Here is a 72089-nt window from a genome sequence, read left to right as displayed (position 1 = left end):
GGTGTAACGGCTCAGCGTGCTACATACCATGGTGCCTACAGACTGAGCAGTGTTCCTTTACCGTGATAGGTTTCCGGTATCCATTCATTTGCATTTAACATTCATAGCATGTGTATACTCATACGTTCGTACTAAGCGTTCTTAGCTCACGTCCTTGGTTTTGGTTTTGGACACCTCATTCCACGGGATAGGACTTTGGTTGGATGAACCGAGAGGTAGCGGTCATTGAGCAGCAGCAGGATGGATAGTACTGTACCATGTTTCCCTTTGTGGAGTTTAGCATTACTTCGATTGAGTTGTATAAAATTTATCAGTAATTGTTTTGGGATCGGTTGTATTCATGCCGGTAGTTTTTAGTTGAATTGATTAAATTTCCGCTGGCTTATTTTTTATTATTATTTATTAAGTTATATTGCATGCTTAAGCTTTGACTCTTAGTTCCGAGATGGGTCGCTAAATTTTTTTTATCAGAGCATTGTAGTACCAAAAATCCAATCTACTAAATCACATATATTATATTAAATAAATATTAGGATTATTATTTTTAAGTTTAATTGATTTAAAATCTTTATTTGAATTATGTGCTATTAAAATATTTTATTCTATATTCAAATGATTTTATTTTACTAACTATTTAATTAATGTTTTCAACTGTTTAAGTTTATTTGTCTAAATGATTTTATTGTGCATAACTTGATTTAAATATTTTAAAGGTTTAAGCTTGCATATTTAAATGATTTTAATTTTTAATTGTTTAGTTTATTTTTTTAAATGATTTTAACTGTTATCTTATTTGTTTAAATATTTTCGAGTGTCCAACTTATTAATTTTAAATAGTCTAAGTTTAGCGGTTAGTTATTTTAAATGTCTAGCTTATTTATTTAAATCCTTTTTAATTCTCCAAATCATTTTAAAGGTTTTTATTTCTGCTTGTGTATTTATTTTAATTGCTTTTAAATGTTAGTCTAGTTTTTTTAAATTATTTTAATTCGATCTGCTTGTTATTCAAATATTTTACTTGTTGCCGTGACATAGGAATATTTAAAGTGTTTAATTCTTGGATTTTTCAAATTTGATTATTAGCGGAATTTGAATCTAACACTTATAAATACTACATATTAAATTTTATGTATTATGTTCCTTACCCACTTAAACAATTGTATGGACCCGGCCCATTAATGAATTTCCCTACCCAATCACTCAGCCCAGTTTATTTCCCCTTCTCCAAGCCTTCAAATCGGTACAGACTACCCTTTTACTCTCCATTCTCTCCCCTGGCGTGATCGACACTTCTTTCTCTTCTCCTTCAACCTTCGGCCGCCGCAGAAAGGCTCCTTCCCGACGAAACTTTCCTCCAGGCGAGCTGAACAAACTTTTCTCCCCTTCCTCGGCTCGATTGGAGCTGCTCGTGTTCATCATCTTTTCTCAGCTCGGCTTCCAGCTATCGAGCTCCACATTTCTGATTTTTCATGGTTAAGGCATGATTATGGGTTCTTTTCTCACCTTGTAGATTTATATGTAGTGTGTTTAAATGGTGTTAATGCATTTCACGTTTTCTCTAAAGATTTTTGCCCTATTTATTTTCGAAAATGGCATTTGGAATCTTAGCCAAGTTTATGCATGATCTTTATGTTTAATGTTGAAAATGGAAATGGTTTATGAGTTTGAAATGGTGTTTTTATTGATGCCCAAAGTTTCGAAATTTTCAGAAAAGGATTTTTCCCTGTTTCGATTTCTTCCTATCAAGATTGTTCCATTTTCATGCTTGAGAAATGTTTATATTATGGTTGAGGTTTGATAAGGATTTAAATTCTGAAATGGTGATGTTATTGATGTTTTTTGGTTTCGAAATTTCCAGATTTTTTTCCTAGCATGTTGGTTCGCAAATCCTTGTGTGATTGATTGTGTTGATTTGGATGGTGAATTAGGGGCTACAATGGGTGAAATGTAGTTCACATGATAGTGCTTAAGATGGCTTGAGATTATATTGTTAGTAAGAGTTGAGGATCAATTCGAATGGGCTAAGGTATGGGCTTGGTTAAAGGACTGGCTGGGGCTGGGGCTGCCCTTCGATCTGAGTTGAGGCAGGTTAGAGGTGAGTTGAAGGTGTTTGAGGTGAGCCTAAGTATTGGTCATGGTCCTAGTTTATTGGTTTGGAACTTGAGAGTTAAATGGCTATGTTTTGGGAAAGGTAATGAGCTAGGAATTGAGCAGAATGTTTTGATGGGTTGAGCTGTCCGGAAACTAATTTTTAAAACAGGGTTAAACTCTGGTTTTGGTCAAGGGATCGGGTCTGGAATTATTCCAAGATGTTGGGAATATGTCGGTTCAAGCAGGAATTAATTCGGTTAAGTTTTGGTCGAGTTCTAGGCTATTCATTGGATAGGTGCAGAATCTTGGATTTAATGAGGGGTTGTCCGAAAATAAATTTTTATAAAATGTTTGGATAGGAATAATACCCCGATGATGACTTCTTTATTTAATTCTAAGTGTGTGGGATTCGTGGTTTCAAGCGGAACTCTTTATGAATAAGAATTGAGTGAGTTATAAGTTTTACGGGCGAACCGCTCGAATTGTCCTAAGCGCAAATTTATGGTTTAGATTTCTACCCTTGGTTTGTTCCCTAAATCACCATCCCAGTCATCCATATTTGAGTCTCTTGCATGATCATCGAGTAAATATTTTCAAGTACACTACATCTACATAAGCATGCTAAGTCCATGAATTAAGAAGGAAAGAAAAAATTTTGAACGAAGTGAGATGGTTATGACCACAGAAAGACGTGTATGGACGAGCTGGGAGACGTCCTGACTTCCCATACCACCAGACGTGTATGGACGAGTTTGGGAGAAATCCTGACTTCCCGTACCACAGAAAGACGTGTATGGAAAAGTTTGGGAGAAATCCTGACTTCCCTTACGAAGTACGGGCAAGACGAGTTTGTGAGATATCCTGACTTCCTTGCGGCATAGTGCACTGCAGCCATGATCTAGATCAAAACCAGAGTCACATCTCAAGGATCTAAGTTCACCAAAACTTATATGATTATGTTTCAGTACAGTTTATGCAGATTCAATGTTTATGTTAGACTTATCCATGCATATGTTACTTTCATGATCTCTCATTGCTTTGAAGTTTATTTTGTTTAAAGACAGGGGCGCAAAAAAAAGTACTTTTAGTATCAGCTATTTTAAATCTGCGTGTGCTTGTATTTATGTAGTACTCGTTATCCCCCCCCCTCCCCCCCCCCCCCCCATATTATTGCTGAGTCTTTTAGGCTCACTACACTTATTGTTTTCAGGTGAGGAGTATTTCATTGAGATCGAGGGGCAAGACTATCGAGTGGACAGCGATGCGGGCACGACACATCCCTCCAACCTATGCTAGTCTTCCGCAGAAGTTTTATTTTAACACTTTAAAGTATTTTATTTGTTTGATTGGATAAATGTTATTGTAAGGATTTATAGAATTATTTCTGAGCATGTAAATATGTAATTGCCTAATCTTTTGATGTTCGAAATGTCGAATCTTTTCTTTGATACTCGTTCCTTTCTCGGTCTAGTTTATTTAGGGTTGTTGTTTTCATTTTAAATTTGTTGTCTGTGACAGGTGGTTTGTTATATAAATAGATAGGTCATGCCGAAAATTTTGAAAAATCCGTATTTTATTTAGTCTAATTTAAAGTAGAGTTAGGGTCGTTTCAGTTGGTATCAGAGCATGGTTCTGGTTTGGGTTGTGCCTACTGCCGGTTGCAAGAAACTCGAGAAATATCTTCTCAAAGTCTGTAAGTTTTAAGGAATTTTATATGTTAGTCGTACTTGAATTAATATTTTGAATGTTTTGATGTCATCTTTTCTTAAAATATTTTCAAAAACTAGCTGTTTAATTTATTTAAGTGTGTAGCTCGGTGTCTATTTTTGATTAAAAAATTCTTTTAATAGTTTAAAGTGTACTATTTGACTGTTTATTTTTTTAGCATGCGGTTCCAAGTTAAACGGAGTTGGTGTATCAATATTCCTTCTAATATTAGGCATTACGAGGTTGTTGTTTGAGTTATTAGATAGTGCAAATAATTTTATGAGATTGTAGGAGTTTGTTGGAAAATATTAACTTGTGAATTAGGAGATATTAGTCGTTGTGTCCTTGTTGTAATTTATTCTTTTATGGATGGAATTTAGTTGGATAAAACTAAGTGAATAGTTTTCTTAGAAATTAATAGATGCATGTTTTGTCAATTAAGTTTATGAATCGAAATCATGCGAAGACGTGTGATACGTACTTTGTTTTATATTATTATGGATAGTTTGAGTTTTTTTTTGTTATTTGGGCAAATATGATTTTGGGAAATAGTGAGTCGTTTACTATGAGTCTTTCAATTATGAAAACTACTATTCCGATCATTATTTCCTTTTTTTTATTTTGTTCTCATATCAATTGCAACACATGCTTTCGAATATCCAAAACCTCTATACACGTCCTTTGTGTATTTATAGATTCGTACGACATCAATCAACGTTGCATTTAGCTACTTTGGCATTGGTTGAACTTTTTAAGAAAACCTTGTTCGTGTTTTACACTTTTTGAAATTTTTCTTCGGTTCTAGGGCCACATGTTGATGTGAGTAAGATTCACTTTATATTTCTTTTTGGTGATCTACTTATGTTGTGGTTGACGTCTGAATATGCCTTAGGACCGTCGTTTCCCCTGATCATTTACTTGTGTGAATTTCTCTCGACTGAAGTCACACTGATTGCCCTAATTGTGCTTTGATTGTTTGAGCATGATTTCATTACCCATGGATGAATGATCACGAGATTTGTATCTTGTTGGCTCATATTCATTGTTCTTGGAACCTCTATTATTACTCATTCACTCCTAGAATTGAATTAGGAGTGAGTTGTTTTCACTTACCTAGATTTTTATTTTCAGCTCGTTTGTTTGTAATGCATGCATCATTTCATTTCGTATTAAGAAGCATTACGTGTATGCTTGTTTCTTTTCATGATCCATCATGATGAGAATTTGGATGAATTATAGTCTCAATTGTCATATTGATTTCTTGAATAGAAAATTTACTCGTAACCTCATAGTAAGTGTTTAGACTGTTGGAATTTAGTATTAGCACTAGATAAAATCCTATGTTATTATTGTGATCCAAAGAATGGCGACTACTAATTATATCTAGTTCTAACGAGAAGACTGCTAGTTAAGTGAATTAGTTGAATGGGTGTTTCATTTCAAATAGGATCGTTAAGAGTAAACAGATGATTTTGGTAAGCTAAATTGGTGAACAGTTGCGAGATAGGAAATAGAGTTGTCCCTAAAGACTTTTGGTTACTTTACATTTGTATTCTAAGATTTTGTGAATATCAACCGGTAAGGCTATTACATCAACTGTAGGAATAGAATGATGAATAGAATATTAAGGTAATTTTATTTTCTGGATAAGCTGAAGATTTATCTACCGGTGAAATGCTACGGTATTGGAGGAACAATGAGGAAGAATTTTCGATCGGGTTACAAACTTTTCGAGGTGTCTAATTGTATAATAAGTTCTTGAAATATGAATTCAGGTTGTACCATATAAAAATTTGGGAATTTTTGGATTTTTTTTCATACTTGCTGTTAAGTTGAACTAGGGAATTGAGATAAGTTTTCAGACCATATGTAGGAATTATTTGGTACTTAGAGACGATCTAATCCAATAAGTGGATAATATCTCGTAGTATATTTTAACTTGAAGTGTAATTATGGATTTCTTAGTCGTTGCGTAAGGGATTGAACATAAGCATAGGATCAATAAGTATAGCACTGCTAATAAGTGGTGTGAACCTTTAGAATTTCAAATTAGATGTTAGGTCGTTCTTGAAGGTATCATTGTTCCGTAATACTATTGATTTGGATATATAAAGAAATTAACTCGTTTTGTCGGTCCTTATGCGAATGTTGAGGAGATTGGTAATTTGTTTTATCTTTTGGGTATGCCGCAGTTGTTAGTAATACATGATGGATTTCATGTGTCGATGTTGTAGAAGTATGAGTCAGATCCATCTTGTATCTTGAGGGCAGTTGAGGTAGAATTGTATAGTTTTCTTTAGCCTTCTTATTTAAAAAAGTTTAGTGTTTAGTTGCTAAGTATTTTGGGAACTTGTGGATTTCTTAAGAGCTCGAGTTCTAGATTATATGAGTTAAGTTTTACTGGTGAATAGACATTAAGCATAGTTTCGTTGTTAGGAAGCCTTTAAGTTATGAGGAATGTCGACATAAATTATTTATTGGTTTTACGGATATTTATTGATTGAAGTTGCGATATAGGATTTAAGGTTATCGAACTAAGGCAGGTATCAGATATTTTAGGAGTTTAGGTGGCGAATTAAAACTCTTACAGACACATGGGAACAATGATTAGAAATTTCTCTTAGGCTACAATCATTTGGGGATAAATAGGAATTTGCAAATTTATTTTGCAGTGAGAGTTAGTTAACTCCTTGCTTTGTAGGTGTTGGTAAGATCAGAGTGCGCATCGAAAGCTTATTAGCGTCGACTCGTGTAGGTACTAGGTAAGAGTAGTTAGTGCCGATCTGGTCTAAGGTATCTGGACCTAGTTAGTAAGTTTAAATTTCGAGGACAAAATTCCATTTAAGGGGGGAGGAATTGTAGTTACTAAAATCCAATCTACTAAATCGCATGCATTAGATTAAATAAATATTAGGATTATTATTTTAAGTTTAATTGATTTAAAATCTTTATTTGAATTATGTGCTATTAAAATATTTTATTATTTATTCAAATGATTTTATTTTACTAACTATTTAATTAATGTTTTAAACTGTTATTTGTCTAAATGATTTTATTGTGCAATTTAACTTGATTTAAATATTTTAAAGGTTTAAGCTCGCATATTTAAATTATTTTAATTTTAATTGTTTAGTTTATTCTTTTAAATGATTTTAACAATTTAACTTATTTGTTTAAATATTTTTGAGTGTCCAACTTATTTATTTTAAATAGTTTAAGTTTAGCGGTTAGTTATTTTAAATGCCTAGCTTATTTATTTAAATCCTTTTTAATTGTCCAAATCATTTTAAAGGTTTTTATTTCTGCTTGTGTATTTATTTAAATTGCTTTTAAACGTTAGTCTAGTTTGTTTAAATTATTTTAAATCGCTCTGCTTGTTATTCAAATATTTTACTCTTTGTCGTGACATCGAAATATTTAAAGTTTTAATTCTTGGGTTTTTTCAAATTTGAGTATTTGCGGAATTTGGATCTAACACTTATAAATACTACATATTACATTTTATGTATTATGTTCCTTACCCACTTAAACAATTGTATGGACCCTGTCCATTAAGGAATTTCCCTACCCAATCACTCGACCCAGTTTATTTCCCCTTCTCCAAGCCTTCAAATTTTATACAGACTACCCTTTTACTCTCCATTCTCTCCCCTGGCGCGATCGACACTTCTTTCTCTTTTCCTTAAACCTTCGACCGCCGCAGCAGGGCTTTTTCCCGATGAAACTTTCCTCCAGGCGAGCTGAACAAAATTTTATCCCCTTCCTCGGCTCGATTGCATCTGCTCGGGTTCATCATCTTTCTTAGCTCGGCTTCGAGCTATCGAGCTCCAAATTTCTGATTTTTCATGGTTAAGGAAAGATTATGGGTTCTTTTCTCACCTTGTAGATTTATATGTAGTGTGTTTAAATGGTGTTAGTGCATTTCATGTTTTCTCTAAAGATTTTTTCCCTGTTTATTTTTGAAAATGGCATTTGGAATCTTAACCAAGTTTATGCATGATCTTTATGTTTAATGTTGAGAATGGAAATGGTTTATGAGTTTGAAATGGTGTTTTTATTGATGCCCAAAGTGTTCGAAATTTTCAAAAAAGGATTTTTCCCTGTTTCGATTTCTTTCTATAAAGATTGTTCCATTTTCATGCTTGAGAAATGTTTATATTATGGTTATGGTTGAGGTTTGATAAGGATTTAAATTCTGAAATGGTGATATTATTGATGTTTGTTGGTTTCGAAATTTCCAGATTTGTTTTCCTAGCATGTTGGTTCGCAAATCCTTGTGTGATTGATTGTGTTGATTTGGATGGTGAATTAGGGGCTACCATGGGTGAAATTTAGTTCACATGGTAGTGCTTAGGATGTCTTGAGGTTAGATTGTAAGTAAGAGTTGAGGAGCAATTCGAATGGGCTAAGGTATGGGCTCGGTTTGAGGAGTGGCTGGGGCTGGGGCTGCCCTTCGAGCTGAGTTGAGGCAGGTTAGAGGTGAGTTGAAGGTGTTTGAGGTGAGCCAAAGTATTGGTCATGGTCCTAGTTTATTGGTTTGGAACTTGAGAGTTAAATGTATAAGTTTTGGGAAAGGTAATTGAGCAGAGTTTTGTGATGGGTTGAGCTGTTCGGAAACTAATTTTTAAAATAGGGTTAAACTCGGGTTTCGGTCAAGGACTCGGGTCTGGAATTATTCCAAGATGTTGGGAATATGTCGGTTCAAGCGGGAATTAATTTGGTTAAGTTTTGGTCGAGTTCTAGGCTACTCATTGGATAGGTGCAGAATCTTGGATTTAATGAGGGGCTGTCAGGAAATAATTTTTTTATAAAATGTTTGGATAGGAATAATATCCCGAGGATGACTTTTTTATTTAATTATAAGTGTGTGAGAGTCGTGGTTTCAAGCGAAACTCTTTATGAATAAGAATTGATTGAGTTATAATTTTTACGGCCGAACCGCTCGAATTGTCCTAAGCGCAAATTTATGGTTTAGATTCCTACCCTTGGTTTGTTCCCTAAACCACCATCCCAGTCATCCATATTTGAGTCTATTGCATGATCATCGAGTAAATATTTTCAAGTACACTACATCTACATAAGCATGCTAAGTCCATGAATTAAGAAGGAAAGAAAATATTTTGAACGAAGTGAGATGGTTGTGATCACAGAAAAACGTGTATGGATGAGCTGGGAGACGTCCTGACTTCCCAAACCACCGGACGTGTATGGACGAGTTTGGGAGAAATCCTGACTTCCCATACCACAGAAAGACGTGTATGGACGAGTTTGGGAGAAATACTAACTTCCCTTACCAAGAACGGGCAAGACGAGTTTGGGAGATATCCTGACTTTCTTGCGGCATAGTGCATTGCAGCCATAATCAGATCGAAACCAGAGTCACATCTCAAGGATCTAAGTTCACCAAAACTTATATGATTATGTTTCAGTACAGTTTATGCAGATTCAGTGTTTATGTTAGACTTAGCCATGCATATGTTACTTTCACGATCTCTCATTACTTTGAAGTTTATTTTGTTTAAAGACAGGGGCGCAAAAAAAAGTACTTTTAGTATCAACTATTTTTAATTTGCGTGTGCTTGTATTTATGTAGTACTCGTTATCCCCCCCCCCCCCACCCATATTCTTTCTAAGTCTTTTAGGCTCATTACACTTAATATTTTCAGGTGAGTATTTCATTGATATCGAGGGGCAAAACTATCGAGTGGACTGCGATGCGGGCATGACACATCCCTCCAACCTATGCTAGTCTTCCGCAGAAGTTTTATTTTAACACTTTAAAGTCTTTTATTTTGTTGATTGGATAAATGTAGTGACCCTTACCGAGATAACCTACTAATAAAAAACTTAAGCATGAAATTAACTTAATTAAAACAGTAAACAAGAATAAACTGCGGAAGCAATAAACATTATACAATCCCAAAAAAAGGAATCTGTAAATACCCAAATAGTTATACCACCATATCGAACAGTTTATAATCCCAAACAAATAGATAAATAAACCCTAGGAAAAACATACAGTCGGCCATCCACTGCCTAGTCCCTCCTGGATCCACCCGCCTCATCCAATCGCAAACATGTCCCATAAAATAGGGTTTCCAGATATAAAAAGTACGAGACGTGAGCATAAAACACTCAGCATGAGAGTATGAGCATACTGTATCATATAAATGCATGAATGCAAGTGTACCGCTTACTGAAACTAGAGGCCAAGGAACAAATAACAAAGACAGACCAGGCCCTGGTACGTAGCACATTGTCCCATCGCTTCAGGAGGTGGCTCCCATACCGAATACTAGTGGATACTCCGAACCAAAATCGATGGAAGTCCATCCACTAATAGGATAGGGTAAAACCCTATAATATCCCAAGAAATAACTCGAAATGTAATATGCATGCAGCATACAGTCATGTCATAAAAATATGCACATAAAATCATGCAAACACATAATACAGGCATACTCAGTCAGGATATCTCGAACAGTACTTTTGTACCTCAACTACTAGGCAAGCTCTACCAGCTCTAGGTCCACACCTATAGTCCGCACTACACTGCGAAATGATACTACTATCATTATATTACTCCAAAAGCCTTAACTAAGCTATTGCATACTCCTAAATATTTTTAGGAAGCATTAGCTATACCTGCGCCCGTCGTTAGCCCGTTGCTGTCGCTTGCCTCAAAACTAGGCCATAGCTCCGCTACGATTGCTGGACCGCGCTGTCGCTCTTGGATTACCAATAAGAAGCCTAGAATGCCCTAGATCTGAGTTAGAAGGCTAAGGGACGAGAGGGAAGAGAGGAGAGGGGCGAGCTGCAAATGATCCTCGACAGCTCTATTTATAGACAGAGAACGGAACGTCCGTTCCTCCATCGTTGCGTCCGTTCTCGAACGTTGCGTCCGATCCACCATCGTTGCGTCTGATGGTCACATAACGGTCGTAAGTAATGACGTCATCTTGCTGATATCACGGATGACATCAGTTGACCAGAACGTTGCATCCGTTCCACGAGCGTTGCTTCCGCTCTTCCTGACCTTCCGGGCCATTTCTGATAATTCTGAGTCCATTTTCGGATCCCTTTAATCCATTAGGAATTCCCTTAATCATGTTTTAATTAATCTAAACATGATCACTTGATTAAAATACTCATTAATCGTTAATTTCGGATACGGGTTACTACATTCTCCCCCATTTAAGATATTTCGTCCTCGAAATCAGATCTTAAGTATCAAAATGAACAACATGCATCTTTTATTCAGATTAAAATTTTACAACTAAATACAACACTGGAATAAAATCAAAATAACTCATGATGTTCTGAACGCATCCTGCTCTCGAGCTCCCAAGTGGCTTCTTCAGTTCCTCGGCGCTGCGACTGAACTAGAACCAAATGGATAACTTTATTCCGAAACACTTTATCCTTATGATCTAGGATACGAATTGGTCTCTCTAAATAAGTCAAATCAGTATCCATCTTAACTTCAGAAGGCTGCAAAATATGAGACTGATCTGCCACATACCGTCGCAATAGAGATACGTGAAACACGTCATGGATACTGGATAAATACGGTGGCAAGGCTAGCCGGTAAGCAAAATCACCAATGCTCTCCAAGATCTCAAACGAATCGATAAATCTAGGAGACAGCTTACCCTTGAGACTAAATCTGAGAATCCTGCGGGAAGGTGAAACTCTCAAAAATACTTTCTCCCCAACATCGAAGTGCAGAGGTCTACGCTTAGTATTAACATAGCTGGCCTGACGATCCTGTGCAGTCTTAATCCGTTTCTTGATTAGATCAACAATATCTGCGGCCTGCTGGACTAACTCTAGGCCCCCGGCCTGTCTCTCCCCCACTTATTTCCAGAAGAGTAGAGTAAGACAACTTCGTCCGTACAACGCCTCATAAGGTGCCATCCCAATACTACTATGGTAATTGTTTTTGTACGCGAACTCAATCAATGGCAAATGATCTTGCCAGACTGAACCAAAATCCATAGCACACGCCCGAAGCATATCCTCTAAGGTACGGATAGTGCGCTCTGACTGTCCATCAGTCTCCGGGTGATAGGCAGTATTCAAACTGAGAGTACTGACCATCGCATGTTGAACACTCCCCCTGAATCTGGAAGTAAACCTGGGGTCTCGATCGCTGACAATGCTCACCGGCACTCCATGAATTCGAACGATCTCCTAAATGTACAAACAAGCCATATGATCCACAGTGTACTCTCGACTATAGGGAATGAAATGCGCTGACTTGGTGAGTCGGTCCACCACAACCCAGATAGCGTCACAATTCCTCGAAGATACCGGCAAATGGGTCACAAAATCCATCGTGATAAGCTCTCATTTCCACTCAGGAATAGGCAGACTATGAAGCAAACCTCCAGGTCGTCGGTGTTCTGCCTTGACCTGCTGAAAAACCAAGCATTTCGAAACATACTGATACACGCTGCGTTTCATTCCTTTCCACCAAAACCGAGTACGCAGATCCTTGTACATCTTGTTGCTCCCTGGATGAATACTCAAATTTGTGCGATGTGCCTGAGACGAAATCTCCCCCCGCAGATCCTCATCCTCCGGAATCACAAGCCGACTTGACAAGCACAGAAAATCGTCTGACTGATAGTGAAATACAGACGTACTACCCTCATTGGCTAAACGAGCCAAATGCTAGGTCTTCGAATCAGACATCTGAGCATCCCGAATCCGCGAATACAAAGCTGGCTCAGATAGTATCGCGAACATCTGAATACCTTGCATACCCTTCTTGTGCTTGAAGGTATACCCGGAAAAACAACAATCCTCGATCTCACGAGACATCGAACAAGTCTGAAGTACGGATAATCGCACCTTGCGACTTAAGGCATCATCAGTGAGATTAGCAGCTCCTGGATGGTACTTAATCTCGCAGTCATAATCCTTCAGCAAGTCCATCCAACGTCTCTGTCTCATGTTCAATTCTGACTGATTGAACAAATACTTGAGACTCTTGTGGTCTGTGAAGATCTCAAATCTCTCGCCATTGAGATAATGACGCCAGATCTTCAAAGCAAACACAATAGCTGCCAACTCCAAATCATGCACTGGATATCTATCCTTGTGGACCTTCAAATGTCTAAAATCATACGCAATCACATGTCCATTCTGAGTGAGAACACAACCTAGCTCCTGAAGAGAAGCATCTGTGTAGACCACATACCCTCCAGATCCTGACGGTAATGCCAACACCGGCGCAGAGGTCAACCATCGTCGAAGCTCACAAAATCTCTCCTCGCACTCTGAGGACCACTCGAAATCAACACCCTTGCGAGTGAGCTGAGTCATAGGTCAAGCCAACTGGGAGAAATTCGCAATGAAGCGACGATAATATCCTGCTAGACCAAGAAAACTGCGGATCTCAGCAACCGTCATCGGACGCGACCAGTTCAACACAGCCTCAACCTTACTCGGATCAACAGAAATCTCATCCCTGGATATGATATTCCCAAGAAAGACCACTCGATCCATCCAGAACTTGCACTTACTAAATTTGGCGTACAACTGCTCATTCCGAAGAGTCTTCAACACCAAACGCAGGTGAGAAGCATGTTCAAATGATGGGCTATCCACTACGGTTGAGGAAAGCATCCACGTCATGCGAATAGACCAGAATGTCGTCAATGAAAACTACGACAAAATTGTCCAAATACTCTTTGAAGACACCGTTCATCAGATCCATAAATATAGCCGGCACATTAGTCAATCCAAACGGCGTCACTAGAAACTCGTAATGCCCATAGCGAGTACGGAATGCAGTCTTGGATATATCTTGATCTCTGACCCTCATCTGGTGATAACCAGATCTCAAGTCAATCTTGGAGTAAACCGAAGTAACCTGTAGCTGATCAAACATATCATCAATATGAGGCAAAGGATACTTGTTCTTCACAGTAACTTGGTTCAACTGTCGATAGTCAATGCACAGCCGCATCGATCCATCCTTTTTTTTTTACAAAGAGAAAAGGAGCTTCCCAAGAAGATACACTAGGACGAACCCTTATCCAAAAGATCCTGTAGCTGATTCTTCAACTCACGCATCTCTGATGGAGCCAGACGATACGGTGCTCGAGAAATAGGCGAAGTACCCTGCATCAACTCTATAACAAACTCGACTTCCCTAACAAGTAGAAAACCCAGAATCTTCAGGAAATACATCTGGGAATTCATTCACAATCGGTATGCTCTCTATACCAACACTCTCAGCGGACGAATCAATTGCTTAGATGAGGTAGCCTTCCCCGCCAGACTCTAGAGCTTGACAAGCTCTCAAAGCTGACACCAACGGCATCGGAGGTCGCGCTCTCTCACCATAGAAAAACCAGCTATCACCCTCAATCGGATGAAAGCGTACCAACCTCTGATAGCAGTCCACTGAAGCTCGGTAGGTAGTCAATACATCAATCCCCAGAATACAATCAAAATCCTCCATCGCAATAACCATGATATTTGATATCAGAGTGTTCCCTTCATTCTCTAAAGGGCAACCCATCACTAGACGGTTAGCCAATGTAGATTGGCCTCGGAGTAGAAACAGAAATCACTACGTCTAGTTCAATGCATGACAACTTATGCTTTTTAACAAAATGTGCAGAAATGAAGAAATGAGATGCACCAGTGTCAATGAGTACAAAAGGAGGCATTCCATATAACATAAATGTACCTGCGATGACCCTCTCATTCTCTTCCACTGCCTGATCTTGCTTCAAGGCAAACACCTGATTAGATGTCCGCGGCTTCAGATGAGAACTCCCAGCAGACTGTCCCTGCGATCTCTGTTGAACGGTAGTATGAGAACCCAATCCAGAACCAAAACCAGAACCAGAACCACCTCCTCCAGCTAGTGGACAATCCCTCCGGAGATGATCAACCTCTCCGCATTGAAAGCACGCTCCAGAAGCCTTACGACATTTTTCCGTCGGATGATTCTTCTCACAATGGTCGCACTTCTCCTTCTTCCCAAAATGGGTGACGCCACCAGAACCGGAGGAAGAAGAGGATCCAGACTTCCTAAAAGACTGTGAACGGGGACCCAAGGAACTCGCAGGCCTAGAATGAGAGAAAGACCTGTTACGCCGAATGCTATCCTGCGCCTAGTGACATCGGCTCACCAACCCCTCATAAGTCACATCATCACCAACCGCTACCCTGTCATGAATATCTGGGTTAAGGCCTTGAAGAAACAGATTATACTTCATCTCTGAGCTGTTAGCAATCTCAGGGCAATAGGACAACAAGTCTAAGAACTTCTGCTGGTACTCATCAATCGACATAGCTCCCTGATGTAGACTCAATAACTCACTCGCCTTTGTCTGACGAAGTGCAGGAGGAAAATACAGCTTCTGAAAAGCTGTGCGAAACTCGGCCCAAGTAGCAACTCCTCTCGCAGAAATGAACGGTGCAGAAGTGGACCTCCACCACTTACGGGCTCGTCCCTCCAAGAGATAACCAAGTGTCTCCATCTTTTTCTCCTCGGTACAGCGGTATGTCTGAAAACAACTCACTATGCGCTTTAACCAGTTCTCAGCATCCTCAGGAGTCTCGCCTCCAACCAAGGGCTTTGGACCCATCTACATGAATCGATGAATACTAAAACAACGATGATCATCACGATGACGATGATGGAACTCCCGACGACGATCATGATCATCATCTCCCCAGCGTCCACCTCCACTGCCATGGCTACTCTGGTCATCGTAATTCGTCATCTACAAAATTTACCTCCTGGTTATCTTATGCAAAATCTAAATCCCAAGATTACTAATCGGGCTCTGATACCATAAATGTAGTAACCCTTACCGAGATCACCTACTAATCAGAAACTTAAGCATGCAATTAACTTAATTGAAACAGTAAACCAGAATAAACTACGGAAGCAATAAACATTATACAATCACAAGAAAAAGAATCTGTAAATACCCAAATAGTTATACAACCATATCAAACAGTGTATAATCCCAAATACATAGATAAATAAACCCTACGCAAAACACACAACCGGCCATCCACTGCCTAGTTCCTCTTGGATCCACCCGCCTTATCCAATCGCAAACCTGCTCCATGGAATAGGGTGTCCAGATATACAAAGTACGAGACGTGAGCATAAAACGCTCAGCACGAGAGTATGAGCATACGGTATCATGTAAATGCATGAATGCAAGTGTACCGCCTACTGAAACTAGAGGCCAAGGAACATATAACAAAGACAGACCGGGCCCTGGTATGTAGCACGTTGTGTCGTCGCTTCAGGAGGCGGCTCCCATATCCAATACCAGTGGATACTCCGGACCCAAATCGATAGAAGTCCATCCACTAACAGGATAGGGTAAAACCCTATAATATCCCAAGAAATAACTTGAAATGTAATATTCATGCAACATACAGTCATCTCATAAAAATATTCACATAAAATCATGCAAGCACATAATACAGGAGTACTCAGTCAGGATATCTCGAACAGTACTTTCATACCTCAACTACTAGGCAAGCTCTACCAGCTCTAGGTCCACGCCTATAGTCCGCACTACACTGCGAAATGATACTACTATCATTATATTACTCCAAAAGATTTAACTAAGCTATTTCATACACCTAAATATTTTTAGGAAGCAAAAGCTGTACTTGCACCCGTCGTCAGCCCGTTGCTGTCACTTGCCTCAAAACTAGGCCACAGCTCCGCTACGACGCCTGGACCGCGCTGCCGATCCCGGATTCCCAATAGGAAGCCTAGAACGCCCTAGATCTGAGTTAGAAGGCTAAGGAACAAGAGGGAAGAGAGGAGAGGGTCGATCTGCAAATGAGCCTCGGAACCTCTATTTATAGACAGAGAACGGAACGTCCGTTCCTCCATCGTTGCGTGCGTTCTTGAACGTTGCGTCCGATCCACCATCGTTGCGTCCGATGGTCACATCACGGTTGTAATAAATGACGTCATCTTGCTGATGTCACGGATGACATCAGCTGGCCAGAACGTTGCATCCGTTCCACGAACGTTGCGTCCGTTTTGCCTGACCTTCCGGGCCATTTCCAATCATTCCGAGTCCATTTCCAGACTCCGTTAATCCATTAGGAATTCCTTTAATCATGTTTTAATTAATCTAAACAAGATCACTTGATTAAAATACTCATTAATCGTTAATTTAGGATACGGGTTACTACAATAAATGTTATTATAAGGATTTATAGAATTATTTGTGGGCATGTAAATATGTAATTGCTTAATCTTTTGATGTTTGAAATGTCAAATCATTTCTCCGGTTCTCATTCCTTTCTCGGTCTAGTTTATTTAGGCTTGTTGTTTGCATTTTAAATTTGCTATTTGTGACAGGTGGTTTGTTATATAAATAGATAGGTCATGCCGAAAATTTTGAAAAATCCATATTTTATTTAGTATAATTTAAAGTAGATTTAGGGTCGTTTCAAGCATGCATTGAGATTTGGGATCTAGGTAAACAGTCTTGAGTTTAAATTCTATTACTTTTACCAGATGGCAGGACGTGGAAATGAGATCCATGAGAATTTCGGTGGACGTTGGGGAGACGACGAGGGGAGAGAGCATCACCGCAAGCACCATCACCACCGAGATGACATGAACCTCTTTGATTAGCGTAGGTTTGTGCAGATGAATCCTAAGCCATTGGTAGGTAGTGAGACTACGGAAGACGCAGAGAACTGGTTAGAGAGGATGGAGAACTGCTTCGAGGTCTATCACTGCACCGATGAGAAGAAGATGCAGGCCGTTAACTTCCTGCTAGATGGGAGTGCCCGTAAGTGGTGGAGGTCCACTTCTGCGCCCTTTGTGTTTGCGTGAGCTCAGCTACTTGGGCCGAGCTCCGAGATGCGTTCTTGAAACTGTACTTTCCTCTAGCGCTACATCAGTCAAAGACGAACGAGCTGATGAACTTGAATCAGGACATCATTTCTATCGACGAGTACCAGCAGAAGTTTTTTGAGCTGCTACCGTACTTCTAGTATGTTGCGACCAGCTCCAAGGCCAAGTATGACCTTTTTCTGCAGGGCCTTAACCCAAAGATACATGACCGTGTAGCTATCAGCGACGATTCGACGTCGTATGAGGTGCTGGTTAACCATTGTCGGCAGGCAGAGAACTACATCAAGCGTAACAGGAACTTTTCCTCTTCCCGACCAGATAACTCTTTGGGTCTTAAAGCCCAGTCCTTCAAGAAGCTTGTTACGTCTTATTCTTCAGGTTCAGGTTCCGGTACAAGTTGTATTCAACTTTGGGAAGAAGAAAGGTCAGTACAACATGTGTGGGGGATCTCATCCTACAAACCATTGCCGTGGAGTAGGCGGTGCTTGTTCCCATTGTGGCCAGATGGGACACATGAAGAGAGACTGCCTGTAGAAAAATGGAGTGTCAACATCCGGCTTGGGTTCTCAAGAATCAGTTCCGCAGAGGCCATCAGGATAGTTGGTTGGGAGCACCAACTAAAGGCCATGTATTCCCGGAAAAGTCTTTACGCTGAGCCAAGATCAAGTTCAGAAAGAAAATTAAGAGGTTATCGCAGGTACATTTATTTTGTGCGGAATTCCTCCTTTCGTTCTCAAGATACTGGTGCATCACATTCATTCATTTTGGCACGTTTTGTTAAGCGACATAGATTGTCGTACATACCCCTAGACGTAGTCCTTTCTGTATCTACCCCGACAGGTCGTTTGGCTTTGGTCAAGCGTCTAGTCTTGGGTTGCTCATTAGAGTTTGAGGGCTCTGAGTTATCAGTGAATCTTGTGATTTAGCGATGGAGATTTTCAACTGTATTTTGGGTATCGACATTTTGACTTCTTATCGAGATACTGTGGATTGTTATAAGAAGGTTGTTCAGTACGTCCAGTTGAGGGAAATAGTTGGTTTTTCTATGGTGAGCGAGCGCGACCCCTTATGCCTCTGGTATCAGCTCTGAAGGCTTGTCAGGCTTTAGAGGCCGGTGGGGAAGGCTACCTTATATATGCGATTGATACGTCTACAGGGAGCAGATATGTTGAAGATTTACCAGTAGTTTGCGAGTACCCAGATGTCTTTCTGGATGAGATTTCAGGGTTTCCTTCAGATCGAGAAGTCGAGTTTGGGATCGAGCTATTGCTAGGGACGACACCAATTTCTCGTGCACCATATCATCTAGCACCAGTAGAGATGAGGGAGTTGTAGCAGTAGTTGCAGGATTTTTTTCATAAGGGATATCTCCGACCGAGCATTTTGCCTTGGGAAGCGCCAGTTCTTTTCGTCAAGAAGAAGAATGGTTCCATGCGTCTCTGTGTTGACTACAGACAGTTGAACCAAGCGACAATTAAGAATAAGTATCATTTGCCATACATCGATGATTTGTTCGACCAACTTCAGGTTACCTTTGTATATTCCAAGATTGATCTGAGGTCAGGGTATCATCAGTTGCGTGCTCGAGATTCAAATATTTCGAAGACAGCGGTTCGTACCAGGTATGGTCATTACGAGTTTTAATGATATCTTTTGAGTTGACGAACGCACCTGCAATGTTCATGGATTTGATGAACAGAGTTTTTCGCAATTATCTGTACAAGTTTGTCGTGGATTTTATTGACGACATTTTGGTCTACTCTCGTAGTATTGACAAACATACACAACAATTGAGGCCTATACTGCAGATTCTCCGTGAGAAGCAGTTATATGCCAAGTTCAGTAAGTACGAGTTCTGGATTGACCGAATGGTATTTCTTGGTCATGTCATTTCTTGGGAGGGTGTATCAGTGGATCCAAGTAAGATTGGAACTATTCTGAACTGGACACGTCCTACGACAGATTCGGAGATTCGTAGATTTTTTGGTTTAGCAGGGTATTACCTTCGATTCAATGAGAATTTCTCATGGATTGCTAGACCATTGACACAAATGACAAGAAAAGATATTATTTTTGTCTTGTCGAGCGAATGTGAGTAGAGCTTCTACGAGTTAAGGAGTCGAATGACTACCGCTCCTGTTCTTGCGCTACCATATGGACCCGAAGGCTATGTAGTTTTCACCGATGCATCTCTTCAAGGGTTGGTTGTGTGTTGACACAAAATAGGCATGTGATTGCCTATGCTTCCAGATAGTTGAAAAATCACGAAGGGAACTAACCAATGAAAGATCTAGAGCTTAAAGCAATCGTGCTTGCACTGAAGATTTGACGCCATTATCTATATGGTGAACGGTTCGAGATCTTTTCGGACCACAAGAGTTTGAATTATTTGTTCACTCAGGCAGAGTTGAACATGCGGAAATGTCGCTGGATGGATCTTCTTAAGGACTATGATTGCAAGATCAAGTACCATCCGGGTATTGCGAATCCAGTGGCAGACACGCTTAGCCTCTAGGTGAGTATTACTGTATTAGTGCTCTCCGCACTAGTGCAGTGGCTAGTACAATTCAGGAGTGTTGTTCTTTAGACTTCATGTTTCGTCACAAGAAAGGACAATAGGGGATCCAAGTGTTTTCAGTACTAGCTGAAACATCATTTTTTCCCACATTCGACAAGTGCAGTTTTCTGACCCGAAGACGCAAAACTTAGCGAGACTTTCTCAAGGAGACAACACATCTGATTTCCATTTTCAGACAGACAGAGTGTTCTGTTTGTCTGGTAGAGTGGTGGAACCTGATGATTCGACCTTGCGAGATGAGATTCTATATCAGGCTCATCATAGTAGATTCGTCATGACCCAAACAGTGCCAAGATGTATAAAGATCTATGTCCAAGATCTGGTGGAAAGGTATGAAGCGTGTTGTTTACCAGTTTGTTTCTCGATGTCTTGTTTGTCAGCAGGTCAAGGTTAAGTATCGATGACCAGGTGGTAATGTGCAGAGCTTGGGGATTTCGGAATGGAAGTAGAAGCATGTGACGATGAACTTTGTCACCCACTTGCCAATGACCTCCAAGCAATGTGATGCTATTTGATCTATTGTGGACAGGCTGTCCAAATCTGCTCATTTTCTTCCGTATAACCGCGAGTTCACTTTTGGTTGCATGGAGAGGTTATACATACAAGAGATATTGTGAATGCATTGAGTTCCTTTGATATTAGTCAACGATAGAGATCCGATGTTTACGTCACGGTTTTGGGTTAGCTTTCAGCGAGCCTTGGACATTACTCTAAGTTTGAGTACTGCATATCACTCTGAAATTGACGGTCAGTCCGAGAGAACTATTCGGACAATAGAGGATATGCTGAGGAATTCGGTGATGGATTTTGGGTTATCCTAGCAGAATCACTTGCCGGTGATAGTGTTTGCCTACAACAATAACTATCATCGTAACATTGTTATGGCACCATTCGAGGCTCTTTATGGTCGCCGTTGTCGAACACCCTTATTTTGGGATGAGGTAGGGGGAATGAAAAGTAGAAGGACTGGAATTGATCAAACAAATCTTGGAAAATGTTGAGTTGATCAAGAAAAGGATCAAGACCGCGCAAGACAGACAATCCAGCTATGCCAACACAAAGCGCAAACCATTGAATTTTGAGGCGGGATAGCATGTTTTCTTGTGAGTATCGCCTTTTTGGAAGATGATGAGATTTGGTCTGAAGATCAAGTTAGCACCTAGATTCATTGGTTTATTCGAGATACTGGAGAAGGTTAGAGATGTGGCTTACCGTTTGGTCTTACCACCGTATTTCTCCAGCATCCACAATGTGTTCCCTCTATCGTTACTCCGTCAGTATATTGCAGATCAGTCGCACATTCTGCATCCAATAGAGGTCCAAATTGAGCACGAATTATCGTATGTGGAGAGGCCGCTCAGAATTCTTGACAAGAAGGACAAGGTACTTTTGAGATACTAGAGAAAGTTAGAAATGTGGCTTACCGTTTGGAATAAACGCATTCCTCTAGTTGTGGTTCAGTGGCATCGACGAGGCACCGAGTAAGCGACTTGGGAGTTAGAAATTCATATGCGTTCCGAGCATCCGGAGTTCTTTTGATTGTATTTTGTTTTCTTGAGCAGTAGTTGTACTTGTAACTGCATTAATTAATAAGATTGTTTCAGTGCTCATTTTTCTGATTATCCTAGTTTAGATTTTGAGGACGAATCTCTTAAGTTGGGGAGAACGTAGTAGCCTGACTACTAATCAAGCTAATCTATTATCTAAACATGATTAAGAGATTTTCATTTGCGTTTAAGGAGTTATCGGATTCAGAATGATCAGAAGTGGTTCCAAGGGCTTCAAGTACTGTTGGGACAGTTCGGAGGTTCCGAATAGTAGTTCGCAAGCACCGAACTGGTTTAGAAGCTAGAGTTAGTGATCAGAAGTACTGAGCAGTTCGGAAGCACCAAACTGGATATCGAAAGCTCCAATCTTGTGTCAGTCAGACAGGGTATGGGTTTTAATTGAGTGATGGACTTGAGAGAGTTCGGAGGTTCCGAACTAGAGTTCAGTAGATCTGAACTGTGTCGGCAGTAGTGTTTTTTCCAATCAAAGACACGCGTTCGGATGCGATATTTCGGAAGGATGATTGGTAGTTCCGAAGTGCGTTAGGTAGCTCTAAACTTGAGATAAGATGTTTCGATCGTAGTCTATAAATAGGGGCTCGAGACAACCATTTCTCTCACTCATTTCTTCATCTTTCCTCTCGTTTTTAGCAACAAAGTTGTGCCTAAGTTTTGAGGCCGTAGCCATCAACGAGCTGACTACGGATGCATGTATAGCGCTAGACTCTGATTAGCTTCGGCAAGTAGCTATTAATCTAGTTAAGACTTTTAGTAGATGTTTACTGATACGGTGATTGTCTGCTTATAAGCTTTGTACTATAGTGTCGTTATCACTAGGTTGTTTATTCTGAGGTACGGACGTACTATCTGAGATGTCCTGGTTGAGTATGCATATTCTATGTTTGCATGGTTTATATGGCATGAATTATGTGCATTTATTATGTCACGATTATTACGTATATCACATTGAGCCTATACCTTGATACTACATGTAGAGGGGTCGCTCTCAACCTCGTGATATTTTTGTGGATGGATGTCATGATTTTGGATTCAGTTATGTCCACGGTTTATGGTATGGGAGCCACCTTTTGGTGCGATGAATCAGCATGCTACATACCATGGTGCCTACAGACTGAGCATTGTTATTTTACTGTGATAGATTTTCGGTACCCGTTCATTTGCATCTAACATTCATATCATGTGTATACTCATACTTTCGTACCGAGCGTTGTTAGCTTACGTCCTCGGTTTTGGTTCTGGATACCCCATTCCACGGGACAGGACTTAGGTTAGACGGACCAGGAGTTAACGGTCGTTGAGCAGCATCAGGGTGGATTGTACTGTAACATGTTTTCCTTTGTGGAGTTTAGCATTATCTTCAATTGATTTGTGTAACATTTATCAGTAATTGTTTTGGGACCGGTTGTATTAACAATGGTAGTTTTTGTTTGAATTGATTAAGTTTCTGTTGGCTTATTTTTAATTATTATTTATTAAGTTATATTGTATGCTTAAGCTTTGACTATTAGTGATTTCAGGATGGGCCACTACAATTAATTTAATGAAAAAACGAAAAGACAATACAGTTATACATTACTAAATTGTACTAGTTATTTTTGTAATTTTAGTGAATTGTTAATTTATAATGTTGATGGAACTATATTTATAGAAGCTGGGTCTTTTGAAAAACACAAAAACTCTTGTGAGACGGTCTCACGGATAAATTTTGTGAGACAGATCTCCTAATTGGGTCATCCATGGTATTTTATTATTTTTTGGGTGATGCTACATGTTCACGGAGGGTTACACGTTGGGTTACACATTGCACTTGAAATTTTATATATATCCTTAATGTATTTTGGAAAGAGTTTTTTCAAATAAAGTATAGGGATAATTTTGTAATTTCATGTATAGTGTGTGTAAGGCCCGGGATTATTTAATTTTAATCCGAGAATATTTAATTTTGGAATATTTAGAGTTTAGAATTAAATTCTAATATTCTTAAATTGAAAAGGGTTGAAATTGAATTAAATCGCTTTTCCGGGGACTGAATTGCAAATAGCCAAAAGTTTAGGGACTAAAGTGCAAATATGCTATATATATCTCATTCTCCACTTGATTTATATCATTTTACACGTGAAGCATCAGAAGAAAAAGGGAAGAACGGCTGAAACCCTCCAAACTTCATTTTTGATCCGAAAAAGCTTCGATAACTCGCGCTCCGGTTGTCAGAAATTCCAGATAAATATATATCTGCGATCACCGCTCCGAGACCTTCGTTTTGGTACAAGTTTCATTCATCTTTATCAGAATTTATTTTTATGTTGAAGATGGAAATTTATGATTTTAAGATATAAGCATTTATGAGCTGTACCGATTACGTATTCGCAGACGGTTCGGAAAAAGACTATCTTTCGGATTTTATATGATTTTATGAAGAAAAATTCGAACCCTACCCTATATGATTATGATGTTTTTGATGATATTGATATGAGATTATAAGTGATCTTGATTGTTGGATTGGTTTGGATATTGTTTGGATTGCCGGTTTGTAGCCGTTACGCCGTCGATTCGCAAAATGTCAAGACTTTGATATTATTGATTAAAAGGAGCATGGTTGAGTTGCATCTGATATTGTTTGTTATTCGATATGTTATTTCTCAGCTTTCATTCGAAGATTGACAACTCGAGAATCCCGATTCAAACCGAGAAGGAGTTGAAGCAAGGTTTGCTAGTATTGTATTTGAAATGAAGTTGAGAAGCTGAGCAGATTTTGACATGTTGTTGTTGATTGTATTTACAGATTTGAAATACTTCCAGATGGGATAGAACCCTCGATATAGCTATTATTCTCGAGTAAATCACATACGTTCTTGCTATTGTTTGTTATGTGCTTCTATGTGATATATATGAGTTTTGATGCTTTGATTGATTATGTGATTACATGTTCAAGATGTTTTACAGTCTTTAATGCATACAGCTTATGTTGCATTCATCTTGAACTCCAGCCTGTAAAGCATAAAGGGCAGATTAGCCTAGAGTGCGAAATGACGTTTGGAGAATTATAGTTGAGTGGCATGGATTGCAGCCTTCGCTTTCAGAGCCAGAATACTCTCTATAATTGCACCAAAGTCAGAGGATTAAAATACTTGACGTCGCCTCGATTGGGAGTGTCGGCGGTTTGATAGTTATTTTATTCCTCGGGATCCCAAAGAACCAAGCTTTATTGATATCAGCTTTGATAGCCTATTCTTCAAACATGCATTGCATTTATTTTATAGCATTAGATGAGATGCTATTGTTATTGCATGTTTTGTTATTTATACTGGGATTTTATTCTCACCGGAGGTATCCGGCTATTGCTTTGTTTTGTATGTGTGCATGACAATAGGTGGGGCAGGAGCTGGTCAGAAAAGACAGGGATAGCTCGAGATAGAGTCTTAGCATGTGAGGATACGGGTTGTAGCAGCAAGACATGTACTTTGAGTGGATAAACATGTTAGAAAAGAATACAAGAATATTGTATAAGTTGTTAACTACATGTGTAACGTGTGTAGGAAAGCTTATCAGATGTTATTAGAATGCATGTTTATTATTTTGAAGCTTAAATCAGAGTATGTGTTGATATGTTTCAAGTTGGACAGCAAAAAATATTTCCTGCTATTTTCTGGAAAATATAGCCCGCTCGATCGGTAGAAAGTCACCGATCGAGCGAGGCCCTTATTTTGCAAGGCAGAGAAACCAATTTTGTGCCCGCTTGATCGGTAGAAAGTCACCGATCGAGCGAGGCCAAAAATCCCTGGACCCGAGAGCTTCTAGTTTGAGCTCGCTCGGTCGAGCAACTTTCGCCGATCGAGCGAGACACTGTAGCTTTTTTTTAAAATTTTTTTTTAGCTCTTGGTTCTTTATTTTCTTTATGTACTTGATTAATTGTTAATTAAAATAAATTGCCCTAAGATAAGATCATTAGCAACCCGGGTCCCCACAGTGTGTAACCCAACGTATAACTCAATGCGTATATGTAGCATTTCACTTTTTTTTATGCCAAAAGTATAACTCTAGTGTGTAACCCAACGTATAAATCAATGTGTACATGTATCATTTCACTTTTTTATGCCAAAAGTATAGCTCTTTATTGTAAATATGGGTGGGTTAACGTGTTTGACCCATCTCACGAATCTCACAGATAAAGATCCGTGAGACCGTCTCACAAGGACCAACTCTTTGAAAAATTATTATGTTTAATTTATCAAAATTCTTAATTTAGTGCATTGTCCCAAATCAAGATCGAGGAAAAATATTACTTTAGATAAATCATTATTTATCTAGTATTAAATTATAGAATTTTATTGTAGTTTTTATCATTAGAATTTAAAATAGTTTTATGTGTAATATTGCATAATAATTTAACACATCCAGTCATTCATTCTCCATCAATATAACCGTGTATCACTTTTTGATCATAATAAAAAAAAAAATGAAGCATCGATGTTGAGTTTCAACATCGATGCAACAATAAACACTGTCGAAAACAACTACAGCATCGGGGGTTTGGTCCGAGACAACCAAGACCGACTACTGCTAGCCTTCGGAAAGCAAATCAATCAACCGATCTCCGTTGTGCATGGGAAAGTATTGGCAATTAAAGAGGGGGTCAGCCTACTTTGTAAAATGAATTTCAGCAATGTACATGTTGCAACATATTCTCTTTTAGCAGTGCAAGTAGTCACTACCAATAAGAAAAATCTTGGTTATGTTGGCGTTTACGCAGAGAAAATCTCATCAATGTTGTTGAATCCTACGTTTTGGTGATTACAAAACAATACATCATTGTTATAGATTTTGTCGCCTTCTCTTGTATAACAGGTATCAATCGCCTACATTGAAGATCTGAAGTAACGACCGCTCACAAGCTACAAGCTTTTAGTTGCCTCAACCGGTCAAGCATTAGTTACACATCTCAATCGGTCACTTGATCAACCTTCCTCTCAACCGGCTCTAAAGATCTCCACGACTGCTCACATCTGCAGAGTCACATTACTTAACGGTCACAAGGGAAAGAGTCTATGGACTGGACTTAACAGCGTTAAAGAGCCGCCTAAGGCATTTTTGAGCAAACAACAAGGAATGTTGAAAAGTTACCTTAAATTATTACTGAGACATCTTAGCTCAGAGTCTAACTGCAGCCGTTACCTATCAGATTTGGAAAAAGTAACAGCTCACATTTATTGAAGACCATGCTTTAAGGATAAAAGTGAGCAATAAAAGTACCAAAGCATTTAAGATGTTGGGACTTTCTAAGCAATCTGATACAGTCAAAAGACATCCTTATTTATTGAACAATAAAGACGTTGGAAGCCTAGGTAATATAAATACTCGAAGATTGCTCGAAGAAGGATAGCCAAGCTTAATATCTACAAAAGTCTTAGCAATCGCATTTGAGCACTCTTACTCGAAGTTATCTGCTCAGCTCATACTTAACCCTCGCTGCATCAGAAAATTATTAAGATCATTCAGGATCATACAAGGGTTTCTCAAATCCCTCGACCTTTCCAGACAGAAAGATCGAGAGCCAGGATTTGATTGATTTGAGTTTAAGAACTCAACCATTTACATGCACATAAATTAATTAAATTAAATACTTAATCATTATTAAAAAATCTTTGCGTGCAAAATCCGTAACATAAAAACTTAAATAATATTCTATCATCAAATCCATGCATACGTAAATCTCATGCATACGTCAAAATCCTCAAATCCATAAAAATAATTAATATTCATGTGCGGAATAAAAATAATAACATATTAAAAATCCCTTAATAAATATCGTATCATAAGCGTGCGATGATCACGGTAAGCTAGTATTATTTTATTAAACTTATTTCGTTTTACAATTTCTCCATTACATGCATTATAAAACAAGGATTTAAATACCTAAAAGTATCAAAATATTGAACCAAAATAATAAGTTCATGCATATTAATTTTCGATTTAGGAATATATAGTTTGAACCAAAATCTAAATTTTTCGAGAAGATGCATTGCACAATTTGCACTAAATAATGATACAAACTTTTTATTAAGATCCAATTATAAAATATTTTTCAAAAAATTTTCATTTTATTAATTTTTATTTTTATTTTAAATTTCTTATTATTAATTAATTTGTTGGTTCAAAAAAAATATTACTTTATTTTGCTATCATTATTTTATTAAACTCACTCCGTGTTTCTAACTTCTCTATTAAACATGCATTCAAAAATAAGAATTTAAATACCTAAAAATATCAAAATATTGAACCAAAATATGCATGAACTTATCATTTTGGTTCAATATTTTGCTACTTTTTGGTATTTAAATCATTGTTTATGAATGCAAGTTTAATGGAGAAATTAGAAATATGAAATGAGTTTAATAAAATAACGAAGTGAGTAATAATTTTTTTTCTAGAAACAAATCAATTAAGAAATAAATTTAAAATAAAAGCAAAAATTAATAAAATGAAAAATGTTAGGTAAAAATTTTATAATTAGATCTTAATAAAAATTGTGTATTATTGGTTGAATAAATTTAAAAATTATATTTTCAAGGGGTCAAATATGTATTTTTAATATTTTATAGGGATATTTGGTGAAAAAAAATCAAAATATTTGTCTAATCGCATGAGGAGCGCGTGCACAATAATCACTCATATAAAAGGACACGTGTGCTAATTGATAAAAAGTCAGGGTTAAAAATACATATTAAATTTTATAGAAAAAAAATGTACATTTTTTATAGTTTACGAGGTTATTTTGTACAAAAGGACTCCTAAAAAAACCTGCCATTTAATATTAAAAAATCCAGTGAAATAGTGAACTGAACCTAAGACTCGAAAACCCGCAAGAAGAAGAACCTCAAGTTAAAACCCTTCCCTCGTCGCTCACTCTACGCCTCTATATCCTCGCCGCCGCTCGTCCCAATGGGTGATTCCGCCGCTGACCCTAAATCCAAGCCTAACTCAATCCATGCTTTCATGAAGGATGAAGCATATCTCCAAACTGTCATCAACAGGCGCATCGAACTTTTCCAAGCCATCCAAAATCAGCAAAATATCAATCGCCTCACCCTATCTTCCGATCTTATCCAGTAAAACCCATCCCTGGATTTTCATTACTTGATCATTTTACTGAATTTGTTTTTAAAGTTTTGTTCTTGGCTTCAATTAGGATTACATTACCGGATGGCAAAGTGAAAGAAGGGAAGAAATGGAGTACGACTCCTTACGATGTTGCCAAGGAGATATCGAAGAGCTTGGCATCCAATGCGCTGATTTCCAAAGTGGATGGGGTCTTGTGGGATATGAGCCGGCCGTTAGAAGGGGATTGTAAGCTTGGGCTCTTCACCTTTGACAGTGATGAGGGCCGGGATACTTTCTGGCATTCGAGTGCTCATATTCTTGGCGAGGTGGGATTTGCAATTTCTCCGTTGTGATCTTGTCAATCCTTTTGAAATGAATTTGCAATTTCTCCTTTGTGATGTTGTCAATCCTTTTGAAATGAATACTTTTGTTTGCTTTTTCAATCGTGATTGTAATGCTGATTCATTGATGGTTTCTTTTGTAGTCTTTGGAGCAGACGTATGGGTGTAGATTATGCATAGGGCCATGTACTACGAGGGGCGAGGTGAAACCTTTCTTCTTGGATTTCTTACCTTGATTGTTGAACCTGAAGTTTTTAGAAAGAAATGGTCTTTTGTATAGAGCTTTTATTTCAACTTTTCCTTACACACAGCTTATTTGAATATGATATACAGTTACAAAAGTCTCTGCTTTGATTGGTTCTGCTTTATATGTGACTGGCTCCTCTTGGAGCCCTTATTAGAAACCAGAAGATTTTGCTAATTATGGGACCAGAAGTACATGTTTATTCATGCTTATGTAGAGAAAGAATAATCGCTTATGGAAAAGTTTTAAGGATTTAAGCTGTGTGTGACCACCTCCAGTGGTAACCCCTGGCTTCCCCTGTGGCTTCCTCAGTCACAAATATCATACAAACTATTATTAAGACTGTCTTGAATTGGTTGTATGATTTGCAGGGTTTTTATTATGATGCGTTTTATGGTGATCTTGGCTTGAATGAAGATCACTTTAAGCAGATTGAAGCTGCAGCAAAGAAAGCAGTTGATGTATGTTTCTTTTTATTTTCATTTTTTAGAATCTGGTATAGTTTAATCTTAGTGCCTACTTGGTTGTAATCACACCTGGCTTCTATTAATGGTAACACAGCTAGATTTATGTTGCCCGCAGCTCTCTTTCTGCATGTGTGTGCGTGTGCGAGTTCTATTTAATTCTGCTCTACTTAAAAATTGTCAGTTTTCACCACTTGTTCATGGTATTTTCAGCATTCTATACTGTTCCTTGTCCATTAGGAAAAACAACCTTTTGAACGCATTGAAGTGACAAGGGATCAAGCTCTTGACATGTTTTCAGATAATCAATTCAAGGTCTGTTAACGTGCAAGTTGACATAGATTGTGCCTAGGCTTCAGTTTTTGATTCAATATGGATTTACAAATACACGTTATATCTTCTTTCCTTTTTCAATAGATTGAAATTATCGAGGATTTACCTTTTTTTCAATAGGTTGAAATTATCAAGGATTTACCTGAGGATAAAACTATCACTGTATACAGATGTGGTCCTTTGGTTGATCTGTGTCGTGGACCTCACATACCCAACACATCTTTTGTGAAAGCGTTTAGTTGTTTGAAGGTGAGATATTATTCACTAGAAGTTAATACCCACATCCATCAAGGTTAAAGTTGATATTTTTTTAAAAAAAATATTTGTGCATTAGGCATCATCTGCATACTGGCGTGGAAATAAAGATCGTGAAAGCTTGCAAAGAGTTTATGGAATATCCTATCCAGACCAAAAACGTTTGAAGGTGACATTTGCCTCTGTCTCTTAATGGCTAGCATTCAGATACCTGTTATTTGCATTAGACCATCATCAGTTTGATTGATTTTTCTTCTTGTTGATTCTTGCAGGAGTACAAAGCCATGCTGGAAGAAGCCAAGAAATATGACCATCGAGAGCTCACCAAGAAGCAAGAGCTTTTCTTTTTTCACCCGCTCAGGTAAGAGTTTGACACACCTAGCTTACTGCAAATATGTGGGCGGGCAAGTTCATGACTTCTATTAGATATTTGTTTTCTGCTATTTAGTCCTGGAAGTTGTTTCTTCCTACCTCATGGTGCTCGAGTTTGCAACAAGTTACTGGAATTTATAAGAAGTCAATATTGGAAGCGAGGTTATGAAGAGGTAAGCAATGCAGTTGTCCCAGAGACTGCGTGGAATCATGCATGCTTATCATTTTGTAGCAACTTGTTTCCTTATTTTGATAGGTATGGTCTCCAAACATGTATAATATGCAACTCTGGGAAACATCAGGTCATGCTGCAAACTACAAGGAGAATATGTTTGTGTTTGAGGTTGGACTTTGCCTTTGCTCTCTGCCAATCTTTGATGGCTTTTTTTTCAATAATTTTTTTTGAGAGAATAAAGTTGATTGATCTTTCTTTTCACATTCACAATTTTTTATGTGAAATAATTTGATCACCTTATGAATGATAGTTTATGATATTTTGAAAAAAATAAGTTCAATCAGCTATGTAGCACGGATACTGCAAAAAAATTTTTTTCCGAAGTATCGGACACGGATACGACACGCCAATACGCGTGTCGCATACGTCAAAATCCGTGTCGTTGACTTGTTTATGTTTGACCAGTCGGATACGTTTTGGACACGGCTAGGATACGGCATGGACACGGCAAGGATACGTTTCCGGATACGTTTTTGGCAAAATTGCAAATTATTAAAAGTTTTAGGGGTTAAATTGAAAAAAATTAAATTTCTGAGGACTAATTAATAAATAAATTAAAATGAATTGGGATTAAAAGCCCTAAATTAAATAATTAATAGTCAGTTTCTGTTCTTTCCTGCTCGGCTTCTCGCATCGTCGATCATCACAATTCACAACACCACTCTTTGAAGTTCGCCGCCCCATCCGCCGCCGCCTGCCGGTTTCTGGATAGATTATTAAAATATGGTTTTCTATCTCTACAATTTTATTTTTAATACTAAATTTATACATAATATTTATATATTTTTTAATAATTGCCGTATCCTAGCCGTATCGTGTCTTATGTTTTCAAAATTTGTCGTATCGCCGTATCCGTGTCGTATCCGATACGATACTCGTACCCGTATCCGTGCAACACAGTCAATCAGGTTACTATTCCTTTTAAAGTATATTATTTTTTTTATCCACGCCGACATTTTATTTGAAGGGTGCTGCTGTTTCTTAAGCAAGTGTAAAAGTGTTCTTTTCCTCATGTAATAATTTAGGGTTTGATGAATTCCGTATTAGTTTTATCTGATACATTTGATGAAAAGGTGTTTCTGAATTCTATTGCAGGTCGAGAAACAAGAATTTGGGCTAAAGCCAATGAATTGCCCTGGGCATTGTTTAATATTTGATCATAGAGTTCGATCATATAGAGGTTAGTATCGCTTTATGTTCTTTTGCATCTTTTTGAATAGCTTGGATATATCAAATGCTGTGGGCTTGAGATGATAATCGAGGGAGGCATGGACTGCATATACTGCATTTACGTATTGGCCTTTTTTTATATATAAAATTTTCTGAGATGCTAACTAATCTATGCAGGATAGTTTCTTATTAACGCATTCTGCATGTTTACTAATTTAGTGATTTGATCCTCTTTCTTCATGATGTAAATATCATTATCTGCTCGTCGTTTTATTGGAAAAAGTGCAACCTATTCATTTTTCTCTTGAGATATGTAAATTACTTTTTTTTGTTAAGTATTTGGTAAGTTTTTTATTATGTGTTTGGGTTTTGTTTCCAGTATTTTCGTGGAAATAGTTGGTTAAATTTATGAAATCCAATGTGACAATTTGTTATATGTTGATTTTGTTGTCAAGAGGGAGACATTTTTACCAAATGAGCCTTGTCATGTAATAATTTGTTGTTTAAAGTGGTGTCACGTGATTTTAATTTTTTAGTAGCATATGAGATGTTTTAAATTTTATGAATTTAGTGAGTTGGCTTAGCAGTAGCACATCATAAAACATGATGTTATTTTTGGCAGTAAAGAAAAAAAGAGTTGAAGATAATGATGATTAAATAAGGTATTAAGGTTGTGTGATTTGTGAAAATGGGTGAAATTTATTTTTAAAGAAGAAACCGAACATAAGGTAGATGTATATGTCTCAATTTAGGGAATTCAAAGCTGTATTTCGAAAATCTAATCAAATACTTCCAATTTCCACTGTAATCTGATATGTCAGTTACATGTGGAATAAAAAGGCCTTGTCACGTGCTGGACTCAAACTAGCACCTCAGGGAGTTATACCTCCAATTAAAAGCCCACAAGATGTGCGGCTGGGCTCAAGGATCAGCCCTTGCATCTTGACACAAGATGAAGCGCAGCACTTCCATGTAGGATGTCTGCATGTGCCTTAATTGTCAGGCGCCCTGGTATGCGTAAAAGGTTCAGTGCACTTTCTAAAGTTGTTTTAGATGTATAGATAGTGAATCTAAGGTGAAATTGAAGACTATAGTTATTCATTTTTGCTAATACACCAATGAGGATTTGTTTTATGTTACTCAATATATGTATGGTATATATTCAATTTTTTATATATATATTTTGAAAATTTTCTATATTATTTATCCTCATGGAACTCACATGAATCAGGCTTGTGTCTCACAATGCCTGATGCGTATGACATCCATGTGTTTAATTCCAGTTGATATTTAATTTAATCATTGGGTTATATTTTACATTTCAGAACTTCCACTTCGCTTGGCTGATTTTGGGGTTTTGCATAGAAACGAGGCTAGTGGGGCGCTTACTGGTTTGACTCGTGTCAGGAGATTCCAACAGGTTTGCTGAACATCATATTATGAATGAGAAATGTTCATTATTGCTTGGATGAGCATATTAGTATTTCAGTCTTTACTTTGATCCCATACAAGTTCTTGTTCTCTGACTGATTGAGGTCATTGACACGGGGGTACAGGATGATGCTCACATCTTCTGCAGGGAGTCCCAGGTGAGATATTTTCTTGGACACTTCTGGCTGTAATTCATGTGAAACGTGATTTTTGACCTTTTATTGTAATCCTCAGATAAAAGATGAAGTCAAGGGTGTTCTAGAATTCATCAGTCACGTGTACAAAATATTTGGATTTACCTTCGACTTGAAGTTATCTACGGTAATGGGATTCAGTTCATGACATTGGAATTTCCATTTTATTTTTGACCACTTGAGCACATAGGACCATTAATGTATAGACGATTTTCCCCAATGCTATAATGCTGGTTGAGATTTTCTGCACACATGTTAATGTGTCTCTCTATTTTCCTTTCTAGACATTAGGGTCATATGAAAAATGAATGAAGTTACTGATAGAAACTCAAAATATAGGATAACAAGTATCCATTCCCTGAAAAAAATGAATGAAGTGGATAGTGAAACTCAAAATATAGGATAACAAGCAAACTTCCGACTGTATACTAGTGCTGTTACAGCATGACATGTTCAACTCTAGCTATTAAAGAAGAAAAAAGTAGGAAAACTAAGTTTGTTTATGTGCTACAGAGACCAGAAAAATATCTTGGAGACATACTGACATGGGAAAAGGCTGAAGCTGCTCTAGCAGAAGCGTTGAATGAGTCTGGCAAGCCCTGGGAGGTAGTTTTTTCATAGCAGCCCGCAAATTAAGTTGTTTCATTTTCTTTACTATTTAAGATTTATCGAAGTTTTTATGCTTGTATTATTTTTCAAAGCTCCCTCAAACTAACCTTCAGATCCTTTATATATTAGATAAATGAAGGTGATGGAGCATTTTATGGACCAAAGATTGACATCAGTGTTTCTGATGCAATGAGGAGAAAATTTCAGTGTGCAACACTTCAGGTTTACCGTAATATTACTGCCTTCTCTAGCCTATCCTGATTCCCTTCACCATACCAGCGAATTATAAGTTAAGATGACCGTGAAATATCAGGTGATCAATGCATCATTAAAATGAGATGGTAAAATGAAACACATAATGATCTAATAACCATAAACATCTTAGATGTATTAGGGAAATGAACGCTAGAGATTGAGAGAAAAATAATCAAAACATTATCAGGGTTGAAGCTTGAACCCCTCAAATTGTTTCTCGGAAGCTTGATCATGTGGTGTGCGGCTGGGAACCTTATGATAAAAGAATGGCATAAGGTCCTTGCCTTCCCTTTTGTGATGCTGTGAAGGGAATTCATTTGTGAGGAATCTGTTGTATGGGTGTTCTGAAAAAAAAGCCCTCAAAAGTTGAGAATAAAATGTGACTCAGGGGTCCTAAATTTATGGATATTCCCTCAAAAATTTGGGCTGGCCCAAGTCATTGATTTACATCATGAGAGTAGGAGTTAAGACATGCTTCATCAAATTCAGTTTTTAATATTTGAAGGTTTTTTTCATTGTGAGGTGATTGACTTTTTCAGCTGGACTTCCAACTTCCTGCCCGTTTCAACTTATCGTACTCGGCAGAAGATGAAACTAAGAGAGAGAGGCCTGTTATGATACATAGAGCCATTCTTGGCTCTGTTGAACGAATGTTTGCAATACTTTTGGAGCATTATAAGGGTAAATGGCCATTTTGGCTCAGTCCACGCCAAGCAATAGTTTGCCCTGTCTCTGACAAGTCACAGGCATATGCGCTGCAGGTTGGGTGTCTGAGCTTTTTTTCCTGTTATATTTGCATCTTTGATTTTCTCTCTAAAATTTACCATAGCTTATTGGGTTGAGGGGACATAAACAGAAGTATTTGCAGTTATGGGCCCCTCACAAAATCAATTATTATCTTGAATTGCACATTGGTTACAAGTGTTTTTGAGTTGGATCTGACTGTAGTAATCAAAAGCGAAAGGCACAGTAAAGCGCTTAGGTGTCCTGGGGCTTAAAGTGTGAGGCACACGCTTTACGGAAATAAATCGAGGAGAAATCACAGTTATAATGGGTAGACGCAACAAGATCTTAGGGTTTTCTTTGCTCTATTTTTAATAAATAGAGGAGAAATCACACTTATAATGGGTGATTTCTCCTGTGTCACATTTTTTTTGAACAAAAAACCTGTTTTTCTACGAAGAAGCGCACAAAAGTGCGTGCTTCATGAAACTGTACGCTTTGGAGTGCACTGTAGCACAGCTTGCGCTTCACTGTGCTTTGCGCTTAAGCGCATTTGACAACTCATGGATCTGACATGGTTTCAGTTTGGGGATTGATTCATAGTTCCTTCCCTTTTATGCATTTACTCAAGGTCTTAGGTTGCCATAGGTGCATGCCTTTCCTCCTCTCTCATGGTATAACCACCTTAGGACCGTCTTTATCCTTTTCTTTTATGGAACTTGGTGGGTTACCATAATGGTTCTTATAGTTGTAATTGGCCTTTTCACATTGGATATAGTTATTAGGTCATGTTCATCTTTCGCATGGTTGTCACTCGACATGTTTCACCATGAAGGATAAAATAATTTCATTTTTTCATCTGCTATTGATTTCTGAAAGATCATAGTTTCCCGAACCCTAGTAGGTTTTTCCCTAAATTTTTTGCATTCCTGTTGAATGCAGGTTCGTGACCGCATACATGATACTGGATTTTTTGTTGATGTTGATACATCTGATCGAACAATCAATAAGAAGGTATGTATAATCATGTGACTTCACCTTCGTCATATACGATGTTGATGGCAGAACTGATCTGATCCTTTACCGAGCGTACTTTATGAAGTTCCAATAAATCGTTCATCTTACCTTATGTTTTGCCATGGTAATAGTTTGTTTCAGTATCATAACGGTCAGGTCTTTATAACTGATGATGAAGTGTTCCTTGTTCTGGTGAAAGCATAGTTGTAATCATTAACCTTACGAAATACTTAAAAGAGTTCTGCTTCTTCTTTCTATCATTTGATATTTTCATCGAGTGCCTCAAATCTGACCCCAATTGTCTCCTGTTGGGGTACTTTAGATGTTGGCCTTTGTACTCATGAGGGTTTTCTTTTTTCGTGGCTGCATGATTCGTAGAGACACAACGGAATTCACTTCTAGTAGAATTTCCTGATCATGTTCTATTAGACTAGAAAGGAGTCAGAAAAATTATCTGCATCATGGATCCATGTTATCCACCGGCGGCTAATTTCTTGTGAAATGCTAGAGCTCCATGAGAAGCATAAAATCGATCTGTGAAATAACAAATTATCTGCCCATGGATAGTAGACTTACGATTATAATTTTAGAAGTCATAAACATACGCCATGATGATTTTTTTTTTTTTTTTATACTAACACGTTGGTTGTGGGAACTTATAGATACGAGAAGCTCAGTTGGCACAATACAACTATATATTAGTTGTTGGCGAGAAAGAAGTTGGAACTGGACAGGTGAAGTCCACATCCCATCTGACACATCTACGATTTTGTCCTGTACATAGAATATTTTATCAAGAAAACAGGTTTTGAAGTACCTTGTAGACATTGAGCATAAAACCTTCAAGAAATCAGGTTTTGTAGTACATGCAGATGCAAGATTCGGAAATTTTTTTTGCGTCGAAGGAAAAGGAACCTTCTGAGTGGAGAACAAATGCTATTGTTGTTATGCCATCAAACATTACTTAATTCATCCATTGTCATCTCAGTACTTCTAATCACTTTTTGTGTTTTAGCATTCCTTATGTTTGTTTCTTGTTTATTTCTAGGTGGCGGTCAGAGTTAGAGACAACAACGATGCTAACCTTAAGAGTGTTGAAGATCTTTTGAATCACTTCAAGGATGAAGTGGCAGCTTATAGGTAGTGTGTAGTCCCTTTTGTTACTTACTGGAAAGAGTATGTATTCCCGCTTTATTTGCTATTGTTATTCAACTGTTCTTAATGAACAATGAAATTTGGTGTACACGAAAACTTAATTCTTTTCACTTCCATTTTTGTTATTTGAGTTGAGCATGTCGCGGGATATGATATATTTTGATTTATTCTTCAAGAAAAAGAACATTTGATCTTTAAGCAAAATAAAAATTAGTCACTCATTCTCCGACACAAGCAGCTTTCATTTAGGAAAGATCTATTGTTGATAATATCCATCTCGCACAAGAACTTTTGAGAGGGTACGCAAGGAAGAACTCTTCGGCCAAGTGCACAATGAAAATTGACAGCTTATGACATGGTGGATTGGGGGTTCATGAGAGACACTTTGAGTGGGCTGAATTTCCACAACAGTTCATTGATTTGATTATGGAATGTGTCACTACTACTTTGTATTCTATTGCTTGCTATTGAGGGACACCTTCATGGCTTTTTCATGGCGAAACGGGGTCTGAGACAAGGAGATCCATTATCACCATTACCTTTCACGTTGTGTCTTGAGGTGCTATCCCGCATGGTTCGACGTATGACTAGCAGCCCAATCTTCAAATACCATCCGAGGTGCAGGCGACTCTGTATCACACACTCGGCCTATGCGGATGACTTGTTACTATTTACTCGGGGTGATCACCGTAGCATTTCATTGATGTTCGATTGTCTTAAGCGGTTTGGAGACACATTGGGAGTGGGAATTAACTTGGCAAAATCGAATATTTTCTTGGCGGGTGTGGATACGGATGAGAAAGAGTTTATTCTTGGATCCTTGGATATTAATGAAGGAGTATTGCAATCCCGGTATCTTGGCATCCAACTTTATTCTTCTCGATTGAGGGCCTCAGATTTTGGAATTCTACTTGATGCTATCAGAAGGAAGATTACTTCTTGGCCCTCTCATACACTCTCCTATGCGGGTAAATTGGAGCTAGTCCGGTCGGTGCTACAAGGGGTTGAATGTTTTTGGCTTTCTATCCTACCTGTTCCGGAGTATATCGTGGAGGAGATCTAGGGGCTGTGTCGGAAGTTTGTTTGGCCGTCTAAACGACCACCGATTGCTTGGGAGAGCGCCTGTAAACCAAAAGAAGACGGAGGCCTGTGAATTAAAAAACTGGATATTTGGAAAATTACTTGCGAAAATCCTTTGGAAATACACTTGAAAAAAGATAGTCTTTGGATCAAATGGATCAATGAGGAATTCTCGAACCATGGAGATGTGTGGAATTGGGAGTGGAAGAAGGACCTATCGACCTTGGTCAAAAAAATATTAGCTATCCGGGATGACATCGTGAATAGGATGGGGTCGATAGATGGAGCTATACATGAAATGGAGAAATGGTTTACAACACGTATGAGATTGAACAAGGCATATACCTTCTTCATTGGAGGTGATGACAAGTGGCCCTGGAAACCTCTAGTGTGGAAATCCTATGTTCTACTAAAGCATAGAATCATTCTATGGCTCCTAGCCCATGGGAAACTACTCACCCGGGATAGAATGGGGTTCGTGGACAACAAAACTTGTCCATTATGCAAGAATTTGGATGAATCAAATGCACATTTATTTTTTTGTTGTAGGGTGTCCAACGGATTATGGAACCGAGTTCGAGAGTGGCTTGGCATGAAGAAGATCATGAGTTCACAACATTCTATCTTGCAAGCATATAGGAGGCAGTACAGGGATCTTCGAAAATAGCAAAGATGAGATTGGTGGCATTAGCAGCATCTGTGTACCAGGCGTGGACGACACGTAACAGAGCAGTGTTTGAGGACATTAGCCCAATAATAGATGAAATGTTCTCTAGAGTCTAGATTTTAGTATTTAGTTGTATTCTTTATGTACCTCAAATAGACTGTGATTGAGTGTGGCCTCTTTGAGGATGTTGTCTATTTGAGCCTGTATATCTCCTGGGGATGCCCAGTGTATCTTGTATTTTTACCCTATTTGAATAAAGCTATTTTCATTATATATATATATAAAAAAGAAACAAGTCCGAAGTTCATGCTATCATCATCACTGTTCGAAAACCCAATTTAAAATAAAGTTAGGTGAAGTAATCTAGAACCATTTTGTGTGATGTCTGGTTGCTTTTTGGCGGAGTCTAACGTTGCCAGCTGAAGTGTTAGATGCCATTCAAAGCATCTATAAAACTATTGTTTCTGATACGTGGTTCACTGATGTTGAATTCCGCAAGGCAAGCTTGTCTCCCGCTTTCTGCACAGAACCAAGCATTGCAGCAGCGATTCCTACGTTGGTGTGTTAGTTGTGTCCCACATCGTTTGGGTAAATATCCTGAGAGTCCAATATACAAACAAAGACAAACCTCCAACTTGAACTAGCTTTTGAGATTGAGTTAGGTTCAAATCCATTTCTTAACATGATAGCAAAGCCTAAGCCCACCGTTATGCGTTGGACTGCCCATATTGGGCCACCCGTGAGAGGGGTGTGTTGGTGTATTAGTTGTGTCCTACATCGCTTGGGTAAATATACCGAGAGTTCAATATATAGATAAAGACAAACCTCCCCTTGCGCTAGCGTAGGATTGAGTTAGGTCCAAGTCCATTTCTGAACATCTTAATGTTCTTGTTATTGTTCATACCTGTGATAGTGTCTGGTATAATTGCCTTGAAAGGGACATATGGGTTTTTTTCTTTTGTGGTTTCTGTAGCACTTGGCTGCCTAAATAGTCGTACTGGAATATCCTAGAGTCAATAAAGATGGAGCTCGATTTCAAGCACAGAAAGGAGAAGATCCTTCTTGTTAAATTTAGTCAGTGGTCACTTGTTGTAGAGTTTTATCGCATTAGCAAATTTTGGTTTTCCATCAATGCAAAAGCAGCTTGTGTCGAGCCAATCAAAAGGGAGGGACCAACCATATGATTACTGTTAATTTGACAAAAGCAGCAAAACAGTAAGTGGAAAGTAGCTTTGCACAGAATAGAACAAAACAATGGAAGACAAAATCACCATCATCTCATAAGTGATAAGGAAATTACTAAATACAATTCAAATCAAGCAAGATTGGCTCCAAAGATTATAACAACAAATTTGTTAGAATCAAGAATTTGGCTAAATTAATTCCCTTTCCATTGTACCTATAGTTTCCTTTTCTTGCCCATAGTGGTGCATATATATATATATGTTGTATTTGTAAAGGAATAATAATATAAGCTCCACACATATTTTTCATGGTAACGCTATCGATACATCTGCAAATCGTAAATTTTTTTTCAATGGAGGAACCAAACCTCAGCACCCAATCCTTTCATCAAGGTGCTAGCCTTATTTCTGTTAAGCTAAGAACCACAAATGATCTAATGTGGAGATCTCCGATTCTTTCGATTGCTCGTAGTTTGGGTGTACTTCATTATCTAGATAAAGATGGATGGAAACCTACTGCAGAAATAGAGAAAGACGAAAAACAAATCTCAAATAAAGCTTATGCAAGTTGGATCACCAATGATGGTTTGATCACTTCTTGGCTTCTTAGGACTATGAGAGAATATATGCAGGGATCCGTTGAAGATATTGGATGTGATTGCTCTCTCTGGACTTCCCTTGAAGAACAACTACTTCCTACAACAATTGAAAAGAAAGGACTACTGAAAAACATGTTGATGACAATAAAAAAGGGATCACGGTCTGTAGACGAATATTTGAAGGATTTTAAGTCAATTTGTTACAACCTTGCAGCAATTAAAAAGCCGGTTCCTGATCTTGACAAAGTTTTCCAATTTGCACGTGGGTTAGGATATCAATATGGAACTTTTCACCATGCTATGGTGACAAAACCACCATATCCCACCTTCAACCAATTTGTACTTGCTTTGCAAGAGCATGAGAAAACTCTCCAGATTCAAAGAGATGAGGAACGAGTCTACGTAGAGCATGCACAAGCTTTCTTTGGTCAACGAGGTCACGGTCGAAATGGTCGAGGAGGAATATTTGAAGGATTTTAGGTAAATTTGTGACAACCTTGCAGCAATTAAAAAACCGGTTCCTAATCTTGACAAAGTTTTCGAATTTGCACGTGAGTTAGGATCTCAATATGAAACTTTTCGCCTTGCTATGGTGACAAAACCACCATATCCCACCTTCAACCAATTCGTACTTGCTTTGCAAGGCCATGAGCATACTCTCCAGATTCAAAGAGATGAGGAACGAGTCTACGTAGAGCATGCACAAGCTTTCTTTGGTCAACGAAGTCGTGGTAGAAATGGTCGAGGAGGAAGAGGACCATTCATTTCTAAAGGACGAGGTTTTACTCCAGTTGGTCACTATAATACCAAAAATGGAGCAGTCAATAACTCTTCAATGATGATTGATTGACAACCACATCATCCAAAAAGAAGTTATGGTGTCGAGCGACAGCAACAACCATCGAACAACAGTGCTGATAAGTCCACTTGTCAAATCCGTGGAAAAGAAAATCATAGTGCCATTGACTGTTGACATAGGTTTGATTACTCATATCATTTTGAGGATTTGCCTCAAACACTAGCAGCTCTCACACTTCGTGATGGTGATCCATCCTTTTATGCTGACTCAGGAGCATCTTCACACATGAAAAATGATGCAGGTAACTTAAACTATGCTAAAACTTACAAGTTATTTTTGTTGGTAATGGTGAATGTTTGCCTATTTCACATGCCGGACAACTATTGTCTCTACAAAATAAGAGAAACTAAACCTAAAAGATATCTTAGTGGTTCCTGGGTTGAAAAAGAATTTATTATCAGTTGAGAAACTTACTTCTAATAATGAACGTTTCTTTGAAAATAATTCCTCCCCCTGGAGCAGCAAGGCCTCTCTCCTCAGTAGCCTGATTGTCTGTTATTGCATGTTCTGCGGACTTCCACATGATCATACCAACCTTGTTCATTCTGCTTATATACTGAGGGTATCTAATTCATTATATATATCTTTTGTATCAATAAAGAACTTCTTTCCTTTCTTTCCCTCTCCAAGATTAAATAATTTGTCCTCACAATTATTGCTAGCTGAATTAATCATTATACGATGTATGCATGGATTATTTATAAGTTGGATCGTGAAAGCTGCATATATCCCTGCACAAAGTTCACATGCCATCATATTTTAAAATCGAATGATAATCAATCTATAAATCTAATGATAGGAACACACATTCGCAAATATAGTCAAATTATAGATATATTTCTAATTTACCATAATTTCTTCTTTCTTAATTATATTTATTCGTATCTGTAGAGTGTTTCCTAGGCTAACTAGATATTAGCAATGTATTTCGTGCAACACACATGTGCATATTCGGTCAAAAATTTAAAAAAACATCTAACACCAAATAGAACGTATTCTAAACTATCTCAGCTCTCCGGTCCTTCATAAAACAAGCTTTCATACTGTGTTGTTCTTGATCCAGAACACTAATAAATTAAATTGCATAAATGAACAAAAAAATTTTGGGAAGCAAGAAAATGACAAAAAGGCTTACAGTTTCCACAACATAAATCAGTTTCTTAGTACATCAATATGATTGTTCCAATATATAAATGACAGTCATTGAAGAGACACAACTTGGGTTTTATCTCACAAATGCACAAATCAAACCTATAAGGCTTAAAATGAGGACTTTATAACATTGCCTCATATATGTATCGTAGATATACAAATCATACTCCAGACCAAATGAAGAATCAACTATTCGATGTTTTGAGTGAGCTATCTAACACAGTCGGTCAAGACTACAGACTCAATGAAAATTGCCACCTCGAGGTGAAGTGAAAGGGAGATGAGCATAAAATATATGGCAAGTAATCAACAAGATTACCTCTCCTAGTATTGGTACTTATTAAAGCATTCATAATATACTGCAAGCATTTTGACCCTTTCTCTTGTTTCTCTTCCTTTGCTTCGGTGGCATAAGAACAACTTTTATCGCAGCATCAAATAAAACCTTCACATTATGTAATATAATATTTGGTAAGAGATTAAGGAAAATATGAATTGTAGAAAGAAAACTGTTATGTCGTAAACCAATAGAAGAATCCAAATCCGAAATAATAGCTTATTATGCTGGATCCCTGAGGCAATGCCAAACATGTTACTGAAACGATCTTTCCATGGATATCATGAAAAAAGGTAATTTAATTTGAAAATAGAATGCATTACCTGTTGTGTCTTTGCACTACATTCAATATAAGCAGTAACCCTAATCAACTTCCTCAACTCCTCTCCCTTGAAATGAAAAGCAAAGATTAAGTTTCTTTAAAAGGGACAAAATAAGTTATTCAAATTTCGTGGAAGAGAGAAAGAACGGTCTCGATTCTAGGTAAGTCAGCTGGCACATAAAAATATTGCAGGAAACAAATTAAGCAAGATACCTGTGCAGTCGTGATGGGAACAGCTCCAGGGTGATCTACAAAGAATTGTTTATCCTCTTGGAGATCTCAAAGGAGACAAGTCATGGTCAATAGGACCGACCCACAAAATGTAAATGTACGTAATGTAGGAAACCATCATAAAACTACTCATTTTTAATGCTTATTAGTTGAGAAACAGACACGTAGACATGATTAAATATAATATGGAACAGGGACTGTAGAAATGACCGTTGATTTCATAGGACCATGACAAAATTAATATAATTATCAATTAAGAAGCTAGTAGAAAAATTAGATTTTCTAAATATCACATTTTAGACATGCTTAAAGGTTCTAGGGTTCCGGTTCCTACCGGTTCCGGATATAGTTCGGTAGAACCAGACCGGTTCCGGGCTGGTTTTGATTTTTTTATACCCCATTGAATGGCTAGGACGTCTCTTGAGATTGCTGCTAATACTGGATAAAGTTTGGAATTTACTTTCCACCAATCTAGAACATCAAAACTCTCAGTAGTCTCACTATATTAACTCAGATAAATTTGGATCCCATTGTAATTAGTTGTCGATTTTCCCTTCAACTTTTGCAATTTCAAACTTTGAAAGAATTGAGTGCTCCACTTTTGCCTTTTTCCGTCACTCTCTCATCCAACTATGCACTCGGTTCTCCCTATTCTCTAGCATTCAAATTAAAAAATTCTTGGAGAGAATGAGTTATTGACTCTTTTGATCGTCAACATTCTTCCCAAAAAATTTAGCATAATATTAAAAAAAATATGTCTAACCCTCCTTGACTTTGACTAGGATCAAGTAATATTGCTAAGCCATGCAAAATTGGGATATTCTCCCAGTATTTTAAAAATTTATCTTCCATATTTGAAACAAAATCATGCATAAATGGATCATCACGATTTTTCATAAATCTAAAAATCATATTAAAAATCTAAGGCAAAAACATGGTTGAAGTGGGGTAGTTAATGCCATAAAGTTTTTCGTTTACTTCTTTAAAAATTTCTAACAAAGAAACACAATATATTACTCAAACTATTCTAATCATCGCTAGTCAAGATTAAACCTCCGCCGCAATATTATTATAATATGAAGTAGCTAAATCTTTAAGACATAACAATGTTTCAAGCACAGGATATAAAGAATTCTATCGAGTTTCAACAGGTGCAGATTTTTTTTTTAAATCTAATCTTATTTGGTTTGACTAGTTTTTTCCAATCACGTCCATATCTTCTTTCATGTAATAATTTTTCACATGCTTTGAATTTTTCTACTACAGTAGACAAACGCTCATCCAATGCACATTTAACACATAATTTGATAATATGACACACACATCTAACATGAAGCAACCTAACATCTAAAATCCGTTTTAATGAATCCTTTAGGTATCTAATTGCAAGATTATTGACACTCGCATTATCTAATATAATTGACATTATTTTATTTTGTATTCCATAAGTCTTAGCAACATTAGAAACATATCTAACTATAGTGTATCCATTGTGTGACGATTCTGAACAATCGAGTGATAAAATTCTTTTTTGCATAGACCAAGTTTCATCAATCCAATGACATGTAAAAACAAGATAAGATTCAATTTCATATTAGTCCAAATATCAGTTGTCAAACTAACTCTACAAGAAATATTTGAAATATGCGAATTTAGTGTTTCTTTATATTTCTTATACATATCAAAGCAATATTTCTTAATTGTGTGCCTAGAAATATTATGAAAACAGGTTGAATAGTACTAATAAATTCAACAAAACTTCTTGTTCAGCTAGTATAAAAGGTTGAAAATATTTCGTAACAAATTTACACTACAAGAAAATGGACTATTTATCCATGATTTATCAAAACCGTGGTTAAATAGCCAAATGAGCATAATGTTTTACTGCAATATCTAATTAAGGTGCGGTTTTCGGAATTATAAAGCCCAAATCAAGGGCTAAAACTTTTATATTTACCACTTTTCCAAATTCTGGGTGCAAGAACTCGAAATATCAGTGCGAATGCATAGCAACTGCAGTGCAGCAGAGTTGCCAATGCGCAAGTATAGCGCCCCTGCGCTGATCTTTCAGCGCTGGAGTGCTGGAGCTTCGAATTATTTTTCTTATGTTTTTATTTTTGTGTCCTAAATTCATGGTTATGATATTTTAAGGCTTCTAAAATTTATTTAAGAGTTCCTATGCAAAAATTTTCAAGTTTTATCGCCAAAAACGAAAAGAACGACTTACATGGACCGATTACGCTATGTGATGCATGTACATGTCTATGTTCATTAATGAAAGCTATGTTTAATATGCAAGTATGATTTTTAATCAGCTATGATATGCATGAAGTTATCGAGTAAGTTTTAATATCACGACATAAAGTTTATGAAAGGAATCGTGATGTTATGATGAATATTTTATGTCATACAAAGTCATGCAAAGATGGAATGTTATGATGAGATGATAATGATATGATATGAAAAATGAATGATATATTGATGCATGAAAATATTTTTATGTACTATGTGTCTTTGTGGTGGCAATACGGGAATGGTACTCCGGTTTGGGCTCCGGAGGGGCCCTCCCAATTACGGCTCAATGTACGGGTTAGGTACTCCGGGATGAGCTCCGGAGGGGCCTCCGAAAATGAATGAACGAATTTTACGAGGCGTAATGACATATGATTGTTGATCAACAAGAAAAGATGAATGTGCCCATTATGACGGTTGACACAATTTCGCATAATTCGTTACCAAATGATAAGTTTATGTTATGTTATGTTACGTTTAAATGATAATTGAAATCTCATGATTTTTACTACATACACTTGTTGAGTCTTTAGAGTCACTATACTTGAATGGTGCAGGTAATGAGGATGACATTTATGCATATGTCGACGAGTTCAATGCCGGGCATAAAGAAGAGCAAGGAGTCGGATCGGCGGGCGATGCATGAGTGTGTTATGTGTTGAGTGTGCTATGTCTTGAGTTATTTGCAACTTTATGATGTATTTTAATGTTGAAAACAAGTTTTATAAATTTTAAGGTTTGGATTTGGTTTGTAAACTATTCTGAAATGTTTTAATTAAGGTTTGATGTATGCATACATCTTTCAAAATTTTCTTTTCCGCGCCAGTTTTAAGGTCATGTTAGTTTTGTAACATCTTCATCGGTTGAGGGCGTTACATCACCTACCCCTTAATCTTCTCTAATGATTGAATTTTAATTCTCAAGTCATTCTTTTGACAAAATTCTCTAATCTATCAATATACTCTGTCGAGCTATATTAATGTAATTAACAAAGTGCAATAACCAAGTGTCCTTGTTTTATTTAGCAATTGCAATCGCATTAACGAATTATGGAATCCTCTAGCTTTCAACCTATTGGACTATGACTATCAACATGTACCCAAAATCATATGTCTATGCAAGCTGTAGATCAATGGATTATATTATTCTATCATGTTATAAAATCTCCTCTCGATATCAACTATAACATATAAAATCACTTCGAAGTTGATCGTGCTCCAAAGATTCAATAAGCACAATAATATAATCAAGAATGCATAAAAATCAAATTCAATAAATAAAAAAAATAAATCAAAACATAGTTTTGGAGGTAGGATCCCCTAAATCCCAACAAATAAAAGAAAAGGAAAGAGAAAACTAGTGTTTGCGGTTCTTGATTCTTCTTGAGTTCTCCCTTGGATGGCCGCCTCCTTTGCTGTGTTTTTTTGATGATGTTGAACCCTTGTTTCATCTGTTTTGTTCTATTTATATGGCCCGGGACTCCTTTCTTTCTGAAACGCGATAAAAATAGATTTTTTCCTTTTCGCGGGCGCACTCTCTGTCCTAGGGTAAATTTGCTTCGCGGGCGCACTCGAGCGCAAGATTTGGCCGCTCGAGTGTGCATCTTCCTCTGGCCCAAATTTTTTTTTCTTTCATAGGCGCGCTAGGGCCCGCCCCTTCATGTCCAGCGCGCAACATTGTTGCAAAAATCATATCTGGAGTTCCAACCGTCGGATCGTGCTGAAATTTTGACAAAAGCTTTATAACATCTTATACTACATTCTGAACGGTGATTTTTGGACAATTACTACTTCGTAGTTCCTTCTTCCGCCACTTCTCCGTGCTTAAGCTCTTCCTTTGCTCCATTTTTGCCTACAACCAATCAAAAACCATGAGTGATCCGAATGCAACAAATGACTCGATTATTAAATATGAATGGACTTAACAATATAAAATCATGCAAAACAAATGTAAAACAATGCAATAAAACATGTAAAAATGACACCTATCACTCTATATGTCAGAGATTCACAAGTATTCCCGACATTCCAAACTTCCCTTTGATGGGCCCAAGTCGATCATAAATCTTGCCCTGATAGGGCTCGACTCAATGGGATCAGGTGTTAGGGTTTGAACCATGAGCTCTACATCATGTATTAAATGGGCCCCTTTGAGCTTGGACTTCTATACATGGAAAGACTAAATGGGCTTCAAAGGCGTTTTCCCCAAAGTATGGGCCACTGGATTCGGGTCGGACTAGACCCATATATTTTTTAGGGACATCAGAATTCCTTGCAAGCGGCCCAATAGATCTTGACTACGAAGCAAACCTGAAAGTCCCTCAGAACATATGGATATAATGGACATCCTTGTCGAAGACCCCGAGTAGGTTGATTGGTGCTGGAATTTTCACCATTGATCAATATTAAAAATTTTGTGGCATGACGGTAGTACATAACCCTATCTATCCATTGTCTGAAAAATCCAAAACAATCCATAACCGCACTTAAGAAAGGCCATTCCACACGTTCATATGACTTGTTCATATCTAACTTCAAAACTATGAGACCCTTCCTACCCTTTGTGCGTCATCTTAGAGTATGAAGACACTTGAAGGTAACTAAGATATTATCAGTGATGAGGTGACCCGGCACGAAATCACTTTCTTATGGAGATATAAGAATATGGAGACAACTCTTGAGGTGGTTAGCCATTGATTTTGCCACAATTTTTGACAATATGTTGTAAAGGCTGATAGGCTTAAGATCTGCTACAGTTTTGGATGCTTGATTTTTGGTATAAGAACATTGTAAGTTTCATTCAACACCCTAGTATAAATGCATAAATTTAAGATGTCTAAGCAGACATTAGTAATTTTATCCCCACCAAATCCCAATTTTCTTGGAAAAATACAGTATGAAATCCATTGGGTCCGGGGACTTTCTATTATTGCATAGAAAATAGAGCAGTGTGCACCTCCGCTGGTGAGTATGGAGCATCCAAAAGGCTCCGCATATTGTCGTTAATTCTGCCCTCCTGTCCTGAAAGTCCATTAGCCACACTCTAGCTCTGATGACGTATATGATGTAGAAAAGAGTGATCAAAAATAATTTTCAAATATGGAAGCCAACCCACTTTGATCTGTTGTCCAAACATTTTCATCTAATAAAATACCCGTGATATGATTTTTTTTCCAAATAGTAGCTTGATGGTGGAAAAATTTAGTGTTATGATCCCCACCCGCCAACCAATCTGCCCTAGATCTCTGTTCCAATAGTACTTTTGAAGGGACAAGAGTTTGTCCAATATGTTTTCTAATATTGAAACATCTACTACTAATAAATGCGGAAAAACTTTATTTTTTTTAAAAAAAAAATATACTATACATATATGTATAAACATTAAAAATAATACTAACAAATAAATTCTTTTAATGATAACTTAAATAAATAAAAATCTTGAAACACGCAATATTAATAAAAATCCATAACCCAAAAATTCAAACTCATGCATTCGAAAATAAACATAAATAAAACTTTGAAATATGTTTTAAAAACCCTAATAAAGTATCTCAATATAATAATAACTCTTCCATGTGACGGTCACGGGGCCACTGCCATGCTTGCTCATACATCCTCGCCACCGGTAGGAGCTACAAATGAATTATCGTACTCACCTGCACCATATAAGCATAGTGAGCCTAGAGGCTCAACATGTCTAAACCTTTGTAACAATGGTTAAAATAATGCATCACATAATCATACTAATACATATAATCATCATGAATATGCATGCATGCTCGTAAAATAAGGCACCATGAATTCTTGCTAGCCATAATTATGATCATCATACATACATCATAACTAATCATACATAGCATAAATTGAGCATGTCATAATCATAAAAACTGTGTAGGTCATATCCATGAGTGTGGCTCGTAATCATGAGCGACTGATCAGTCTAAGAACCATCGTACGTGGCGGTGGATAAATCCACCTCTATGCTGGTAGTAAACTACCTCTGTGCCAGTGATAAAACCACTTCTATGCCGGTAGTAGAACTACCTCTGTGCCGGTGGTAAACCACCTCTGTGCTGCCACATCACTTCAATTTCCATAAAAATATTTTTCATGCTCAATTCTTAATCATAAACACATCATAAAATATTTCATGTATGCATGCACTTAAAATATGTCCGTAATATATATTTAATTAATTTTAATAATAAATATACTTATACTTAACATAAACTTCATGCTTAAAAAAAGAATTAAATATATATTCTGGACTTAGTTAATTTTTACGGGTTGGTCAGACTGCTGGCCCCTTAGACTTAAACTCATAAATTCTAAGACTGGCCCAATAATTCAACTTAAGCCCATTAACTTACATTTAATCCCAAATAATTTATTCAAGCCCAATATGACATACCTGGCCCAATAACAAAACCCAAGCCCATTAATTACTTAGTCTGGCCCAATGACCCAAAAACCTAAAGACTGGCCCAATAATTTCCATGGGCCCCAAGACCCATAAAAATTAATAGACTCACTTAAATAATTACTAAAGCCCAATAACTTAATTCACATGTGGCCCAATTAATTAATTGAACTAGCCTTGGCCCATTTACAGCCCAACTTAATAATTAACTTAAAAATAAAAAATACTCGAGCCCAACTAATATAACCCAAACCCGGACCTGAATAAAATGACCCGTGACCCAACGGACCCGACCCGTACCCAAAACACCAAGCCCGGCCCGCCTAAAGCCTAGACACAACCTTAGCCTTTCTTTTCATAATCCTAACTCACGGCAGCCCTGAGCGACTTTGGAAAAACTGACCGTGCCACCTACTCCAGAAACGTTTGGCCGTGAAATCACTGCCCATACTTAGCCAACATCCAGACGGTTCTAACCCAATAAATTTTACCTCAAACGGAGCTCTGTAGAAGGAGAACGAACCAAAACAATCTACCCCTAGTTTTTGCTCACGCGCAGAACGCGACCAGAACATTCAGGCCGTTCGGCCGCCCATATCCGGCAACCACCGGCCGGAGAACCATTTGTAATATCTTCCTCAAGGTTTTGGGGTTCTAACCCCACTAGAATCAACCTAAGACATGCCTTGTGGACCGAGAACGAGCCAATCTCCCAACGCTGCGCAATCTGCGCGATCTGCTGCACCCAACTTCTTTGGCTTCGGTTCCGGCCCTTCTTGGCACAAACCCCCTGCCTCACTCGATCCTACAGAACCTAGGACACGATCCTAACCACAGCCAACAGCCTGGACCCGAGCCACATGAGAAAAACGTGATCAAACCTTGAAGAAAACAAGAAAACTCATGCACGTGAAGGAGTCTATGAGATTTTTCAAAAGAAGTTCAGTAAATATCATGTCAAATCCATATAGTCTGATGAAAAACGTGAGTAGTAGCTTATATGGTGGTAAAGGAAAGGAATTAAACATGCCTTGTTAATTATAACGAAGATTTATGCGTATACAGGGCTCCGGGACGACGAACGGGCTAAAAAATTGAATAATCCTTGAAGAACTCGGCTAAGGAGGCTGCTATCTGCTGAAAAACGTGAGGGAGGAGGTGGAGGAGATGGGGTTGGCGGATGATGGGGTTTGAGCGTAGGGTAGGGAGAGATTTTGGGTGTAATGTTGGGTAGATTAGGATAATAACTAATATAATTTATTTAGAAAGATAATATACGATAAACTTAAAAGTTTAAACTCTTAAAATACCTACCAATCTGATAAATAGACCAAAATCCCGAAATAAATAAATAGCCTATTTTTAAAAATTAATAAAAGTCATTAAAATGATTTATTTTGGCTAAAAATCAACCCTTAAATAAATATATAATTAAATACTAAAATTTTATTGACAAAATACCATAAAATATTATTTTTTTAAGGCTCATAAAATCTCATAAAATATTTTTGGCTCAAAAGTTGATATCTCATCCGTCCACGGTCCCGTCTACGCGATCAAATCAATAAAATTCTGAAAAATTTAGAAATTCTAAAATCACGGGTTAAATGCTAAAAGAAATTTAAATCATGCATATAATTCACATAATAACACATAAATGTTATTTAACCCAAATATAAATTTTTAAATAATTATTTTCCCTAATTATGCAATGCGAATTTACGTATTAAAATTTTCTGGTGTTACAATTCTTCCCCCCTTAAATTGAATTTCGTCCTCGAAATTCGACTGATCAAATTCTAATAACGAAGTCCCTCAAAATTCTAGTTTACTAACTCCACGATTACTTATCTAGTTCTCAAGTTTCAGTATCCCAAAGTCACGTAATCGCAATGCATAACTAAGTATTTTAAAACTTTGCTAACATAAAGTCTTAAGTCATAACATATGCTCCTGATAAATCATAATAAAACATTTAAAACTTACAGACCGGTAGTGGGATTTCTGAGCTTCACGTGGCAGATGGACACCCTCCAAAGACCGTGCTTTGATACCAATTGAAACATCTACTACTAATAAATGCGGAAAAACTTTATTTTTTTTAAAAAAAAAATATACTATACATATATGCCCATACATATATGTATAAACATTAAAAATAATACTAACAAATAAATTCTTTTAATGATAACTTAAATAAATAAAAATCTTAAAACACGCAATATTAATAAAAATCCGTAACCCAAAAATTCAAACTCATGCGTGCGAAAATAAACATAAATAAAACTTTGAAATATGTTTTAAAAACCCTAATAAAGTATCTCAATATAATAATAACTCTTCCATGCGATGGTCACGGGGCCACTGCCATGCTTGCTCATATATCCTCGCCACTGGTAGGAGCTACAAATGAATTATCGTACTCACCTGCACCATATAAGCATAGTGAGCCTAGAGGCTCAACATGTCTAAACCTTTGTAACAATGGTTAAAATAATGCATCACATAATCATACTAATACATATAATCATCATGAATATGCATGCATGCTCGTAAAATAATACACCATGAATTCTTGCTAGCCATAATTATGATCATCATACATACATCATAACTAATCATACATAGCATAAATTGAGCATGTCATAATCATAAAAACTGTGTAGGTCATATCCATGAGTGTGACTCGTAATCATGAGCGACTGATCAGTTTAAGAACCATCGTACGTGGCGGTGGATAAATCCACCTCTATGCTGGTAGTAAATACCTCTGTGCCAGTGATAAAACCACTTCTATGCCGGTAGTAGAACTACCTCTGTGCCGGTGGTAAACCACCTCTGTGCTGCCACATCACTTCAATTTCCATAAAAATATTTTTCATGCTCAATTCTTAATCATAAACACACATAAAATATTTCATGTATGCATGCACTTAAAATATGTCCGTAATATATATTTAATTAATTTTAATAATAAATATATTATACTTAAAATAAACTTCATGCATAAAAAAAGAATTAAATATATATTCCGGACTTAGTTAATTTTTACGGGTTGGTCAGACTGCTGGCCCCTTAGACTTAAACTCATAAATTCTAAGACTGGCCCAATAATTCAACTTAAGCCCATTAACTTACATTTAAGCCCAAATAATTTATTCAAGCCCAATATGACATACCTGGCCCAATAACAAAACCCAAGCCCATTAATTACTTAGTCTGGCCCAATGACCCAAAAACCTAAAGACTGACCCAATAATTTCCATGGGTCCCAAGGCCCATAAAAATTAATAGACTCACTTAAATAATTACTAAAGCTCAATAACTTAATTCACATGTGGCCCAATTAATTAATTGAACTAGCCTTGGCCCATTTACAGCCCAACTTAATGATTAACTTAAAAATAAAAAATACTCGAGCCCAACTAATATAACCCAGACCCGGACCCGACTAACATGACCCGTGATCCAATGGACCCGACCCGTACCCAAAACACCAAGCCCGGCCCGCCTAAAGCCTAGACACAACCTTAGCCTTTTTTTCTTAATCCTAACTCACGGCAGCCCTGAGCGACTTTGGAAAAACTGACCGTGCCACCTACTCCAGAAATCTTTGGCCGTGAAACTACTGCCCATACTTAGCCAACATCCAGACGGTTCTAACCCAACAAAGTTTACCTCAAACGGAGCTCTGTAGAAGGAGAACGAACCAAAACAATCTACCCCTAGTTTCTGCTCACGCGCAGAACGCGACCAGAAACTTCAGGCCGTTCGGCCGCCCATATCCGGAAACCACCGGCTGGAGAACCACCTGTAATATATTCTCCAAGGTCTTGGGGTTCTAACCCCACTAGAATCAACCTAAAACACGCCCTGTGGACCGAGAACGAGCCAATCTCCCAACGCTGCGCAATCTGCGCGATCTGCTGCACCCCCGATCCAACCGATTTTTGATCGGGTTTGACCGGTTTCGAGCGATTTAATCGGAGAAATGATTTTTGGAATTATTACAGACCGAACCCGTGATTGGTTTGCAGTCGAACCAACCGGTATAGTTTTAAAAACATTTCTAGCAACACTAAACCCCATCACCCCTTCATTTTGTGTCCAACATGAATGTAACATTTGTGTAAAAATAGCCCCATTCCTCCATAATGGATAAAAACAAAGAGAGACCCTGTTGACCCGTGAACTAGAGCGATTCACGAGTCTGTATGCAGTATCAATCTGTAAAACATGGTGGTCGGAACCATAAAAATCCAAATGGAGTATCCTTACATAGAGCTGTCAGACAGACCAAATAATGGCAAGGTAGGTCGGGCCGCCAAAAACCCTCCGTTTGGCGGGGCGATGGAGGGTCGACCCACCATCTCGGTGGGATGAAAATCCTCAACCCAACCCAAACCAACCCAAGATGAGTTGTGGGTTAGGTGGGCTGGCCCACCGGTTGGCTCACAACAAATGAAAATAAAAAATAATTATAATTAAATTTAAATTTTATTTCATTTCATTTCATAAATATTAATAAAAACATGTTAATAAAATTTTTGATTATTGATTTCATATGTGTAAATTTTATACAAAGTAATTAATACAAAAAAAAAATTCACAACTTTCATTTTAAAAAGTATATATAAATATCCCTAACGTAAATTTTTTTTTTAAAAAATACTCTCATAGGCCCGTGAACCGTATGGGTTGGCCTTCCTAGGCCCGCCTTTAATTGGGTTGAAAAAATTTCAACCCAACCTAGCTATTTAAATTGTGTGGTGCGGTGGGCCGACTCGACGGGTCCAACCCAAATTGTCGGCTCTACTCTTACGTCTGTGAACATCTCCTTCCACTCCCTTGTAATCACAACACGATGATATTGGGATATTTGTTTGTTCATTCAAGTGTACGGACTGTTAGAGTAAATGTCCTGCAAGCCAACTGTTGGTTAGAGATTTTATTGACTCAAGTGTAATAAAAAATATTTATTTTAATAAAATTACATTTTATTCAATTTTGACATTTTTTTTATTTGCATACCCATACAAGCTGCATAAATAAATACCTTGAATATATCATAGTAAATAAATAAATATGAGGTTGTATATGTGATAACAATCATGAAACACATATTTTAATTACTGTATATTCTAAAACAAGTTCCTAGTAAATTGGGCCGTAAAAAAGAAGGATAAAGAACACTTGAGCTCGAGACTACAATCTATGATGCGGTGTACCACGTTTCATTGGTATGGATATGGAGACGTTCAATCATACAGATTGGTGCTCATATGATGAGCTCATTGAACTACCCTCCCTCAGACTTCCCAAATGGTTATCATTCATCGAGTGAATGGGGTCCGTGGTCATGGTAGTACACCATTAGTCATTACGACCCGAGACAACACTAAAGCTCTACATGCTAGGTTTGTACATTGACTTGTTTACCAACTCCGTGAGGGTCATCAGGTGGCGAGATTGGGTGCAGTTGAGGCACATGTAGCAGCTAATGTATTGTAGTCGGGAATTAACCGGTCGCCTATGGGTGTGGATATCTTGATATGAATATAGGAGGTGCTCAAAGATTCATATTGTTCCAAGATTTGCTCCGTAATTTGTCGTCAAGAATTGAAGGATTCGGGATCCATGGAAACTTGGTTGGAGAGCATGGAAATAACTTTGAAAATTATTATAATGTTTTCGGAGGTCAAAAGGATCAAGAAAATGGAGAAAACATTGAAGAAATCACGAAATTGAATTCTTTGGTTCGAATCATAGGCGCGCCCGCGCTACTGTACACGTGCGCCTGCACCATTATCTGCGAGAGGCCAGCGCGCCCGGGCCATTCCATAGCGCGCTCGCGCCGACGTTCTCTCACACACATTTCGGCGTGTAGTGTGTGTGCATGGAATTTTGAGTATTTTTGATATATTGTAATATTTTGAGTCTTTTAAGTTTATTAGGAAACTTTTAGGAGATATCTTTGATATCTTTAGATATATTCTGCAATATTTTGCGTGATCTTTTATTATTTTGTAGTTGTATTATAAATACAACAAAGACATTCATTATTAAAAATAACATAGTTCATATTATTGATTTTTTATCAGTCTAAAATTCTCTCTAGAATTTTATTAAAGCTTTTGCTTTGTCAAAATCAAACTTATCAAAGTTTAACAACTTTGTGGCGTTTGTCGATTGATTATATTCATGGGTTGTCAAAGACAGGTTCCTTTGAAGGTCCCATTGAGATCGATTGTTTATTCCGCAATTATCTGTTGCTAGTTAAAGGTTCAATTAGAGGTGGATTTTGCAAACTTACTTGTTTCAAATATTGGGAAAAATCGTTGAATTCTTTTGTTATCGAATTGAGGTGCGATTCTTTGAAATCGTGTTGCCTTTCATACATAAGATTCACATCATTTGGTATCAAAGCTTAAGGTTTTGACTCAAGTACGTCGTATCCTTCTTTAATCTATATTCTTTCTTCGTTCTTCGTTCATCTTTCCTTGTTCTTTGTTCTTCATCTATATCATCTCAAATTTCTGTGCCATTCTTTCAAACTTGTTATCCAAGTCTCGTGTCTTGTGCTACAAGTTATAAATTCAAAAAAAAAAAAGAGAAAATTCGAAAAAAAAAGCAATAATCGGTCAAAAAAAAAAAAAAAGAGACCGAAATTTTCAAAAAAAAAAAAGGAAGCAAAATAACTTGTGGTCAAAATTTCTTGTGTCTTGTGAGTCTTGGGTGCCAAGTTTATTTCAATCTTCATAAAGTCAATTTCTTGTTTTTGTGCAATCTACGTGACTCGATTGTCAAGTGTTTACAAGTTTTGAACTTGTGAGTTTGATATTTAAAATCACAAAGCATAAGCTATTCCATATATTTGAGTGAAAAAAAAAGAGTGATTGAGTGATTTTCTTTGGAGTGACTAGTGAGAATTTGGGTGAGGATATTTTATTACTAACCTTTTTCTTGCAAGTACAATGTTTCAAAGAAACTTTGATGAGTATAGGAAGAGTGAAAAAAAATTATATGGGTATGATAGTAGTAGGAGAGAGAGAAGAGATGATGATGGTTGTCATGGAGAAAAAGATTTTGAATATTATTTGGATAGGATTAAGAAAAATAAAATTCCATCATTTGATGGTTATTCAGATTCGGAGTCGTATTTGAAGTGGGAGAAAAGGGTAGAGTTTTTATTTGAAGGTCGTGATTTTTCTGAAGCTAGGAAGTTTAAACTTGTTTTACAAGAGTTTACCGACTATGCTTGCACTTGGTGGGATAAAGTTGTGGTGAGCAGGAAAAGACATGGAATGAATCCTATTTCTACATGGGATGAGTTGAAGAAAGCTGTGCGGACACGTTTTGCTCCTAATGAGAAGAAAAGTGGAGTTTCCAAACGTGAACATCGAGGTACATCTAAACTTTCAAATTCTAGTACCTTTGATATTTCATGCTTATGGTGTAGTAGAAAAGATAAGCATGATATGAGCCAATGTTTTAATGAGGCTATGATGAAAGTGGTGGATTCTCGTGTAGATCTTGAATCTAATGTTGTAGTGAAGGTTGAATCTAAATGTGAAGTTGAAGTGGAGATTGAGAAAATTGATGTTGATAAAACTTCATTGATTGAGGATGTGAGTGTTGAAAAATGGATTGATGAAAAATCTTCTATTGTGCATGGTGTGGTTGATAGTGATTTAAGTGTTGGAGAATGTGAAGTGGTAGATGATTTTGTATGTGTTGAAGATTCATCTAATATTTTTGTTGTAGATGAGAGTCTTATGGATTTTCATAGTGGGACTAGTAATTTGTTGGATGAGTCTTGTAATCTTGCAATTCAATTGAATCCAAAGGAATTTGAAATTTTGAGTGATATGGCTGAAAAAAAGAGTGATGAAAAAAGTGAGATATCCATGGAAAAAGAAAAAGAAAAAGGAAAAGAAATAATTGAGGCCGAAAGAAAGAGTGTACAAAAAATTGAGATGACTTTTGAAGTAAAAAAAGAGAGGAAAGAAAAGAGAGGAAAGAGACCAATAAAAGGAGAAAATATTATGGTCCAAAATTGTGAGATTGAAAATTTTGTGCAATTGAATAAGATCCTTAAAGTACTTATGTATAAAAAGGTTTTATCTCATTGTGATGATATAGCCGGTTCAATCCCGAGCATTGTTTGTTTTTTTTTTGCAGGATTTTGGTGATGCATTGATGAAGAAGCAAAGGAGAAGTCATACTAAAAGTTTTCACATGTTGGTTCCATATGAGGTTGGTCACGTCCTTGGAAAGGTTAGGAATTTGAGAGTTGTTCCATTCTAGAGGTATGATTTAACTTTAAATGTTGAATACCAATCAAATGTCTACTTTTAAAGGTATGATCTCAATTCTCAATTGTTGGGATTTAATGATTTTCTTGATGAAAAGATATGTGTCTTGAGGTTGAAGTGTAATTTTGAGAGATCCAAAGGAATGAGTCTAATGGATGAATATTTGTTATGGTTACACATGAAGAGATATGTTGAGTGAAGTTGTAAGCGGCATATTGCATGTGCATTAATTCTTATTCCTAGAGCACAATGGTTGTATTTATCTATGAATTTTGTGTTGGGGTTAACTAGGTCTAAGAAGGGGAGGAATTTGCTCTATGTTTTGCTTAATGGCATTTTAATCATGTTTATGTGTGCTAGTGGTTATAAGGTGTTTAGTTTAAGCATGAAGAATTTTGTGTTATTTGATATGGTTATGAGTATGCAAGGTACATTAATGCATGTGAAAAATGATTTTAAAGTTTCTAATTCTTACTTAGTTTTTGTAGACAAGGGGCAAGATTTGAGGACAAATCTTTTTGAAGAAGGGGAGTCTGATATGAATCTAGGAGGCTCAAAGATTCATATTGTTCCAAGATTTGCTCCGTAATTTGTCGTCAAGAATTGAAGAATTCGGGATCCATGGAAACTTGGTTGGAGAGCATGGAAATAACTTTGAAAATTATTATAATGTTTTTGGAGGTCAAAAGGATCAAGAAAATGGAGAAAACATTGAATAAATCACGAAATTGAATTCTTTGGTTCAAAGCATAGGCGTGTTGGAAAACTGGCGAGTTCCCAGACCAATTACGATTGATACCCGGTGCAGCGGAAGTTTAAAAATTTTTCATGGAACGTTTCCATGGTATGGGTATCAACCGTTCATCGATTGAATTACGTGTGTGTAAAATTTAAATAACAATTAAATAAATTTTACCTCAAATCTCGCAACGAGATTAATGGACACCAACAGAACAATTCTGCTCTTGTTGTCTCTCCCTGGAACCGATGAACGCCTTCAATCAGGTCCACGAACAGAGGTTTAATCCCTCTGATAGATTGCACTAGAAAATCTATCAGAAGTTTTCTGCGAAGAGAATACACGAATTTGATTCGTTATTCCTGACTGCAATTCAAAATCACAGACCGGAATTTCTCGGGCAGAGTGAAGGGGGGCGGCCGAAATATGTTTGAGAGAGAGGGTAGGGTTTTCGAAAATTTCTCTCAAAATATGACCTGTTGTGTGTAATTTCTGTACTGAAATAACTTATTTATAATGCAGGCCACTAACACCTTAGGGCCCATTAGTCATAAGCTGGGGCCCGACAAGCAAAGCCCGCTCGTTCAGAAATTAATATAAAATTCATCGTGACTCCGATTGATGAAACGATTTCACCAATGTGCACAGAAACCATTTCTGCACGTTTTAAAGTCAAAATAAATTTTCCTGAATCCGAATTCAGTGGTTTCCAAAAATGTCCATCCCTATGTCATTTTAGGAAATCCTACTCCCTTACTCTTATTTAAGAAGTCCAACTCCTTAGTTCATTAAATTTAACTCTTTAAATTTAACTATCTCAACGGGGATTAAAACTCCATTACACTGTGTGACCCTCAATGGTTCAGGGATACAGCTAGCCGTGGGCTCACAACTCCTTGTGACTCGGAACAACACTTTCCGACTTGCCCAACGAATCATGGTAAAGCGCCTAGCAACATCGCCCCATGATTCCCTAGGTATCACTGATAGTGCCTACAAGAACCAGTAGATTTTGGTTAGCGTACAGTACGGTCCCTTCATCCATATATCCCGATCGAATCAACAACCATTGGTATATCGAGAGTCGCTCAAGATTCGATAACTATGCAATGCATCTTGAAGATCAAATTAGTGACATCGCATGTGCTACTAAGAAACCATTTCTTAAATCACATCAAGTACTCTGGCCAGAGATTTGTCACACTAATATCTCCTCAGATCGCATAGGATATCCACACTCGCAAGTATGTGGTGAATCCTTGACAACAATGCATTGACTCCTATATGTGTCGTAACTGTACCCAATCTCGACACCTGATGACCCCCTCAGAGTCGGTAAACGAGTCAAAGCACAGTACTAGCATATAGAGTCTCCATGATGTTTCAAGTCGTAAGGACTAATGGTGTACAACCAAAACCGCGGACTTTATCCACTCGATAAGTGATAACCACTTGGAAAGTCCGGATAGGGTAGTTCGACTATTCATCCTATGAATATCCATTTGCATGCTTCGAACATCTCCATGTTCCCTACCAATGAAACGTGGTACTCCGCATCGCAAATGCTAGTCTCAAACTCGAGCGATCCTTATCCTTATTATCGGACGGCTCAATCGACTAGGAACGGTTTTAGAATATACAGTGACTATAAGATGTATTTCATGATAGACATCTCCATGTTCTACCACATCTTACATACACTATAGTATATTCAAGGTCTTTATCAAAACAACAATAGTATATCACAATATAACAATATGAAGTAATATAAAGTCATTGCCATAAAAGTGTAAATAATATTAAACAAAAGATTGTTTATACAAAGAGTCAACAAAGCCCATAGCCACACAGTTGGCTCACTGGGCACCCACTCTTACAATCTCCCACTTGCCCTATAGCCAACTAGTCATACTACGTAGACCCATTGCTTCGCGATGTTTGTCAAACAATGGTCCTGGCAAAGGCTTAGTAAGTGGATCAGCGATATTGTCTGCAGAGGCCACTCGTTCGACACTGATGTCTCCTCTTTCCACAATCTCCCGGATTATGTGGTATTTCCTCAGTACGTGTTTGGATCTTTGATGAGACCTTGGTTCCTTTGCTTGAGCAACGGCACCCGTGTTGTCGCAGTACACCGGGACTGGACCAACAAATTCAGGAATGACGCCCAACTCTTGGACGAAATTCCTCATCCAAACGGCCTCTTTAGCAGCAGCTGATGCTGCAATGTATTCAGCCTCAGTGGTGGAATCCGCTGTGGTGTCCTGCTTGGAACTCTTCCAAGAGACAGCACCGCCATTGAGCATGAACACAAATCCAGAGGTTGACTTCGAGTCATCCACATCACTTTGGAAGCTAGAGTCGGTATAGCCTTCCAGTTTGAGTTCTCGTCCTCCATAAACCATGAACATATTCTTAGTCCTTCGCAAGTACTTAAGAATGTCCTTCACGGCTTTCCAATGCATCTGACCAGGATTAGACTGATATCTGCTCGTGACACTCAGAGCAAATGCTACATCCGGTCTGGTAGATATCATCCCATACATGATGCTACCTATAGCTGACGCATATGGTACATGTGTCATATTCTCTATCTCTGCATCAGTCTTGGGACACATAGACTTGGATAGAGAAACTCCATGACACATGGGTAGATGTCCTCTCTTGGACCCATCCATTGAAAACCGTTTCAATATGGTATCGATGTAGGTTGATTGAGTGAGTCCTATCATTCTCTTAGATCTATCCCTATAGATCTGTATCCCAAGAATGTAGGATGCCTCACCCAAATCCTTCATCGAAAATCTACCTGATAACCATATCTTTGTTGACTGCAACATCCCTACATCATTCCCAATGAGTAGGATGTCATCAACATAAAGTACTAAGAATGTCACCGCATCCTTAACTACTTTCTTGTACACGCAAGGTTCCTCCGGGTTCTTGATGAAACCAAAGTCTTTAATTGTTTCATCAAATTTCTGGTTCCAACTTCTTGATGCTTGTTTTAGACCATAAATTGATCTCTGAAGCTTGCATACCTTATGCTCGCTTCCCATGGATGTGTACCCCTCAGGCTGCTTCATATAGATTTCTTCCTTAATGTCTCCATTAAGAAAAGCAGTCTTCACATCCATTTGCCATATCTCATAGTCATACCATGCAGCTATGGCAATAAGGATTCTTATGGACTTGAACATTGCAACTGGTGAAAAGGTTTCGTCATAGTCAACTCCTTGCCTTTGAGTATAACCTTTCGCCACCAATCGCGCCTTGTAGGTCAATACCTTACCATCAGGCCCAAGCTTTCTTTTGTAGATCCATTTACACCCTATTGGAACAATTCCATCGGGAGGATCCACTAAAGTCCAGACTTGGTTAGTATGCATCGAATCCAATTCTGATTGCATAGCTTCAAGCCATAAATTCGAATCCGCATCAGAAATTGCTTCCTTGAAGCTTCTTGGATCACATCCAATGTCGGGTTCATCTTGACCCTCTTCAAGAAGAAGACCATATCGAACTGGAGGTCTAGAAGTCCTCTCGGATCTTCTAGGTGCAGGCGTGTCCAGCAATGGTTCCTGAGGTGTGGGATCGTTATTTTGTATTTCGGGTTCTTCTCGAACTTCTTCGAGTTCCATCATCTCGCCTTTCTTATCCAATAAGAACTCCTTCTCCAAGAAGGTGGCATTCCGCGAAACAAACACCTTTGTTTCAGCAGGATAATAGAAATAATATCCGATTGAATTCTTCGGATACCCCACAAAATAACACAGGCTGGATCGACTATCCAACTTATCTCCCACTGTCCGCTTCACGTAAGCAGGACATCCCCAAATCCTCAAGTATGAATACTTAGGAGCTTTGCCATTCCATAACTCGTATGGTGTTTTGTCCACTGCTTTAGTGTGGACGTTATTCAACAACAATACCGCCGTTTCAAGCGCATAGCCCCAAAACGAAGGTGGAAGCTCAGTGAAGCTCATCATGGATCGAACCATGTCCAACAAAGTTCGATTACGGCGCTCCGATACACCATTAAGCTGTGGTGTCATAGGAGGAGTCCACTGAGAGAGAATCCCATTCTCTTTTAGATAGTCCAAAAACTCGGTACTCAAGTATTCTCCACCTCGATCCGATCGAAGTGCTTTAATACTTTTACCTAGCTTGTTTTCTACTTCAGCCTTGAATTCTTTGAACTTTTCAAATGCTTCAGACTTATATTTCATTAAATATAAATACCCATACCTAGAATAATCATCAGTAAAGGTAATGAAGTAGGTGTGGCCATGTTGAGTCCCTACTCTAAATGGACCACAAACATCTGTATGGATCAAATCCAACAGATTTTGACTACTCTCAGGCTTCCCATTAAAATGAGATTTAGTCATTTTCCCTTTTAGGCAGGATTCACAAGTAGGTAGAGAGTTAATCTCAGACATATCAAGCATGCCCTCTCCCACTAGCTTGTTCATCCTCCTTGAGGAAATATGACCTAGTCTAGCGTGCCAAAGGTTTGCCGGGTTTTGACTATCGATTTTCCTTTTGTTTGTTGTTGCCGGTTTGTCAATACAATTCACTGGAACGTCTTTTAGTTTTAAATTGTATAGATCGTTTTCAAGTTGTCCATTTCCAATTAAACATTCATTCTTGTAAATACTGCAAATCCCATTCACAAAATTACAAGAATAACCATCTCTATCAAGCATAGAAATAGAAATAATGTTTTTAATTAAATCTGGCACAAATAAAACATCTCTCAACAATAATTTAAAACCATTCTGCAAAATCAAACAAACATCTCCAATGGCCGTAGCTTCAACTCTGGAACCATTCCCGAGCCTTAGCTGGGTCTCACCCATTCTAAGCCTGCGACTTCTTGTCATCACCTGCAAATCATTGCAAATGTGAGAACCACATCCGGTATCCAATACCCAAGAAGTTGTATTAAGTGACATGTTTATTTCGATATAGAACATACCCTTTGCAGTTCCCAACTGCTCAAGATACTCCTTGCAGTTGCGCTTCCAATGACCCGGCTTCTTGCAGTAATGGCAAACATCCTTGGATTTTCCATCGTTTGAAGCCTTTGTCTTTTGCTTCTTCTCGGGTTCCACTTTCTTGGGTGGGGCAGAACGTTTCTTGCCCTTCATACTTGGCCCCTTCTTAGCAGAAGATGAGGAGCCCACCAAGAAAGCTGGCTTATCCTTCTTAAGTGTGGATTCATATGTAACGAGCATATTGACCATCTCTTCAAGGGTGGCCTCTATCTTGTTCATATTAAAATTTATCACGAATCCATCAAATGAAGAAGGAAGAGATAGAAGCAGCAAGTCCACATTGAGTTCATGCTCCAACACCAAATCAAGGGTCGCTAACTTCTGTATGAGCCAAATCACTCGTACCCCATGATCACGGACCGAAGTCCCTTCACGCATGCGGCACGTCATCAACTCCTTAACAGTAGAGAACCTTTCAGCCCTCGACTGAGCCCCAAAAAGTTCCTTGAGTTGCGTGTGAATGTCAGCAGCATTCACCGTGTCCTCAAATCGCCTCTGGAGTTCATCAGACATCGAGGCTTGCATATAGCATTTGGTCTTGATGTCATGGTCACACCATGCATCAAGTTTGGCCAATTCCTCCGGACTTATGTCAGCTGGTGCTTCCTTCGGAGGTGCTTTCTCTAACACGTAGAGCATTTTCTCCGAAGTTAAGACAATCTTCAACTTTCGGAACCATTCCGTATAGTTGGCGCCAGTCAGCTTGTTTTGTTCGAGGATCGAGAATAAAGGATTTCGCGAATTCATTGTGTGAAATACTGAAAAGGAAAAACAGACATATATCAATGATTGTTTAACAATTTACTAAGACATAAAATAGGCGAATTTAATTTTATGAATCTCACTCCCACTATTTTAACGATTTCACCACCCTCTAGTGAAAACGGGAAACTTTTTCCTTAGTGAGAACATGGAGTCCAATTGACAAACTTATGGTCCCGAATAATATCAGCCAACCATAATTCTCAAAAGGTAGAGCCCAATTGCTTCCAAAGCAACCCCCATGTATTTACCTCATGTCCAATAAGGGCCCAATAATATGACGCCGTTTAAAGTGACATGTCAAGATGACCCATCAATATTAAGTTGTGATGGACGGTCGCCATGTGGATCCCCCAATAATATGAGCCGATCCCATGGGAGTTCCACCCAACTTACAACATTTGTCGATCCAATGTACAGCTTTCCGACGAACGGGCCCCCCCAATAATATGAGCCGGACCGTATCCGCGGGTAGCATCACATACATTGACCGTTGATGGAAGGTAGGAACATTTAAACAATATTTAAATTTCCTTTATTTATCTTGATATAAATTTTAAATCATATTTAAAATGAGGGATTTTATTTATAAAAAAATATTTGTCTCATCATTTTTAATTTATTGCATGCATTGCCGGATTCACGCAATTTATGTCTAAACATGCATACAATCATAATATCACATATTATATAGGATGATCGATTCCATTTCTAATTGACCCGTGGTTGCCAATCACGGGTCTTAGTCCAATCCTAGGTAATATGCAGTATGCAAATGCAATCCTATTACATATGCTTCCAATTTACATTTCTTCAGTCTTCATTGTCTGCTGGGCCCACCATCTTCAAATCTTGATCTCCCACTAAATCTAATGTATTTACAATTAAATAACAATGACAAGTAGGGGATACATTTTTAGGGGGTGGGAACGGGCTATAAACCAAGCCCACTTTTATTACATATGACATTCATATCGGGCCATAAACCAGGCCCATTAATAAAACCAACAACAATAAAGACAAAATGTAAATTCCTAACATACACCTACAAAATTGGTCATGGCAATCGATCATCCTTATCCAATAACATTTAATTCAAAATTAATTTATTGGATAACATGCTGTGGCAATTCAAATTTAGACAAGATAAAATCATATTTTATATATAAAATCACATTTCACATATAAAATCATATTTTATCTCCATATCAAATAAAATCATATTTTATCTATAAAATCCAATTTTACAAATAAAATCATATTTTATCTAATATATCATAAGATCATATCTTATCATCAATTGTACCAAAATAATTGATTTCAAAATTCAATTTACGGATAAAATATTAAAATTTTCCAAAAATTCAAATTTATCCAAAATCAATTTTAAAATTTACGGACTCGAACAATTCGATCCGAAATCTCGTGAACCAATCAAAAACAATTTTTGACCGGACCAAAAATAAAATTTTAAATATTAAAATTAATAAAAAATTAAAAATTAATTTTTCCCGCGGGCCACCCGGGACACTCCCGGGTCGGCCCGCACCCGGGGCGCGGGCCGGGGGCAGCCCGGCTGCCCCCTTAGGGCAGCGCCTGGCGCCGCCCCTGGGCGGCGCCGTGCGCTGCCCTGGGCGGCGCCGAGCGCCGCCCTGCGCAGCGCCCAGCGCTGCGCTGGGCAGCGCCGAGCGCTGCCCTGCGCAGCGCCCAGCGCTGCGCTGGGCAGCGCACAGCGCTGCCCTGGGCGGCGCCGTGCGCCGCCCTGGGCGGAGACGGTCGCCGCCTTGGGCGGCGCTGTGCGCCCCCTTTGGGCGGCGCCGTGCGCCGCCCGGGGCAGCAACAATTGCTGCCCCACCGGGCAGCGATCCAATCGCTGCCCGGGTTTTGCCCCGAAAAATTTTTTTTTTTTTATTAAAAATATTTATTTTGTTTCATAAACCGAGACTCAAAAATTTTGTACAATTGATTATTCAATCGATTGATCTGAGCAACCTGGCTCTGATACCACTGTTGGAAAACTGGCGAGTTCCCAGACCAATTACGATTGATACCCGGTGCAGCGGAAGTTTAAAAATTTTTCATGGAACGTTTCCATGGTATGGGTATCAACCGTTCATCGATTGAATTACGTGTGTGTAAAATTTAAATAACAATTAAATAAATTTTACCTCAAATCTCGCAACGAGATTAATGGACACCAACAGAACAATTCTGCTCTTGTTGTCTCTCCCTGGAACCGATGAACGCCTTCAATCAGGTCCACGAACAGAGGTTTAATCCCTCTGATAGATTGCACTAGAAAATCTATCAGAAGTTTTCTGCGAAGAGAATACACGAATTTGATTCGTTATTCCTGACTGCAATTCAAAATCACAGACCGGAATTTCTCGGGCAGAGTGAAGGGGGGCGGCCGAAATATGTTTGAGAGAGAGGGTAGGGTTTTCGAAAATTGCTCTCAAAATATGACCTGTTGTGTGTAATTTCTGTACTGAAATAACTTATTTATAATGCAGGCCACTAACACCTTAGGGCCCATTAGTCATAAGCTGGGGCCCGACAAGCAAAGCCCGCTCGTTCAGAAATTAATATAAAATTCATCGTGACTCCGATTGATGAAACGATTTCACCAATGTGCACAGAAACCATTTCTGCACGTTTTAAAGTCAAAATAAATTTTCCTGAATCCGAATTCAGTGGTTTCCAAAAATGTCCATCCCTATGTCATTTTAGGAAATCCTACTCCCTTACTCTTATTTAAGAAGTCCAACTCCTTAGTTCATTAAATTTAACTCTTTAAATTTAACTATCTCAACGGGGATTAAAACTCCATTACACTGTGTGACCCTCAATGGTTCAGGGATACAGCTAGCCGTGGGCTCACAACTCCTTGTGACTCGGAACAACACTTTCCGACTTGCCCAACGAATCATGGTAAAGCGCCTAGCAACATCGCCCCATGATTCCCTAGGTATCACTGATAGTGCCTACAAGAACCAGTAGATTTTGGTTAGCGTACAGTACGGTCCCTTCATCCATATATCCCGATCGAATCAACAACCATTGGTATATCGAGAGTCGCTCAAGATTCGATAACTATGCAATGCATCTTGAAGATCAAATTAGTGACATCGCATGTGCTACTAAGAAACCATTTCTTAAATCACATCAAGTACTCTGGCCAGAGATTTGTCACACTAATATCTCCTCAGATCGCATAGGATATCCACACTCGCAAGTATGTGGTGAATCCTTGACAACAATGCATTGACTCCTATATGTGTCGTAACTGTACCCAATCTCGACACCTGATGACCCCCTCAGAGTCGGTAAACGAGTCAAAGCACAGTACTAGCATATAGAGTCTCCATGATGTTTCAAGTCGTAAGGACTAATGGTGTACAACCAAAACCGCGGACTTTATCCACTCGATAAGTGATAACCACTTGGAAAGTCCGGATAGGGTAGTTCGACTATTCATCCTATGAATATCCATTTGCATGCTTCGAACATCTCCATGTTCCCTACCAATGAAACGTGGTACTCCGCATCGCAAATGCTAGTCTCAAACTCGAGCGATCCTTATCCTTATTATCGGACGGCTCAATCGACTAGGAACGGTTTTAGAATATACAGTGACTATAAGATGTATTTCATGATAGACATCTCCATGTTCTACCACATCTTACATACACTATAGTATATTCAAGGTCTTTATCAAAACAACAATAGTATATCACAATATAACAATATGAAGTAATATAAAGTCATTGCCATAAAAGTGTAAATAATATTAAACAAAAGATTGTTTATACAAAGAGTCAACAAAGCCCATAGCCACACAGTTGGCTCACTGGGCACCCACTCTTACAAGGCGCGCCCGCGCTCCTGTACACGTGCGCCCGCGCCATCATCTGCGAGAGGCCAGCGCGCCCGCGCCATTCCTGCGCACGACAAGCGCGCCCGCGCCGACGTTCTCTCACACACATTTTGGCGTGTAGTGTGTGTGCGTGGAATTTTTAGTATTTTTGATATATTGTGATATTTTGAGTCTTTTAAGTTTATTAGGAAACTTTAGGAGATATCTTTGATATCTTTAGATATATTCTGCAATATTTTGCGTGATCTTTTATTATTTTGTAGTTGTATTATAAATACAACAAAGACATTCATTATTAAAAATAACATAGTTCATATTATTGATTTTTTATCAGTCTAAAATTCTCTCTAGAATTTTATTGAAGTTTGTAGTTGTATTATAAATACAACAAAGACATTCATTATTAAAAATAACATGGTTCATATTATTGATTTTTTATCAGTCTAAAATTCTCTCTAGAATTTTATTGAAGCTTTTGCTTTGTCAAAATCAAACTTATCAAAGTTTAACAACTTTGTGGCGTTTGTCGATTGATTAAATTCGTGGGTTGTCAAAGACAGGTTCCTTTGAAGGTCCCGTTGAGATCGATTGTTTATTCCGCAATTATCTGTTGCTAGTTACAGGTTCAACTAGAGGTGGATTTTGCAAACTTACTTGTTTCAAAGATAGGAAAAAATCGTTGAATTCTTTTGTTATCTAATTGAGGTGCGATTCTTTGAAATCGTGTTGCCTTTCATACATAAGATTCACATCATATCTTATGTGAAGGGATTGTACTGTATGCTAATCATAATCGATTGGTTCTTGTAGGCAATATCAATGATACCTAGGGAATCATGGGACAATGCTACTAGACGCACTTATCATGATTCGATAGATCCAATCAAAAATGAATTCTGACTTTCTTATGATCAAGGTGTTGATCATGTGGCAAATTAGGGTAAGTTCGAATAAAGAACGATGTCCCAAATCACAAAGATTTGTGAACCACGGTTAATTGTAACCTTGAATCATCGAGGGTCACACAAGAACTGGTTTTCCCTGTTTCCGTTGAGGTAATAAATTCAAGGAGTTGAATTTATAAGAAATAATTTTGATGGGATCAAAAGATAAGATTATGAATGAGTTTATAGAAGCTTATACAAATTTTGAGAGCATGACTACTAAAAAAAGTCAAGGGGATTGCCTAATTTGAGTGAAAATGTTTCAAAATTAGCAGCTGCATTATTTAAAATTCAATGATTTCGAAAATTAAAGTGTGCATCATAATAATGAATAAGTTAAAGTCATCATATCGACGATATTGGATCGTGGACCGAGAATATGATGAGAGTAATAAATGGGCACATGGATTTGGGCTTGTACGAGTACAATCCCATCATTCTAATTTATTAGAGTTCTAGATGAACTTTAATAATTAAGTGATATTATATTTTGACTAGAATAAATCCCGTTAGGTTATTATGATATATGGTATTAATTTGTACAAAGAAATATTTTTAATACCATATCATATAACTAGCACACAAAGGAAAAAAAACATAAAATAGGTATATGTATATTTTCGAAATATACATATAATATTGCATGCCTATTTTCGAAGAATGTATATTTATTATTGCATGCAATTTTTCGAAACTCACTTAATATTTTTCAAGCAAGGATTTTAAAAAAAACCCTAGCATTAAGTGAAGGAAGGGATTTTCGAAAATTACTTCCACCATTGCTTAAAGAATTCAGCCATCTCTAATTGGAGTAACACTCCTGTGAAACTTTTTCACGATGAAACGGGTCAACCCAAAAAATAAAATTATCCAATTACTTTTAATCGGATCTTCTTTGATTTGGTCATATTCTCCGTTTCTCTCTCGAACCCAGGGCTGAGCTAATTTTTGTTCACGCTCGCAAAACTCTTGGTCCGTCAAATTGAAAGCTCAAGGCCGATTATACATTGCTCTCTCGTGAATCTCTTTGCAGCGCATGTGAGTCTCTTCTCTTCTCATCTGTTTCTGAATTTTTTTGTCCATTTCTAGTTGTTTTTTCCATAATTTTGAACAAATTCAGGGTTCTTATGTTTCAGGATTCAGATCGATGTAATAGTCATATTTCTGGTATCTATTTTGTTTGTTTGATCTTTCAAACTCAGGCAGATTTCAATTCTTTCCTTCGTTACCATCCCAAGCTTCTGGTGACTCAGAAGAGCATGAAAAGAGACAGCAGATACAGTCAAATGGAGAAATTAGATCGTGAGACGAGAAAAGGGTCGTGGACAGAAGAAGAAGAAGATGTCCAGCTTGTATTGTACGTCAACTTGTTTGGTGATCGGAGATGGAATTTCATTGTTAATGTTTCAGGTTTGAAGGTGGCGGGCAATCCGCTCTTCCGGTAGGCTTGTTTTGGGCATGGATCGATATTTTTTGGAGAGCCCAAAAAGATTCACTTAGAAAATTGATTTTTGTTGTCTCAGATTTGAAAAGAAGT

The 72089-nt window shown here is 37.8% G+C and overlaps 1 protein-coding gene and 1 long non-coding RNA gene across 2 annotated transcripts; one reads left to right on the top strand and one right to left on the bottom strand.

The window, feature by feature from the left end:
* The first annotated feature begins 28638 nt into the window (after positions 1 to 28638).
* On the top strand, positions 28639 to 37868 carry LOC140862996 (threonine--tRNA ligase, mitochondrial 1). Its single transcript, XM_073266072.1, has 20 exons — positions 28639 to 28923; positions 29004 to 29241; positions 29400 to 29459; positions 29872 to 29961; positions 30205 to 30279; positions 30418 to 30546; positions 30632 to 30721; positions 30825 to 30913; positions 31001 to 31097; positions 31181 to 31267; positions 32255 to 32339; positions 33655 to 33749; positions 33886 to 33918; positions 33995 to 34081; positions 34468 to 34560; positions 34693 to 34785; positions 35358 to 35579; positions 36484 to 36555; positions 37221 to 37292; positions 37607 to 37868. Exons 1-20 carry the CDS (start codon positions 28757 to 28759, stop codon positions 37700 to 37702), a joined length of 2070 nt encoding a protein of 689 aa, XP_073122173.1. The 5' UTR covers positions 28639 to 28756; the 3' UTR covers positions 37703 to 37868.
* Positions 37869 to 43073: 5205 nt separating this feature from the next.
* On the bottom strand, positions 43074 to 44333 carry LOC140867631 (uncharacterized). Its single transcript, XR_012145211.1, has 3 exons — positions 44127 to 44333; positions 43915 to 43980; positions 43074 to 43699 (listed from the first exon to the last, which is right to left on the bottom strand). It is a non-coding gene; the product is annotated as an uncharacterized lncRNA (long non-coding RNA).
* Positions 44334 to 72089: the final 27756 nt, after the last annotated feature.

The sequence above is a fragment of the Henckelia pumila genome, chromosome 4, assembly GCF_033568475.1.
Source record: "Henckelia pumila isolate YLH828 chromosome 4, ASM3356847v2, whole genome shotgun sequence".
Taxonomy (NCBI): domain Eukaryota; kingdom Viridiplantae; phylum Streptophyta; class Magnoliopsida; order Lamiales; family Gesneriaceae; genus Henckelia; species Henckelia pumila.
This window is presented reverse-complemented; position numbering and strand designations above follow the sequence as displayed.

Bases quoted from the DNA above. Each gene is read 5' to 3' on its own strand.
- LOC140862996 (XM_073266072.1), top strand. From the start codon at position 28,757: ATGGGTGATTCCGCCGCTGACCCTAAATCCAAGCCTAACTCAATCCAT. The intron at 29,460-29,871 runs GTGAAACCTTTC...TATGATTTGCAG, and splicing joins CATGTACTACGAGGGGCGAG to GGTTTTTATTATGATGCGTT. The intron at 34,082-34,467 runs GTAATGGGATTC...TATGTGCTACAG, and splicing joins TCGACTTGAAGTTATCTACG to AGACCAGAAAAATATCTTGG.